Source organism: Ursus arctos, unplaced genomic scaffold (genome assembly GCF_023065955.2).
Source record: "Ursus arctos isolate Adak ecotype North America unplaced genomic scaffold, UrsArc2.0 scaffold_10, whole genome shotgun sequence".
Classification (NCBI taxonomy): domain Eukaryota; kingdom Metazoa; phylum Chordata; class Mammalia; order Carnivora; family Ursidae; genus Ursus; species Ursus arctos.
In genome coordinates this window covers 25100272-25172360 of record NW_026622764.1, presented here as the reverse complement: position 1 = coordinate 25172360, position 72089 = coordinate 25100272, and positions in this window count along the sequence as shown.

The following is a 72089-nucleotide window of genomic DNA, read 5'->3' as shown; positions in this document are numbered from 1 at the left end:
AGGAATTCACAATACAATCACAGAAACAATTTTTAAAATTTTAATTTCTTTAAAAGCCTCTTGACCTTTTTATCAAACAAGGAGATGTATAACTTCAAGTCTCATGTCAGGCTCATTTTGTATTAGCTAATTCTGAATTGTTTAAGATATATAATAATAAGTAGGTAAGATATTTTTAGCAGAAATCACATTTATACAGTAAAGTGATTCATAAAGCCAACTGGTGTATTAGTGGCCTGCTTAGATCTGATTGATTTTGAATTTTCTGAGCAGATACAGGAGACTGAAGTTTTGATTCATCCCACTTTTGACACAGACCATTCATTTCATTATAAGCAAAAGCTGTGAGATGGGCCTCACTTTATCTTCATTTTTATTTTCCACTGAGTTTCAGGCTTTGAGTTAAGAAAAGGTTCCACCACCAATGAAATAGCTAGAAAGTGAAGTTATACTTCATTTTAGTGGGTAAAGATAAAAACCATGCCCTGAATTATACGTGGCTTGAATTACAATTAGGTGAAAGAAATTAAAATTCACTTTTTCAGGGAAAATTAGTAAAAGGAAGGAAGAAAACATTTAAGAGTCCCTGATTACAAGAATTTTTATGTTTTCATCTAAAGACAAGAACAGATCAGAGTTAATGACCCCAAACCAAGATCAAACAAGTCTGAGACAGGACTGAGTCAGATTATAAAACAAATTCTCAAAAGGTAATTAAGTAAGGAGAGAAATTTCTCAGAGTTAGTATGGAATAACTTGAGCTTAAAATTTTTTTTATGCTACTTTGAAATGATTCACTAAGCTACAGCAGAGCACTTCTGTGTGAATATAATTGATCATCCTGAAAGGATGATAGCAATGCCATCTTCAATATGTGTGTATAAGTTGTATAGTAAGTATATACATATTTATTAAAATAACTTTATAATTAATTGTATTTTTAATCATTCCTGAAATTAGTTACAACTTAGAGGATCCAGTAAAATGTCAGAAAATGATAAATTGCAAAGGATAAAATTAAGCTGTAACACTCTACTTTTCAAACAATATCATTTGAATTGTATTTCTTTTTCTGATTGCAGAGACTAAAGAGTTTTTCTTTGTTTTCTTTTTTATTTTCTTCTTTCTAATTTTGCTTTGTGTTTGGTGACTAGATAGGGTTTTTAATCTCCTAGGAAAAATTAGAAGAATTAGTCATTGAAGACAATAAAATAGCGTGGTTTCTACTCAGAGAGTGTCCCCAAGTAATCATTCCTGCACAATACCGTTTTCTTCAAGGCAGTGAGAATTGTATAATTGATGATTTGGGTATGGAATTATTATGTACTAATAACAGTGCATGGGCTATTACCATGTGATATCTCTTGCTGCTTTATAATTAGCTCTGTGTATGGTTTGGACAAGTGGCTGTGTACTTCACAGACTGTCCACCAGGTAGACAATAACGGCTCCTTGGGAGCCAATTAGTTGGGCCTGTCAAGGCCAATTTCAGCAGTGTTTGGTTTGTGGATTATGAGCCAAAAGCTGTAATTGTGACAAACATATAGAAGAGTTGATGTAATAGAAAATAATATCCACTTTGACAATGCAAATTCTTTTCCATTCATGTTTGTTCATTATTATAAGAAAGAATTATTGCTTAGAAGTCTAAGATTTGAAATTGCTGGAGTGTTTAGCTGACAATGAGTAATAACTAAAAATTCTTATTTTTAGAATAGAATCTTTATTTTGAATGAAAATGAAAGAGCAAAGGGAAGTGAGGCTTCATTAGTCCTTTTGCAAAGGCAATAATAACAATACTTGTTAGATATATTAACAGTTTCTTTAAGAATTGAATCCATGATAGAATAGGCAGCACAAAAATAAGTCCTGTTTCATAAGGTATTTTCGTTATTTTGTTGTTTTTATTTCAAGACTAACACTTTAAACAAATTCAGGGTCATTCTATATGAATGGTAGGCCTAAATTTTGCACAAGGCTGCACTAGTAGAATCTGGCAATTATGTATATAAAACAAGAATTTTATCAACCCCTTTCTTTTCTAACAGCAAGAAACTGATCCATTAATGTTCTCTGTCTTCCTCTTTATGTTACAAATGGAGAGAGGATATTCCTGCAAACCAGACACCACTCTATTCATAGGGCTAATATTGACACCTACATGAGTGAATTAAGGGGTTACACAAGTGTCAGCCAACATCAAAAATCCTTTATCAAAATCACCACATCTAAAATTTCCAGTATTAGACCAATTTACAGAATAAAATATGATCTTAGAATGTTGCTGATGAATGCAAAGTAGAAATAGTGTACAGGCAATTTCCTAAAGGCATTTTTGCATATTTTAAAAGAAAATGGTTAAACTGTTGACTAGTTATTATGTAAAGGTCAGCTGTATTACTAAAGTTATCGAGAGGTCTATCTATGTCAAATATAAACCAAATGAGTGATGTGATACATATTTACATATAAAATAGTCAAAGTGTGGGGTTTGGGGACACCTGGGTGGCTCAATTGGTTAAGCCTCTGCCTTTGGCTCAGGTCATGTCCTGGGATCGAGTCCTGCATCAGTCTCCTTGCTCAGTGAGGAGCCTGCTTCTACCTCTGCCAGCTGCTCACCTGCTTGTGTGCTCTCTCGTCTTTCTCTCTTTTTCTCATTCTCTCTGATAAATAAATAAATAAATAAATAAATAAATAAATAAATAAAATCCTTTTTAAAAATGTGGGTTTTGTTATAGTGCTCATTCTGTAAATTACTGAAATTGTGAAAATTACTGTACTTTAATCTTATCTAAGAAGTTTCTTTCAGTAATTTGCTTACTGTAAACTAAAGTTCTGCAAGTAAGGAGACACATTTTATTTGTTTAACCATCTTCTACATTGTCAAACACCATGACTATATTTGACAAAGTAATATATTATTTTTTATTTTTCTCTAAAATGAATTTATAAATAGTACCACGAATTTCATAAAATTGACCACATAATTTTTCTTGGAAATATTCCAAAAATTTTCCTTCAATAGTCTCATTCTTTCATTTCTTAAATAATAATTTTTTAACAGAATTATGATGTAGTAGTGTTATATCTAGAGCACAGTTTTTTAAGTATTAATTTTGGCTATTGACAAAATAGAGAAGACAATGCAAGTCTGGGTCAGTTATATAAATTGTATTATATTTGTAAAATTCTGTTTGGAGTTAAACGAATAAAAATTATCAATGTTTGCTTGTTACCATTTAGATATGTTGTATATTGTTAGAAATTCCCATTTCTAACAATATTTCTTAAAAGAATAAAACCCCAATTAAAATAATACCCAATTTTTGTCATTATATATTATTCTGGCTATATGAATTTAATTTCATAGAAGGAATTACAATGTATGAATTTAAACTTCAAGTTATTTAAACCAGTTATATTTTTAAAAACATTTTGTGGGGCGCCTGGGTGGCACAGCAGTTAAGCATCTGCCTTCGGCTCAGGGCGTTATCCCAACGTTATGGGATTGAGCCCCACATCAGGCTCCTCCGCTATGAGCCTGCTTCTTCCTCTCCCACTCCCCTTGCTTGTGTTCCCTCTCTCACTGGCTGTCTCTATCTCTGCCGAATAAATAAATAAAATCTTTAAAAAAAACATTTTGTGGACAAAAGCCAAATATAAATTAATAGTGATAAATTGCATTTCATTATTATCTTATGTTTGGATTTCAGTAAAGTTATTAAAATGGTAATAACTAGAAAACAATGTTGTGTTATTAAGATGTTAACAGAGATTAAGGAGTATACCTGAATTGCAACTTTAATACTATTAAGGTATTAGTTGAAGATATGACGCACCAATATATGCAGTATGCTGGTCCACAAAGCAAAACTGCATAAATTGCAAAGAACTAAAAGCATGCATTGGGTGTACTTTAACATTTGATAACAAGAAGATACACTGAAACTGAGTGATAATAAAGTGTATAATATATAAACAGGTGTTATAAGGTAAACATCGATAGAGATAAACCTATTGTATTAAAACTACATACTAGAAAATGATTGAATCAACAATCTTAGCTTCTACTTTAAGAAGTCAGTAAAGACCAAATTAAACATCAAGTAAATAGAAGAAGGGGAAACAGTAAAAATTAAAGCAGAAACCAGTGAAGCAAATCAACGAACCCCTAAATTTGTTCTTTGAAATGTTAATCATGTTGATTAATCCCTAATAAGGTTAATAAGAAAATATTACATACAACTTTGTTTCAAAAACATTCAACATGTTGTTCAAATTCAACACACACACACAGATGAAAAATTCGAATAGCTTGCTATATGTTAATGTTACCAATTCTGACATTTTAAATACTTACTGTAAGAAAACCCCAGCCCTAATGGCTTTATTGGTAAAGTCTATTAAATACTGGAGAAGGAAAAAATATTCTTACATACACAAACATTCACATATATGTTTTATGTTACTATCAGAACCCTGAAACTAAAAGTTGGCAGTCATTACCAGACAAAGAAATGACACTTTCTCATGGGAAGTTTTGTTTTGTTTTTTTTCTTTGTTTGTTTGTTTTTTGATGCAGAAAATGTGATTTTATTAAAGCATTGGGATAGGACCCAGGGTCAGAAAGAGCTCTGGAAAGTTTTTAAAATAACAAATTTGGTATATTTAATAGATAGCAAGTTATTTAAATTTTCTCTGTGTGTGTATGTGTGTTGAATTTGAACTGTTGAATATTTTTGACCCAAAATTATATGTAATAGATGGGTATTATTACCAAAATATTATCAAATCAAATTTTAAAATCCAGATACTGCACAATACCATCACCTAGAAAATTTTCTTTGTGACTCCCCTTTCCCTTCAGTCTCTATGCTAGATATTTGCTTTCTAATTTCTAGTACTACCGATTAATTTTGACCATTCAAATTCATATTAATAGAATTACATGCACTATTTTGTGTCTTTTACTCAGCACTGTTTTGGAATTCATCTATGTTGCTATATTTGTGAGACAGTAAAGCAGAGAACTCAGTTAAGCTGTGCCTGTACTTCTGACCTTTAGAACTGTAAGGTAATAAATGTATACAACTAAACTACTCAGTTTGTGGTAATTTTGTATGTAGCATAGAATGCCAATATTATAATATACCTTCATTTTCTAATTAAAAATTTATTTAAAAAATGATCAACTCTTTAGTAAAAATATTTATTTTTTCTTCTTGTTGAAACATTTAGGTAGGATGCTTTGAGCTCCAAAGAGTAGAAATGTGATTCATATTGGATTGATCAATAAGGGATTTCATTGGCTCACAGCAATGGAAGTACAGAGGTAGTTGGAATTCATCCACAATTTGATCAGGATAGCTCTACTAGTTCTGCCTTTTTAGTATGGCTCCTTCCTCACGTGGTTTTAGATGGCTACAGCAACAACCAGAGTCTCAAGATTTCTGATTCATCTAAAGTGTTCTATTTTAATGATACATAGAGGCTTCCCATCCTGAAGCTGCTGATAAACCTCTTCCTTTCATGGAAACAAATTCGCATAGGTGATTCCATCCCTGTATCAAAAGAGCAAGGCAGATGGGATGAGGATGAATGCTAGGCTTAGCAGTACCTCCTTCTGGAGCTAGTGACCAGTACCCCAGACTTATTTATTGCTACACAGTGGGGGAGGGTGAAGTGGATTTAAGGGTTTACAAATAATGTCCCCTGCAGATATTCCCTAGAAATGACCCATATCTACAAGATAAAGTCTATACACTTAACATATCGTTCATAACCAACCAGGGCATGACTCCTTCTTGACACTTCAGCTTTACCTCCTTCATCTCAACTATTTTCTCTTATTTCTTCCACACAGTTTATTTCCATTGTTTTCATATTAATTTACTATGCTGAGCAATTGTGTTTTTCTATGTTGAACAATACAGGTCTCCTCTGCCTTCTCTAGATGTCATTTATGTCTGATAGCTAATTAACTCTTCAAGAATATATTTATGCTGGGGCACCTGGCTGGCTCAGTTGTTAGAGCATGTGATCTTGATCTTGGGGTTGTAAGTTTGAGCCCCACATTGAGTATAGAGATTACTTAAAAACAAAATCTCTAAAAAATATATATTAATGCTTTTATTGACATGGTAATAGAGAATGATTAGATGATCATACACAATGTCATTTATAAAATGCTTTTCCACATTTGTTAAAAAAAAGTTAGTTTTTTGTACTTCAAATCTAGATTTTATTTTTTAATATGTAAATAAACTTTTTACTTTTATTTTTTTATTCTTAAATTTTTATTTTAGAATATTTTTAGATTCAGAGACAGTTTGAGGAGACAGTGCAAAGAGATTCCATATATACTGAATTTCCCCTATTATTTTTCATTGTGGTAAAAATATATAGAAAGTTTATCATTTTAATATTTTTTCTGTATAGTTTGGTAGTGTTAATAGTATTCACATTGTTGCAACATAGATCTCCAGAACATTTTTTTCACCTTGCAAAAGTGAAGTTCTATAACCACTGAACAATGACTCCTGATTTCTCCATTCCCCCAGGCCCTGGCAACCACTATACTACTTTTCATGTCTGTGAGTTTGACTGCTTTAAACCCCTCATATAAGTGGAATTATACAGTATTCATTTTTCTGTGACTGGCTTATTTCACTTAGTATAATGTCCTCAAGTTTCATTCATGTTGTTTCATACCGCATGATTTCCTTCTTTAAGATTGAATAGTCTACTGTATCTACACACCACATTTTCTTTATTCATTCATCCATGGATGGATGTTTATATTGGTTTTGTGTCCTGAATTTTGTGAATAATGGTGCAATGAACATATGAGTGCAAATATCTTTTCAAGATCCTGATTTCAATTCCTTTGGATATGTACCCAGAAGTGAAATTGCTGGATTATATCGTAGTTCTATTTTTGAGGATACTCCATACTGTTTACTGTAGCAGCTTTATTGTTTTACATGCCCACTGATAGTATACTTGGATTCCAATTTCTCCATATCCTTGCTGACACTAGTTGTTGTTGTTTTTTAAATAATAGTTAAAAGGCTGTAAAGTGTTCTTTTGATTTGCATTTCCCTCATGATTAGTAATATTGAGCATCTTTTCATTCGCCTGTTGGCCATTTCTATTTCTTCTTTGGAGAAATGTCTATTTAAGTCCTCTGTCCATTTTTGAGTTCGTTATTATTATTATTGCTGTTGATTTGTAGGAGTTTCTTATATACTTTAGATATTAGCCCCTTATCAGATGTATGATTTGCAAGTATCTTCTCCCATTCCATAGGTTGCCTTTTCATTCTGTTGATTGTTTCCTTTGATGCTCATAAGTTAAGTTTGAATAATCCATTTGCCTGTTTTTGCTTTAATTGCTTGTGCTTTTAGTGAATTTATTGTGGGTTTTATAACTAATATAGAATAAAAAGAACAATGAAATGAATGAAAGGTAAAAAAATATTTAGACATTTGTAAGATTTTTACATTTTATGCAAAGAGATACAATGTTGCTTAAAGGTACATTGTGATAAGTTAAAGACATGTGCTGTAAACTCTAGTATAACCATAGGGAAAAGAAATTAAACAGTGAAGAACAGCTGAGAAGTCAATTTTTTATACATAATGGAATACTATATTACTAAAAAAATAATAATGCAAAAGAAGAGAAAGAAGAAAATATACATAGGAGAACTACAAAGATGATGGGTTCTGAACTTGAATCAGAAATTAAAGTTAATGTGATAAAATAGTTCAAATAAAAAACAGAATCTGGAGCTGTCTGGGTGGCTCAGTCAATTCGGTCTCCAACTCTTGGTTTTGCTCAGGTCCTGATCTCAAAGGTTGTGAAGTTAAGCCAGAGTCAGGCTTTGCACTCAGCTGGAATCTGCTTGGATATTGTCTCGCTCTGCCCCTTCCCCGCTCCCTCTTTTCTCTCTCTGAAATAAATAAATCAATCTTAAAAAACAAAAAACGAAAACAAAACCAGAAACATCCAACTGTATAGAAAAGGCAACCTAAGTTACCATATAGTGTCTACAGAAACACACTTTAAATATACAAATAAAGATAGGTTAATATTTAAGGAATGGGAAAATATGCCCTATGCAATAACTAATGGCAAGAAAGCCTTAGTACTTGTATTAATATCAAAATAGATTTCAAACAAAGAATAATACCAGGAATAAGGACGGACATTAAATAATAATAAAGGATCAGTATATTTGGAAGACATTACAATTTTCAGTGTATCCGCACCAGACTGGTCTCAAAACTTACCCAACAAATGACTGTATAACTGAAAGAAGCAGTAGATAAATGTTCAATTATAGCAGATCTCTTCATTTCTCAGTTTTTATTAAAAATAGACTTAAAAACAGTAAGAGTACAGAACAAATTATCAATTTACTAATAAAAATTTATTATTTTATTAACAAAAAACAAATATAGCACAAATTATCAATTTAACCTAATTGACATTCATAGAACATTCTACTCAACAGTAGGAGATTACACATCCCAATCAAATGTTCATGAGACACACCAACATAGAACATACACTAATCAATGAAAGAAATTACCATAAATTAAAAAAAATTCAACATACAGTGTATCTATTCTGACCACAACAAAATTAGAGAGTAAATAATAGCAAACTAGCTGGATTATTTCCATGTGTATTAAATTTCCAAGAAGTTTAATAACACATTTTGTAGGTAACAACACATACATTTTAAAAAGTGGCAATTGGTGTTATTTAAACAAGCAGATGAAATAATTACTTTCAGGACCTGTGATAATCTTTTAATAGTTTTAATGTAATTTTAGGTTAGTATCATCTTTGATGATAAAATTCTGAAAAAATGTTAGAGATGATCTTTTAAAATTATATGCAATGATAAAATAGAAATGACAGAATGAGGAGTCAAAAAAGTTTGACATAGGAGTAGAGGTACCTCTTGGCTTGGAAATCTTTTTTTTTTTAATAATTTTTTATTATATTATGTTAGTCATGACTAAGATCATCTCTAACAGTATTTTCTAATTCTTTATGTTGTGCTTGATTTTGAGCGACAGCTGGAATGTTTTAATATTGTAACTTTAAGTCTTTTCTTTACTTGAAGTTTGAATTTTTTATTAGTATTTTCATCTTTTAAGTTGAGATAGCTCTGTATTTTTAGAGTTTCTCATTTGAGAATTTGGGTAAAATTATTTATGACATTTAATACATAACAGCAAGGAAAACGTTTTGCATTTTTTTATTTCAGAAAATAAGTGAACATTCTTATATTTTTTCTTTTTCTTCTTTTACTTCTTTTCTTTTTATTTTATTTTATTTTTATTTTACTTTTATTTTTATTTTCTTAAATTATAAAGTGTTAGTTATCACATTTAAAACAGTATAATTTTGATTTTATGGACTCTTTCTTGTTATGGTTAAACAAATAGTTTAGTGAAACCACATATCAGTAATTTATTTTTCTTAAATGTGTATGTTCTTTATTAGTTTATAGCTCAGTTTTTTGTAACTGAGTCAATAAAAATAAGTACCACAATTGGTATCCAAGTGCACTGATAACAATCTGAACCATCAGCTGGCATGTGTACCTTGACCCAGTTCACTCCTGCAGCCTTCCATCTTCCTCTTGAGACTTCTAAGGATCACTTTTAATGTTGAAATTGTCAGGGTAGTTTTTAATATTTTTAAACATAGTATTGCTAGACAATATTTATTCTAAAAATGCACATCTGGACTAGAATTAATTCTAAAAGCTGATTCAAAGTACCAATAAGTGGCATACTTTTATTGCCTAAAGTCTTTGTAGGTTTGCTCATTTTGAGCTATTGTAATTCAGCCATGCAATTTGATAGTCTTGATATCTATTTAGAATAATTGTAGCATATCGAGTGAACTCTATATGAGTAAATCAATTAGATCTTGATGTCATTATATATTATATTCATTAGTCTTTTTATTCAGTTTTATTAAACACATCTTACTGATTTTACTGATTGGGTTACATTAATTTCACTAATATTTTTCATTTCTGTTTGTGAATGTCACTGGTTGTGCTTATGAATAAAATTGGTTTTAGGGTCTGTTGATTAACCAGGAAGGCATATCAGGAACACCACTAGTAGATTTATTTTAGTGACACTGGGTCTTTTTTATTGATTAGTTTTACTTATTAAGAGCTATTTTTCATTAGAAGTTCAAGTCTCTAAGAACTATCAATGGCAAAGGCATCTGAGTAATTAAAATAAGAAGAAAGAAAACAGCTAGATACAATTAAAAATTATTCAATATACAGCTAATTGTTGGAAGAGTTTAGAATTTTCTCTGGGATTTTTCCCAGTTTTAACACTTTTATAATACCAATTTTAAAAGATTAACCATTTGTTTGTCAGATATTTTGGCTCTATGGCTAATTAAAAACCTCACAACATTGAGAAAGAGTATGCAAATAAAATGTTCCATCCAATGGGAATGAAAGTTCCTGATTAGTCTTAATGCAGATATTTAATTATCTTTAAATTTTAACTTAAATTTTAAATCATTCTTATTTGAGTTGTTTATACACTTGCCCCAAATTTGGCTTATTTGAAGGTAAAATTGGGCATATTTTTGATGGCCTTTTTTCAATAAAGTGAAGACATTTTGTTGTCTTCACTGGGCTTGAAAGATTTCTTCATAGGGACCCAGGAGCTTCCCCTAATGACAATCATAACTGATATCCAAGTGTCCTGATAGCAGTCCATACAGTTAACCAACTGGTATGTGCACCTTGAACCAGGTCATTTCTATAGCCTGGTGTCTGATCCTCGAGTTTGCCAGGTATCATTTCTGACTCAATGACCCTCTCATAGTGGTAGATTCTGACAGCTTGAATCCTGATAGACTAGGAGCCTCCTCTCTGGAGCTTATCACGAATTACTCACATGAAGCAGGTAAAAGAATGCAAGTTCATTATCCATTTATCTGTCAATGGACATCTGTGCTCTTTCCATAGTTTGGCTATTGTGGACATTGCTGCTATAAACATTGGGTGCAGGTGCCCCTTTGGATCACGACATTTGTATCTTTGGAATGAATACCCAGTGGTGTAATTGCTGGGTCATAGGGTAAAGAAGATGTGATATATATAGATTAGATATAGATATAGATATAGATATAGATATAGATATAGATATAGATATAGATATAGTGAAATATTACACAGCCATCAAAAAATTGAAATCTTGCCATTTGCAACAACGTGGATGGAACTAGAGGGTATTATGCTAAGCAAAATCAGTCAATTGGAGAAAGAGAATTATATGATCTCACTGATATGTGGAATTCAAGAAATAAGGCAGAGGATCATAGGGGAAGAGAGGAAAAAATTTAAAAAAGACAAAACTAGAGAGGGAGATAAACCATAAGAGACTCTTAATCTCAGGAAACAAACTGAGGGTTGCTGGAGGGGAGGGAGTGGAAGGATTGGGTGGCTGGGTGATGGACACTGGGGAGGGAATGTGTTGTGATGAGTGCTGTGCATTGTGTAAGACTGATGAATCACAGACCTGTACTCCTGAAACAAATAATGCATTATATATTAGTGAAAAAAATAAATAAATAAAAATAAATAAATAAAAAAAATTTTAAGAAGGGAAGAATGATCTTATGGGACTTGTGTTCAGATTAATTTCTCTATAAATCAATTATCCAAATATTATGCATTTGTAACAAGATCTTTGGAAGAAAAATTGCACCAGACAAGTTAAACAGGCAAGGAAGACCCTATTCAAGACTATTGCAGGAGGGAAGAGAGATTGAATTTAACTCCAGAGAAACAACAAAGGCTTGAAGGTGGAATTTTTGTTAGAGTGATCTCATGCAAATGTAATAAACCATGTTACAGGTGTGGTTGATCAATGTAATTAGGCACGTGCATTTGCTCATTTGTCTAAAGACTGGGAGATTAGGCCACTATTTTCCTCAGTGATTTAAGTTGCAAATAGATGGCTCCTAGGTCCTTGAGAAAGATGTTTCTGGGTTGTAAAACTGGCAAGAGGTTGAGAGAACATTTACTTCTTAAAGGGGCAGAAAAATACTTACAATTGAAAATTTTCTAAGGTAAATGCTTTAAGAAATATGGTCTGAAGACTAGAATCAGTAAAAACAAACAAACGAACAAAAGCTTATATAAATGTTCATCAAAGTGAAGGGAACCTTGAAGCTGAAGGTCAAATCCAGCCCAATTTGAGTTGGAGAGAGCTGACAATTTGGTCATCTGTTAATGCGTTCCAGATGAAATGGGGGAAGAGAGAAGACTAAGAGGTTTTCTGCATTTAATCATGGCCAGTGTATCCTTCTTACCAGAGATCAATTGTACAGATTTCAGCCTGACCTGTCACTTCGTATTTTGAGCAAACCGAGGGCATAAAATTGTATTTTAACAGAAAGACCGCTGATCATCTCTCCTCTCCCATAGGTGATGGCTAAAATTCCACCTTCAAGCGTTGTTGTATATTGTATACTTGTTATAAATACTCAAACAGTTTAGGAAAAATAGAGCACAGACCATCTAAGAACTTTGTCCCTGAAGAAGGAATTTAAAAAAATACAAGTGTGTAGAAGGTGGAGGACCAGAAAAGGGCACAAAACACATATCATGATGTTTACATTAAGTTAAATTTTTCATGCCTCCCTCTTACATGATAAAGTGTTTCACTCTTGCATGGCAAAGCTTGAAATAGGTCCATACCTGACCTACATTTCCCTAGGTTTTCCAGATGTTCTGTCTTCTTGGTACTACATTAGTCTTGGAGATGATAAAAATTTTACACTAAATTGATCTCAGAGTACTAACCCTTAGGTTTATTTTTTGACTCAATTTGTTTGAAGTCAGCAGGTAGTAGAAGTCTTTTATTTGCCAGAAATACAACAAACTATTCATAAGGAAATATTTAGGATTCTTTAATGTGGTGATGGATTATATTATGAGGGTTAAGAGCATGCATTCTTGAATCAGGCTAATTGGATTCAAATATTTGCCCAACTGTTTTGTAATTGAGTGTAAAATAAGTTACTTTAAACTCTCTATGCATCAGTTTCCTTTTTGTAAATGGAGAAAAATAATAACATGTACCTTATCAAGTTGTTGTATTAAATGAGCCGAGACACATTATGCAATATATATTGAGTGTTTATTACTAATATTGTCAATGATATTGTTACAGATTCATTGCCTTCTGACTAACAAACAATCCTGGTGTACAGGGAAGAGTACACTTCCCAAGGACCATCTGCCCATTTGTTTTCTTTTGCCCAAGCAAAAGATGTATAGCCTAGTGAAGTCTGCTTTACATGTTTCTTATCATAAAGGGTGGAATAGTGCTGAACCAGCAGCTGTTGGAGTCTGGCCTGAATTAGTAGGCTCAGCAAAACTATCGAAGATATTCTTCTTCTCTCCAGGAATCTCATTATTCTGAACACTGCATAGCTAGAGGGATTTTTTGTTTGTTTGTCTGTTTTGATATGGTATGTGTGACTAATGAGATGGATACAGAATAGAAAAAATAGAAAATACATAGTCTTTATCTTCATCTGTCTTCTGAGTTTTACATGACTGCCAAAGTGTTTGTCCAGGGTCAGGAGATACGGTAGGTTGTTCGAATACCATATATAATAATAGAGTTAATTATGGATCATTCTTTTTCTAAAATTTATTATACAAAACTATTGATTCACGTTTCTTTTTCTCTGCATTTTCTCAGGGGCCAACTTCTTAACCTCCTCACTCACCAGGAGCACAGTAGTTAACTAGTTGTTACTCTCACAATTTGTGTAAATAATTTTGGAGGTGGTATCATTGAGACGTTATGAATAATGACAGCCTGTATTTTAAGGATCCACCTGAGAATCTTTCCCCTAGAAGATTTCAGACAAACAGTAAAGTAAAAATATAGTGAAGAGGGAAAATCTTCTCATACTTTGAATGCTATAATCATCTTCTGTGTTCTAGACTTGCTTTCTGTTGATATTTATTCATCATTAAAACATTCCAAGGAAAACAAAGGTACCCCCAAATATTATAGTTATTTCAGATTAGCTATAATTTTAAAAATGGATAATATCTAATTACCTTCTAAATTTGGTAACTACGATGTAATTTAAAATGTATTGATTTGTTACTGATACGTGATCTCTTTTCTACTATTGTGAATGCAAACTAGTATTCTTTTAAAAGATGCATAACAAAATACACAAATCAATCCTGCTTCCTTTTGTTTTCAGTTTTACTCACTTTAATATGGGTGAGCAAAAATTGCTGTTTTAAAAATCCTATTAATTTACCTATTGGTTACAGAATGGAACCTGGAATTCCTGTAAATTCTATATATTTCCATTCAAATCATTATTTTTATTTTGCTTGGTTTTTTAAAATGTAGTAAACTTTTTTTTAAAAAGCAGAATCTACTTATGTTAAAGCAGGAATGATATAAATAGCTTTATTAGAAATAGGTATGTAATATTGAGGTGTATATTATTTTAGAAATTTTGTGTGCAATATCAAGATAGTTGTCCTTAATATGCAATTGATTTTTTTTTCAGTCTGTCATTGTGAAGGCAGTTATTTAACCTTCTCTGTTAACTTCTTTTTTTTTCTTTTTTTTTTAAATATTTTATTTATTTATTCGACAGAGATAGAGATAGCCAGAGAGAGAGGGAACACAAGCAGGGGGAGTGGGAGAGGAAGAAGCAGGCTCATAGCGGAAGAGCCTGATGTGGGGCTTGATCCCATAACGCCAGGATCACGCCCTGAGCGGAAGGCAGACGCTTAACCGCTGTGCCACCCAGGCGCCCCTTCTCTGTTAACTTCTAATTAGGAGTGTAGATGTTTTTCTGGAGAAGAAAAGGAAGAGCCCTTTAAAGCCATTCAGTATATTCAGTAACATTACTCCTTTGAGTCACTTCACAGAATACCTCTTCCGAATAGTGTCTTTTATAAATTTGAATTTGTATTTTTGAGCTCCTATTAAAGTCCACACAGTAGGATTTAGTTTTAAGTTAAAATTTTAAGGAGAGGGAAAAAATATTCTTGTCAACAGAATCCTTTCCATAAAAAACTTCAAGGAATCTGGTACAAAATGTTAGTATTTGCAGACTATCCAGCTTTTCTTCTTGAGAACTTTTTTATTAAGATTTATACTCAGTGTATTTGCAATGAGTTCAGCATATACATTTCCATAGTCTTCTACACGTAAGTTTACAAAGAATTCTATCCTAATGAAAGAGGATGTTAGTTGAAAGAAAGTTTATACACAGTATAGTGTCAACCAGTTAAGTATGTGGCACTTTCCATATGCTTCCAACATATGCTTTCAAACACTTCTTTTTTTTTTTTTTTTTTTTTCAGGAGTAGAATTTGGTGATTCATTACTTACATATAACACCCAGTGCTCATTACAAGTGCTCTCTTTAATACTCATCACCCATTTAACCCATTCCCCTGCCCACGTCCCCTCCAGCAACAACAGTTTGTTCTCTATACTTGAGTCCGCTTCATGGTTTGCCTCTCTATCTTTTATTTTTCTCATATGTTCATCTGTTTCATTTCTTAAATTCCACGTGAGTGAAATCCTATGGTATTTGTCTTTCTCTGACTGACTTATTTCACTTAGCATAATACACTCTAGATCCATCCACGGTGTTGCAAATGACAAGATTTCATTCTTTTTGATGGCTGAGTAATATTCCAGTGTGTGTGTGTGTGTGTGTGTGTGTGTGTGTGTGTGTACACACACTCCATCTTCTTTATCCATTCCATCAGTTGATGGACATTGGGCTCTTTCCATAATTTGACTTGTTGATAATGCTGCTATTAACATCACGGTGCATGTGTCCCTTCAGATCAGTACTTGTGCATCATTTGGGTAAGTGCAATTGCTGGATTGTAGAGTAGTTCTCTTTTTAACTTTTTGAGAAACCTCCATATTTTCCAGAATAGCTGCCTCACTTTGCATTCCCACTAACAGTTTAAGAGGTTCCCCTTTCCCCACATCCTTGTCAATATCTGTTGTTTCCTGTGTACTAATTTTAGCCATTTTTATAGGTGTGAGGTGATATCTCATTATACTTTTCATTTGTATTTACCTGACAGTGATGTTGAGTATCTTTTCATGTGTCTGTTAGCCGTGTGAATGCTTTTTTTGGAAAAATGTCTATTCATTGTCTTCTGCCCATTTCCTAATTGGATAATTTGTTTTTTGGGTGCTGAGATTGATGAGTTCTGTATAGATTTTGGATACAAACCCTTTATCAGATGTGCCATTTGCAAATGTCTTCTCCCTTTCTATATGTTGCCTTATAATTTGTTGAATGTTTCCTTCTTTGTGTAGAAATTTTTATCTTGATGAAGTCCCAATAGTTCATTTTTCTTTTGTTTCCCTTGCCTCAGGAGATACATCTGATAAGAAGTTGCTATGGCCACCGTCAAAGAGGTTGTTTTCTGTTCTCTCCTCTAGGATTTTGATGGTTTCTTATCTCACATTTAGGTCTTCAATCCATTTTTAATTTATATTTGTGTATGGTGTAGGAAAGTGGTCTAGTTTCATTCTTCTGTATGTTGCTGTCCAGTTTTACCAACACCAGAGTTTCTTTTTTCCATTGGATATTCTTTCCTGCTTTATTGAAGAGTTCAGTATCCAAAGGGATATTCTTTCCTGCTTTATTGAACAGTTGTGGGTCCATTCCTGGGTTTTCTATTCTGTTCCATTGATCTATGTGTCTGTTTTTACACCAATACCATACCATCTTGCTGACTACAGCTTTGTAATATAGCTTGAAGTTCAGAATTGTGATGCCTCCTGCTTTGGTTTTCTTTTTCCAGACTGCTTTGGCTATTCAGGGTCTTTTGTGGTTCCATGCAAATTTTAGGATTGTTGTTTTAGCTCTGTGAAAAATGCTGATAGTATTTTGATACGGATTGCATTAAATGTGTAGATTGCTTTGGGTTGTGAAGAGTTTTTAACAATAGTTGTTCTTCCAATGCATGAGTGTGGAATAAAAGTTTTTTCATTTCTTTGTGTCATCTTCAATTTCTGTCATAAGTGTTCTATAGCTTTCAGAATACAGATCATTTACCTCTGTGGTTAGGTTTATTCTTTGGTATCTTAGGGGTTTTGGTGCATTGTAAATGGGATTGATTCCTTGGTTTCTTTTTCTGCTATTTCATTATTAGTGTATAGAAATGCAACAGACTTCTGTACATTGATTTTATATCCTGATACTTTGCTAAATTTGTGATTCAGTTCTAGCAAAATTTTGGTGGAGTCTTTTGGGTTTTTTACATAGAGTATCATGTCCTGCGTGAATAGTGAAAATCTGACTTCTTCCTTGCTGATTTGGATGACTTATATTGTCTGATTGAGGCTAGGAATTACAGTCCTATATTAAATAACAGGGATATCTGATATAAGACATCCCTGTCTTGTTCCTGACCATAGAGGAAACTCTCAGTTTTTCCCCTTTGAGGATGATATTAGCTGTGGATCTTTTGCATGTAGCCTTTATGATGCTGAGGTATGTTCTCTCTATCCCTACTTTGTTAAGGTTTTTATAAAGAATGGATACTCTACTTTGTCAAATGCTTTTTCTGCATCTATTGAGAAGATAATACAGTTCTTATCCTGTCTTTTATTAATGTAGCATATCAGATTGATTGATTTGCAAATATAGAACCACCCTTGCAATCCAGGAATAAGTGCCACTTGATCATGGTAAATGATTCTTTTATTGTACTGTTGGATTTGATTTGCTGGTATTTTTTTGAGAATTTTTGCATCCATGTTCATTAGGGATATAGGTTTGCAATTCTCTTTCTTAGTGGAGTCTTTGGTTTTGCTGTCAGCATTTAATACTTTCCTCATAGAATGAATTTGGAAGTTTTCCTTCCATTTCTGTTTTTGGAGCAGTTTGAGAAGAACAAGTAGTAGCTCTCCTTTAATTGTTTGGTAGAATTCTCCTGGGAAGCCATTTGGCCCTGGACTTCTGTTTGTGGGGAGATTTTTCATTACTGATTCAGTCTCTTTGCTAGTAGTTATCAGTCTGTTCAAGTTTTTTATTTCTTTCTTTTTCAGTTTTGGTAGTTTGTATGTTTCTGGGATTTATTAATTTCTTCCAGACTGCCCAATTTGTTGGCATATAATTTTTTGTTATATCCTCTGATAATTATTTGTATTTCTGTGATGTTGGTTGTGATCTCACTTCTCTCATTTGTGATTTTATTCATTTGCATCCAATTTTTTTTGATAAGTCTGGCTAGGGGTTTATCAATTTCTAATTTTTTTTTTTTAATACCAGCTCCTATTTTCATTGATCTCTTCTACTGTTTGTTTCTATATCATTTATTTCTGCTCTAATCTTTGTTATTTCCCTCTTCTGCTGCCTTTAATTGTCATTTGTTGTTCTTTTTCTAACTCCTTAGGTGTAAGGTTAGGTTGTTGTTTTGAGATTTTTTTCTTGCTTCTTGAGGTAGGCCTGTATTGCTATATACTTCCCTCTTATGACTGCTTTTTTTGGACCATCATGTTTTCATTATCATTTGTTTCCATGTTTTGTTTTTTTTTTAATTTCTTCTTTAATTTTCTGGTTGACCCATTCATTCTGTAGTAGGATGTACTTTAACCTCCATGTATTTGTGGTCCTTCCAAATTTTTCTTGTGGTTGATTTCAGGTTTCATAGCACTGTGGTAGGAAAATATGCATGGTATGATTTCAGTCTTTTTGTATTTTTTGAGGCCTAATTTGTGACCCAACATGCAATCTCTTCAGAGAATATCCCATATACACTTTAAAAGAATGTGTATTCTGCTGCTTTAGGATGAAAAGTTTTGTTTTTTTTTTAAAGATTTTATTTATTTATTTGACAGAGAGAGAGAGACAGCCAGCAAGAGAGGGAACGCAAGCAGGGGGAGTGGGAGAGGAAGATGCAGGCTCCCACCAGAGGAGCCTGATGCAGGGCTCGATCCCAGAAGGCCGGGATCACGCCCTGAGCCAAAGGCAGATGCTTAACGACTGTGCCACCCAGGTGCCCCATAGGATGAAAAGTTCTGAATATATCTGTTAAATTCATCAGATTCAGTGTCATTCAAAACCATTGTTTCCTTGCTGATTTTCTGCTTAGATGATCTGCCCATTAATGTAAGTTGGTGTTAAAGTCCTGTACTATAATTGTATTATTATTATCAATGAGTTCCTTTATGTTTTTTATTAAATGTTTTGTATATTTGGGTGCTCCCAAGTTGGGGGCATAAATATTTACAATTGTTACATTTTGTTCTTGATAGATCCCTTTATTATGATATAGTGCCCTTCTTTATCTCCTGTTACAGTCTTTAATTTAAAATCTAGCTTGTCTGGGAGTTAAGATGGCGGAGGAGTAGGGGACCCCTTTTTCAGCCGGTCCCCTGAGTCGAGCTGGATAGGTACCAGACCAGCCTAAATAACCACGGAATCAGCCTGAGACGCAGGATGATGCATCTGGAACTCTACAAATGAACATCTCCAGCGCTGAGTATTGAGGTACGAAGAGGGGAGCTGTAAACCGTGCACAGATATCGGAAGATAAACGGAAGGGGAGGGAGCCGCCGCGTTTGGGCTCCGGGAAGCGGCAGCCACCTGCACGGGGAAGCAGGCGGACTCACAGAGGGCACCCGCGAGAGAGCGGACTGAGACCGGTGAGCCGTGAACGCGCGCGCCACCAGGAATCTCCCGGAACACCGGAATCCCGGTGTGCTCACGGGATCCAGACTGAGACCGAGAACTCCCGGAGCGCGCGCGGGGCGGCTGGCGGCTGGCGGGCCACCTGCACAGGGGAGCGGGGGGACTCGCGGTCGGCACCCGCGAAACAGCAGACTGAGACCCTGAACCGGGTGCGCGCGCCACCAGGCTTCTCCCGAAACTCCGGAATCCAGGTGTGCTCACCGGGCATAGACTGAGACCGGGAGACCCGGGAGCGTGCGGGGCGGCCGGTGGCTGGTGGCATTAGAAACACAAAGGACAGAGACGAGCCGGCCCTGGAAGTGAGGGCAGGGACGCCGAGTTGGTGCGCACATCCCGGGACGCTGCAGGGTTGAGCAGCACCAACAGTAATAGAGTTAAAGTGGCCAGAACATCAGTGGAGAACGGGCCGCAATCCCTCTGTTCTGTGACAATGCAGCCTCTGCTGCTCTGACCCTCAGAAGAGGCATAGCCGGCCGCCAGGGAAAGCTGCCAGAGAACAAAAGCCTGGAAATACCGGCTCAGAGAGTGCCCATCCCCATCCTCCCTCACAGGGGACACGGAGACTCTAACCAAACAGGGTTGCCTGAGTATCGGCGTGGCAGGCCCCTCCCCCAGAACACAGAAGGCAGGCTGAAAAATCAAGAAGCCCACAACCGGAGGCGCCTGGGTGGCGCAGTCATTGAGCGCCTGTCTCCGGCTTAGGGCGTGATCCCAGCGTTCGGGAAAGGAGTCCCTCATCGGGCTCCTCCGCTGGGAGCCTGCGTCATCCTCTCTCACTCCCCTGCTTCTGTTCCGTTCTTGCTGACTGTCTGTCTCCCTCTCTCAGATAAGTAAATAAATAAAATCTTTAAAGAAGAAGCCCACATCTCTAAGATCCCTATAAAACAAGGGGCACGGCCTGGGACCCAGTCAATAATTTTGGGCTCTGGACAACCCCGCAACCTCCCCTCATTAAAATGACAAGAAGGAGAAGCCCCCCCACCCCAGCAAAGAAAAGACAGTGAGTCAGTGGCCTCTGCCACAGAAGTAACGGATATGGATGTAACCAAATTATCAGAAATGGAATTCAGAGTAACAATGGTCAAGATAATGAGTAGACTTGAAAAAAGTATTCAGGAAAATGTTACTGAGAATATAGAATCCCTAAGGGCGGAAATGAGAGCGAATTTGACAGAAATTAAAAATTCTATGAGCCAAATGCAGGCAAAACTAGAGGCTCTGACGGCCAGGGTCACCGAAGCGGAGGAAAGGGTTAGTGAATTGGAGGATGGGTTAATAGAGGAAAAAATAAAAATAGAAGATGGTCTTAAAAAAATCCACGCCCACGAATGTTGGCTACGGGAGATTACTGACTCAACGAAACGATCCAATGTTAGAATCATTGGCATCCCCGAGGGGGTGGAGAAAAACAGAGGTCTAGAAGAGATATTTGAACAAATTGTAGCTGAAAACTTCCCTAATCTAGCAAGGGAAACAAAAATTCGTGTCCAAGAGGCAGAGAGGACCCCTCCCAAGCTCAACCATGACAGACCTACACCACGTCACGTCATAGTGCAACTCGCAAATATGAGATCCAAGGATACAGTATTGAAAGCGGCCAGGGCAAAGAAATTTCTCACGTACCAAGGCAAAGGCATCAGAATTACGTCAGACCTGTCTACACAGACCTGGAATGAGAGAAAGGGTTGGGGGAGCATTTTTAAAGCTCTTTCAGAGAAAAACATGCAGCCAAGGATCCTTTATCCAGCAAGGCTGTCATTCAGAATTGATGGAGAAATAAAGACATTTCAGAATCGACAGTCACTAGCCAATTTCGTAACCACGAAACCAGCCCTACAGGAGGTATTACGGGGGGTTCTATAAAAGTAAAAAGGCCCCAAGAGTGATACAAAACAGAAAGTCACAGCCAATACAAACAAAGACTTTACTGACAACATGGCAGAATTAAAAGCATATCTCTCAGTACTCAGCCTTAACATTAATGGTTTAAATTCTTGCTTTAAACGCCACAGGGTTGCAGATTGGATAAAAAGAAATGACCCATCCATTTGCTGTCTACAAGAGACTCATTTCGAACCCAAAGATGCATTCAGACTGAGAGTAAGGGGATGGAGTACCATCTTTCACGCAAATGGACCTCAAAAGAAAGCTGGGGTAGCAATTCTCATATCAGATAAATTGGATTTTAAACTACAGACTATAGTTAGAGATGCAGAAGGGCACTATATTATTCTTAAAGGAAGTATTCAACAAGTGGATATGACAATTATAAATATATATGCCCCCAACAGGGGAGCAACAAGATACACAAGCCAACTCTTAACCAGAATAAAGAGACATATAGATAAAAATACATTAATAGTAGGGGACCTCAACACTCCAGTCTCAGAAATAGACAGAACACCCTGGCAAAAACTAAGCAAAGAATCAAAGGCTTTGAATGCCATACTCGACGAGTTGGACCTCTTAGATATATATAGAACACTACACCCCAGAACCAAAGAATACTCATTCTATTCTAATGCCCATGGAACATTTTCAAGAATAGACCATGTTCTGGGACACAAAACAGGTCTCAGCCGATACCAAAAGATTGAAATTATCCCCTGCATATTCTCAGACCACAGCGCTCTGAAATTGGAACTCAACCACAAGGAAAAATTTGGAAGAAACTCAAACACTTGGAGACTAAGAACCATCCTGCTCAGGAATGACTCGATAAACCAGGAAATCAAAAATCAAATTAAACAATTTATGGAGATCAATGAGAATGAAAATACAACAGTCCAAAACCTATGGGATACTGCAAAGGCAGTCCTAAGGGGGAAATACATAGCCATCCAAGCCTCACTCAAAAGAATAGAAAAATCTAAAATGCAGTTTTTATATTCTCACCTCAAGAAGCTGGAACAGCAACAGAGGGACAGGCCTAATCCACGCACAAGGAAGCAGTTGACCAAAATTAAAGCTGAAATCAATCAAGCAGAAACCAGAAGTACAGTAGAGCAGATCAACAGGACTAGAAGCTGGTTCTTGGAGAGAATCAATAAAATTGACAGACCACTGGCAAGACTTATCCAAAAGAAAAGAGAAAGGACCCAGATTATTAAAATTATGAATGAAAAAGGAGAGGTCACGACGAACACCATTGAAATTGGAAGGATTATTAGAAATTTTTATCAACAGCTATATGCCAATAAACTAAGCAATCTGGAAGAGATGGAATCCTTCCTGGAAACCTATAAACTACCAAGATTGAAACAGGAAGAAATTGATTTCTTAAACAGGCCAATTAATTATGAAGAAATTGAGTCAGTGATAAACAACCTTCCAAATAACAAAACTCCAGGCCCGGATGGTTTTCCTGGGGAATTCTACCAAACATTCAAAGAAGAAATAATACCTATTCTCCTAAAGCTATTTCAAAAAATAGAAACAGAAGGAAAGCTACCAAACTCATTCTATGAGGCCAATATTACCTTGATCCCCAAACCAGGCAAAGATCCCCTCAAAAAGGAGAATTACAGACCGATTTCCCTAATGAATATGGACGCCAAAATCCTCAACAAGATACTTGCTAATAGAATCCAATAGTTCATTAAAAGGATTATCCACCACGATCAAGTGGGATTCATACCTGGGATGCAAGCGTGGTTCAATATTCGCAAATCAATCAGCGTGATACACCATATCAACAAGAAAAGACTCAAGAACCATATGATCCTCTCAATCGATGCCGAAAAAGCATTTGACAAAATACAGCATCCTTTCCTGATTAAAACCCTTCAGAGTGTAGGAATAGAAGGTACATTTCTCAATCTCATAAAAGCCATCTATGAAAAGCCTACTGCAAATATTATTCTCAATGGGGAAAAGCTGGAAGCCTTTCCCTTAAGATCAGGAACACGACAAGGATGCCCACTCTCGCCACTATTATTCAACATAGTACTAGAAGTCCTTGCAACAGCAATCAGACAACAAAAAGGGATCAAAGGTATTTAAATCAGCAAAGAAGAAGTCAAAATGTCTCTCTTCGCAGATGACATGATACTCTACATGGAAAACCCAAAAGAAGCCACTCCCAAACTATTAGAAGTTATAGAGCAATTCAGTAACGTGGCGGGATACAAAATCAATGCTCAGAAATCAGTTGCATTTCTGTACACGAATAACGAGAACAAAGAACGAGAAATTAGGGAATCCATCCCATTTACAATAGCACCAAAAACCATACGTTACCTTGGAATTAACTTAACCAGAGACGTAAAGGACCTTTATTCTAGAAACTATAAATCACTCTTAAAAGACATTGAGGAAGACATAAAAAGATGGAAAGATATTCCATGCTCATGGATCGGAAGAATTAACATAGTTAAAATGTCCATGCTACCCAGAGCAATCTACACTTTCAATGCTATCCCGATCAAAATACCGAGAACGTTTTTCAAAGAACTGGAACAAATAGTCCTTAAATTTGTATGGAACCAGAAAAGACCCCGAATCCCCAAGGAACTGTTGAAAAGGAAAAACAAAGCTGGGGGCATCACAATGCCGGATTTCGAACTGTACTACAAAGCTGTGATCACAAAGACAGCATGGTACTGGCACAAAAACAGACACATAGACCAATGGAACAGAATAGAGAGCCCAGAAATGGACCCTCAGCTCTTTGGGCAACTAATATTTGATAAAGCAGGAAAAAACATCCGGTGGGAAAAAGACAGTCTCTTCAATAAATGGTGCTGGGAAAATTGGACAGCTACATGCAAAAGAATGAAACTTGACCACTATCTCACACCATACACAAAAATAAACTCCAAATGGATAAAAGACCTCGATGTGAGACAGGAATCCATCAAAATTCTAGAGGAGAACATAGGCAGCAACCTGTACGACATCGGCCAAAGCAACCTTTTTCATGATACATCCCCAAAGGCAAGAGAAACAAAAGATAAAATGAATTTATGGGACTTCATCAAGATTAAAAGTTTCTGCACAGCCAAGGAAACAGTCAGAAAAACTAAGAGGCAGCCCATGGAATGGGAGAAGATATTTGCAAATGACACTACAGATAAAGGACTGGTATCCAAGATCGACAAAGAACTTCTCAAACTCAATACACGAGAAACAAATAAACAAATCAAAAAATGGGCAGAAGATATGAACAGACACTTTTCCAATGAAGACATACAAATGGCTAACAGACACATGAAAAAATGTTCAAAATCATTAGCCATCAAGGAAATTCAAATCAAAACCACACTGAGATACCACCTTACGCCAGTTAGAATGGCAAAAATAGACAAGGCAAGAAACAACAATTGTTGGAGAGGATGTGGAGAAAGGGGATCCCTCCTATATTGTTGGTGGGAATGCAAGTTGGTACAGCCACTCTGGAAAACAGTGTGGAGGTCCCTTAAAAAGTTAAAAATTGAGCTACCCTATGATCCAGCCATTGCACTACTGGGTGTTTACCCCAAAGATACAGACGTAGTGAAGAGAAGGTCCATATGCACCCCAATGTTCATAGCAGCAGTGTCCACAATAGCTAAATCGTGGAAGGAGCCGAGATGCCCTGCAACAGATGACTGGATTAAGAAGTTGTGGTCCATATATACAATGGAATATTACTCAGCAATCAGAAAGAACGAGTTCTCAACATTTGCTACAACATGGACGGCACTGGAGGAGATAATGCTTAGTGAAATAAGTCAAGCAGAGAAAGACAACTATCATATGATTTCTCTCATCTATGGAACATAAGAACTAGAATGATCAGTAGGGGAAGAAAGGGATAAAGAAAGGGGGGGTAATCAGAAGGGGGAATGAAATATGAGAGACTATGGACTATGAGAAACAAACTGAGGGCTACAGAGGGGAGGGGGGTGGGGGAATGGGATAGACCGGTGATGGGTAGTAAGGAGGGCACATATTGCATGGTGCACTGGGTGTTATACACAACTAATGAATCATCGAGCCTTACATCGAAAACCGGGGATGTACTGTATGGTGACTAACATAATATAATAAAAAATCTTTATTAAAAAAAAAATAATAAAAAAAAATAAAACTAAAAAAAAAAATAAAAATAAAATCTAGTTTGTCTGATGTAAGTATTGCTACTCCAGCTTTCTTTTGAAGTCCATTTGCATGATAAATGTTTCTCCATCCCCTCACTTTCAATCTGTAGGTGTCTTTAAGTCTAAAATGAGTCTCTTGTAGACAACTAATAGATAGGTCTTATATTTTATCCATTGTGACACCCTGTGTCTTTTGTTTCGAGCGTTTAGTCCCTTTACATTGAGAGTAATTATTGATAGATATGAATTTAGTGCCATTTTATTACTTGTTTCTGGAGATTTTCTCTGTTCCTTTCTAGTCTTTGTTGCTTTTGGTCTTTCTTTCTCACTTAGAGAGTCTCCTTAAATATTTCTTGCAGAGCTAGTATAATGGTCACAAACTCCTTTTTTTAATTTTTGTTTGTTTGGCAAACTCTTTATCTCTCCTTCTATTTTGAATGACAACCTTATTGGATAGAGTATTCTTGGCTGTATATTTTTCCATTCAGCACTTTGAATGTATCATGCCATTCCCTTCTGGCCTGCCATATATTCTGTGGAGAAGTCTGCTACTAACCTGATTTGTCTTCCTTTGTAAGTTAGGGATTTCTTTTCTCTTGTTGCTTGTAGAATGTTTTGCAGAAATAACTATAATACATCTTGGGTGTAGCCTGCTTTCCTTGATTTTGATGGGAGTCCTCTGTGCATTCTGAATTTGGATGTCTGTTTCCTTCCCTAGATAAAGTTAGTTTTTAGCTATAATTTGCTCAAATAAACCTTTTGCTCCTTTTCCCTCTCTTTTTCTTCTGGGACTCCTATGATATAAATGTGATTACTCCTGATGGGGTCACTGAATTCCCTAAGTCTACATTCATGATCCAATATTTTTCCTTCCCTCTCCTTTTTAGCTTTATTGTTTTCCATAATTTTATCTTCTATATCACTTATTCATTCCTCTGCTTCTTCCTTCCTTATTTTCATTATATCCACTCATTTTTGAATCTCGGTTATTGCATTTTTCATTGCGGTCTGACCAGTTTTTAGGTCTTTTATCTCTGCAGGTAAGGGTCTCTCTGGTGTCTTGTATGCTTTTCTCAAGCCCAGCTAGTATCCTTATGATTTATCTTTTATATTCTGGATCAGACATATTACTTATATCTGTTTCAATTTGATCCCTGGCCATGAACTTTCTTGTTCTTTCTTTTTGGGTGCTTTCCTCCATCTTAGCACTTTGTCTAGGTCTTTGTCTTCTTCTGTGTTAGGAAAGCCTGTTATGTTTCCTGCTCCTGACGGTAATGCCTTTTTGAGGAAGAGGTCATATACTGTCCAGGGTCTCACACTACAGGAGGTGTCTCTGGTGTATGCTGTGTATACTTTACTGCTGTGTTTTGGCTGCTCTTTTCCTCAGGTCAGTTGTCTGTAGAGTTTCTGCTTGCCTATAGTGGGGAATGTTTGGATCATGTCTAGTGTGTGGGAAGTTTCAATTAAGTGTGCTCTTTTTTGCTTGTTAAAGGAGACTTGCTGCTCTTTCCACCTCAACTGAAGCTTTGCAGCACTCTATGGTCAGTAGATGTGATACATGCAGGGAGTTTATGCTGGTCTTCTGGGGGAGGGGCCCACTGTTCTGGTTCTCAGACATACATGTGTGAGAAAAGTAGCATTACACTGCACCTCTGCAGAGTATGGTTTGGTGTTAAGTGGCTTAGGCCACCATTGTTGGTACTGTGCTGCTTACTGAAAAATTAGTTTATGCTGAGGGATGGGGGAATGAAATTTTGCAAGTCCCCTCTCTCAGCCCTGGGGAGGAGAAGTCACACCTGTTGTTGACTGAGAAGCCCTCCCAAAAGTGCAAACAACCTCCCTTTGTGTGTCTCAGGTTTCCCTCAGATTATTGCTTTGAGCTTGTGTGTGTTTGGCCCACCTTCCCTCCCAGCAGTGCAGTGCACCTTGGGTTCTATCCCAGGAATACTGGCTGAGTTTTAAAACTCCAGACTTTAGGGACCTGGTGTGGCAGGGTCCCTTGCTGGTCCTCTGGGGGATGGTCTTACCATGCTGGGACTAATGCAGGTTTGTCCCAGAAGGGCAGCGACACGAAAGTGCAAAGGTGTGGACTTTGGATTAAAGCATAGCAAAGAGCCAGTGTCCAGGTTAGCCATCCTCAGCAGGTGTCTGTGTACCTATGCTGAAGGGTGAGGCAGGGAAATGGCACCTGCAGATACTTGTGTGCCCTAATAGGCACTGCCACCTTTCCCAGCTGGGCTCAAGAAGAGGGAATGATCTCTCCCAGTGTGTCCCAGGGGATCCTAAGTTCAAGCCATCTGCTCCCAGGCTATTTGCTCTCCCTCTCCACAGGCGCACTTGCAACACCCTCAGGGCCCTACACTGGCCTTGCCACAGACTTATAAATCTCCAGTCTTTGAGTCCTGTTGGTTGTAAAAACTCACAGAAATCAGCCCTCTCATTTTCCCAGTCAATGGCTTTGGGGAAGTGTTTTCTTTTTGTGATCCCCTGTGTGCTCCTCTCTATCTTGTACACATGCATGGTGTCTCTCACTTTCTCTCTCTGTCCATGACCAGGACTCCCTCCCCTCCACTGTACCTGTGATCCGTTTCTCCCTTAAACCATGTCTCCACACCTCCTACCCTCCACAATGTGGACTCTTCTCTCCCTCTAGTTGTGTAGTTCATTCTGTCAGTCCTCAGATTGATTTTTTGGGTATTAAGAATAATTTGGTATTTATCTAGCTGTGTTTGACAGATAAGGCAATAGGGTTCTCCTACTACTTTGCCCACTTAGCTCCTCCTCTTCAAATGTAATAAACTTTTCTTTAAAGATTTATTAATTTTTGAGGAGGGGAGAAGGGGCAGAGGGAGTGGGAGAGAGAGAGAATTTCAAGCAGACTCCACACTGGGCATGAAGTCCCATGCAGGGCTCAGTCCCACAACCCATGAGATCATGACCTGAGCTGAAATCATGAGTCTGATTCTTAACCAGCTGAGCCACCCAGGCACCCCAACTGTAGTAAAGTCTTAACTTTAAAATAGTTTTAGATTTACAGACAAGTTGCTTTAATATTATAGAGTTCCTATATACCCATGGTCAGATTTCCCTAGCATTACTCTGGTACATTTGTCAGTAGTGAACCAGTATCGATGTGTTATTGTTATCTACAGTTCAAATTTTATTTGGATTTCTAAGTTTTTACCCAATGCCCCAGAATACCATCCAGGGTACCATACTACATTTAGTTATTATGTTTTGTTAGGATTCTTTAGAGTGTGAAAATTTCTCAGACTTCCCTTACTTTTGGTGACCTTGATGTTTTTCAGGAGTACTGTGTATATATATTTTTGTTGAATGTCTTCCAGTTTGGGTTGATCTTATAATTTTTCTCATGGTTATGTAGTGGCTTGGGCTTGGGGGATGAAGACCACAGAGGTGAAGTACCATTCTCAACAATTCATATCAAGGGTATATAGGCTATGCTATCAACATTACTTATCACAGCTGATATTGACCTTTATTACCTTACTGGGATAGTGTTTGTCAGGTTACTCAAGTGTGAAACTATTGCTCTTTTAGAAGAAAGTCACTTTGCTCATTTGACACTTAAGGGAAAAGAGCTATGCTTCACATCCTGGAGGGGTATTATCTTCAAAAATTTTTTGGAATTCTTTTATGCAGGTAATTTCTCGTTTGTTCCTTATTTATTTGTTTGTTTATTCAGTTATTCATTTATGTCTGTATGGACTAAAGGATATTTATCTTATATTTTAGGTTATAATCCAATACATTATAATTTTCTTTGTTGCTGAGATTGTTCTCGTTTTGGAGCTGTCAGTTCCTGTGTCTGTTTGTTACACCTCCATTGTGATATTTTGTTTGTTTTGTTACTATTCTCTTACTTCCTGGCACTGTAAGATGCTCCAGGCTAATCTTTTATATCTCTTACCTTAACACTAGACTGGGCCATTTCTCCAAGGAGTCTATATTTCTTTTATTGAAGAATGTCATTAGAAACCCAAATCTGGGAACTGAGTGTGTCATTGTTAGTGGTGTCCATGCTTTTAGATTCTTTAGTGGAAAGAGCTGGGAAATACATTTGTGTATCCTAACCTATCCCTCTGTATATCTGTACTTAAATTGGGCCAAGTATTAGTTCACATTGAGGTTTCCAAATTTTATGTAGTGTGACACGTCTCATCGTAGCTGTTGCCACTTGCTTGCCTGTAACCTCCCCTTCAAAGAGTGAGAAATTTGGATTTTACCCTCCATCATATATTTTTATTTGCTCCATCTATCTATATATATATTTGTTACTGTTGTTACTGTTGTTTTAGTCTGCTTTTGCTTTCTTATCCCATGACTCTATCAACTTAATCAGGTATATGCAGGTGATCAGGTTTTGGTGAGACAACCATTTCTGTAGTTTCTTTTTCCTGAGCAATTTTGCCCAGTTGAAAGTATTAACTTTGCAAACACCTGCTTATGAACACCTTATTTATTTCAGATGTTGTCATAATAGGAGTTATGTTAATACACATTTTTTTTTCCTACAGTGAGTTATAATCATAGTCAAGTAATTGCTCAAATGGCTTTTCAATTTCATCTTTTCCCTTGGTGATAAATATGTTGTTGCCTCTTCCAATCTTTTAAGTCCCCAAATTACTGGACATTTTCCCCAAATTCCCTTCTCTTCTATTTGTAAATCAGTGGTTGCGTTCTGTGCTCATCCCTTTTTTTTGTGATGACCTGACACAACAATAATAATAATGACAACCATAACCCATAATAACGCACATATTTACAAATATTCTGTCTTTAAACCTCATTGTAGAGCTACAGTTTCATTAGACACATGAACTGCCTCCCAAGAAATCACACAAGAGTTTGATGTTTCTCTACCACCTATTTAAAAGTTCTTCAACTTTCTATATCTATTTCTTCAACATCTGTTACTCAGAAGCTGTATCTTACATGATATAGATTTTCAAAGTTCAAAGAAAGATTTCTTTGAAATAACATATCAGTAACTTTGTTTTCCGGTAATAATTTCTGTGAATCCCTCCTCAACATGCTGTGATCATAAGAGATTAATTCTCTACAGAAGTAGTAATGAGAAAGTCAACTAACCTCCCATATGGAGCACATGACTTACAGCAGAAGATTAAAAGGTTCACCTTGAGAACATGTCAAGAGAAACAATATTCTCAGGAGGAACTTGGTTTTCCTAAGGCAAAAATGGAAACAAAATATTGAGAGAGGTGATTGAGGATAAAGAGTGGGTATTTCAGGGGTGCCTGGGTGGCTCAGTCAGTGAAGGTCTGACTTCGGCTCACGTCGTGATCTCAGGGTTCTGGGATAGAGCCCCATGTTGGGCTCCCTGCTCACCGGGGAGTCTGCTTGTCCCTTTTCCTCTGCTCCTTCCCCTGCTTGTGTTCTCTCTCAAACAAATAAAAGTTTAAAAAAAATTTTTTTTTAAGTGAGTGTTCAAATATAAGAACCTCTATTACAAAGGGAAATGTGAGCAAGTCTATGAAAGCAGAAGGGTTGAGAGAGAGATTCTGATTAGAGTTTGTATGCAGAAAAGCAAAAGAGTAGGTAACCCCATAGTTTAGTGTTGGATTATCTGGCAGGCCTCACTCAGGTAAACGAAGATGTGATACATTTTGAGCTGAACCATACCAGGAACCAAACAACACTAATATGGGCTATTTCTAGGCTTGCTGGTGTACCTATAAAGAAAAAGAAAGACTCCCTAGAACATCCAGAAACTAAATAGACTAGGACAATTTTTGCCCCAAATAGAAATGTTGTGCTTTGCAGTGTTTGATGCATGATTTGCTCAAAAATATTTGTTAGATGAATAAATCTAGGGCAAAATTTAGATTAGAACATTGATGATAATAACATTACATGGAAACAAAAAACATTAACCTTGATGTCAGGAAATTTGGTTTCTGATCTCAGAAGTGTGGTTTCCAGGCTTTCTGACCTATAGTGAGAGACTATACTTTACTGGAACTTTTCACATTCTGAAAGTGAGCAGAGGAATTAGATTATTTCCAGGCTTCTTTGTTACAAAAATTCTGTAATTTCAATACTTTCCCCTTTATCCATCATTCACAAGTGAATGACTTTTCTTCCAGTTTCATATTTGTTATGTTTAGGAAATAAAGTGAGAAAGAACTGCAAAATTGGCATCTTTTCCAACCTTCAATTTTCTGCTGTGCAATCCCCAGTCTATCATGGTGCTCTATACCACCAGCAGCAATTAACTTTGTACTAACCAATCCCACTGTTAGTTTGGCATGAAGCTACTCACCTACAGTGCTTCTAATTATTGATGCATTTTCCCTTTTTCAAAATGTCAGACAGTGTTTATGTGTAATCATCTGGTTTACCACCTGTGGCTACTCTATCCACTAGTACAAATACAGACAATCTCAAATTTCCCTCATTTCACTTGAACCTCTGAGTCTCATGAATTCTTAGAACAAAAACACTGTGTCTCTACAATATTTAAATTATGTTTCCTAATTATCTCAATGAATTATGTATCTGGTTGTGATTACTAAGCCTAGGAGGATGCTGCCTGATTGGTGATTATATAGCAATTTTATATTTTTCCATTGATTATGTTAATTTCCTTTATATTATATTTGATTATTGTACTGAGTGAAAAATTGCTAGCACCTGCCTCTCATATCATGAAAAATACTTTGCAAATATGATTGACCTAGAGAGCTTATTTTGCTTGTAGATTTTGTATACAACAGTTTTAAAAGATCCATTTTTTCATAACAAAAATTTGTTCTGTCTGTCCTTTGGCATTTTTCTTCTATGTAATTTAGTGTATGTGTAATTTTAGGTAATGATGCTCAGAGAAGAAGAAAATTATTCTCTGTAGGGTAAATAAGTCCTTCAGAACTATGTCTTTCGTCTTTTGTATTTTTACTGATACACAACTGTTACACTCTTGCTTCCCTCTTAGTTTTATGTTAATATGTTCCATTATTTTTGATATCTTTTCACTGACATTAAAGTAATTATAGATTATCCTAAAAATAAAATACTGCAACTACTTATACTCAACAACTTATACTAACACACTTTTCATGTGTTAGTTCATGCATCCATTTTTTTCCTCTTTAAATAGAAAATGTTCATGAAGCTTTTTAAGTTTAATTCAGTCTCTTTTTCTATTGTTTTTGTAGCATAAAGTCCATGCTTTGGAGACAAACTGTATTATATTAGCTACAAGGTTTCTCTAAAAATCTCTTTAAATCTCTTTTTTTAATCTCTTTAAAATGTTCAGCAACAGAATTAAAGTTTAACTTTATGAGACCAACTTTTGTCACGTGTGCATTTGTGTCTTTGAGTAATTCCGGGAAGTTGAGATAATTTGTTGGCAGTGTTTCCTTCTCTTCTAATTCCCTCTGGTTTCTATCACTGTCTCTCTTTTTAAGCTCCATTCTTCTGCCCAACTCCGAGACTAAATAATTTAAGGCTTAGGCATGCCCCAGTTTCTAAATGATGTTTCTCAAAGGAAGCTTCAGGGACAACCTGCATGAAAAAAAAACCCTTTAATGTTAATTTAGAATAAATTGTGGAGTCTACTCCAGACCTTCTGAATTCGAATATCTGTAGAGGATGCCCAGAAATTTTCATCTTTATGAAGTATCACAGATGCTTCTTAGGCACAGTGAATTTTGAAAACCACTGTTCTATGGTAAAAGAATTTATGAAGAGAAACTGTAAAGCACTTAACTTCATGTTTTTAGATTTTGTGTTATCACCCATGTTATTCATCTCCTCCTGATCTTGTAATCAATTTCCAATATATACTTTTATTCTGCATCTCAGACCCAGTTTCCAAATTATATCCTAGATCTGATTAATAGAATGTTCTGTAAAATTTAATGTTTGAACCTGATATTTGATTGTCTCTTGTTTTTTCTAATCATCTAAGATGGGAAGGCAGCTTACTCTGTCTCTATTACTAGTAATATTATTTTTGATTCTATGTTCTTCGTTTTATGCAAGATTTCTCTGACTCTATTTGGGTACTATGTGTGGATTCCCTATCATTAACTGTATTCCTGTGTTGGGGCATATAATGATTTAAGTTTGTGATTTAAAAAAAAAATCTAAATCAAATTGTTTTTACTAACAACCTTCTATTTATTATTATATACTCCAAAATACAATATGAACTTCTGCAATACAGTATTGTCAACTGTAATCAGTAGTTGAACAATTTTTCCTCAGAACTTATTCATTTTATTTTTTTTTAATTTTAAGTTTATTTATTTATTTATGTAATCTCTACACTCAACGTTGGGCTCTAACTCCTGATGTCGTGATCAAGAGTCGCATGCTCTTCTGACTGAGCCAGCTAGGCACACCAAGATTTATTAATTTTAAAAACTGAAAGTTTATTTCCTTTGGCCAACATCTCTCCATTTCCTGCAACTCCCAGTCCCTGGTAAACAGTATTATACTCAGGTTTTTATGAGTTTGGCTTATTTAGATTCCATAAATAAGTGAGATCATACAGTATTTGTCTTTATCTGTCTGACTAGTTTCACTTAGCATAATCTTTCAAGGTCCGTCCATGTTGCAAAGGCAAGATTTCCTTGCTTCTCATGGTGGAGTAGTATATATATATATGTAATTTTTTTTTCCTGGATCATATGGTGGTTCTATTTATAACTTCTTGAGGAACCTGTTTTCCAAAGTGACTGTAGCAGTTTACGTTCCCACCAACAGTATGAAAGTGTTCCCTTTTCTCAGTATCTTTGCCAACATTTCTTACCTCTTGTCTCTTAGACAACAGACACTCCAATATGTGTGAGGTGATCTCACACTGCGGTTTTAATTTGCATTTCTGTGATGATTACTAATGCGAGCACCTTTTAATGTACCTATTAGTTATTCGTACATCTTCTTTGGAAAAATGTCTATTCATGTTCTTTGCCCATATTAATCCCTTATTAAATGATATATATGGTGTGCAAATATTTTCTGCCATTCCGTAAGTTGCCATTTCATTTTGTTGATGATTTCCTTTGCTGCGTAGAAGCTTTTCGGTTTGATGTAGCCCCACTTTTTCATTTTTGCTAATGTTGCTTTGGATTTGGTTGTCATTTCCAAAAAATCATTGCCAAGACTGGCATCAAGGAGCTTTTACCCCCTGTGTTTTTTTCTAGGAGTTTTACGGTTTCAGGTCTTACTTTTAAGTCTTTAATATATTTTGAGTTGATTTTTGTGTACGATGTATTAGAGGAGTGCAATTTCATTTTTTTCCTGTCAATATCCATTTTTCTGAGCCACAATTATTGAACAGACTATTTTTTTTTATCATTGTATATTCTGTGTTTATTTATCTATTTGTTTATTTCTAGACATCCAATTCTGTTGCATTAATTTATGAGTTTGCTTTTATGCCAGTACAATACTGTATAAATTACTAAAGCTTTGTGACATAGTATGAAGTCGGAAGGTGTGATGCCTTCATCTTTGTTTTCTTTCTCAAGGTTGATTTGACTATTTGTAGTCTTTTGAAGTTTTTTTTTTTTTTTAAGATTTTATTTATTTATTTGATGGAGAGAGAGATAGCCAGCGAGAGAGGGAACACAGGCAGGGGGAGTGGGAGAGGAAGAAGCAGGCTCCCAGCAGAGGAGCCTGATGTGGGGCTCGATCCCAGGACGCCGGGATCACACCCTGATCCGAAGGCAGACGCTTAATGACTGAGCCACCCAGGCACCCCTCTTTTGAAGTTCTATACAAATTTTAGAATTGTTTTTCTGTGAAAAGTGCAATTGGAATTTTTAATAAGAATTGCATTGAATTTATAGATTTCTTTGAGTAGTATGGACATTTTAACAATATTTATTTTTCCAATCTATGAGCATGGAATAACTTCTTAAAAATTTTTGTCTTTTTCAATTCTTTAATCAGTGTTTTATAGTTTTCAATGTACAGATCTTTCACCACTTTGCTGAAATTCGTATCTAAGTATTTCATTTTCTTTGAAGTTATTATAAATGGAATTATTTTCTTAATTTCCCTTTCTTTTTTCTTAAGATTTTATTTATTTGAGAGAGGGTGAGCATGAGCAGGGAGAGGAGTAGAGGGAGAAGCAGGCTCCCTGCTGAGCAGAAAGACCAATGAAGGACTCCATCCCAGGACCCTGGGATCATGACCTGAACCAAAGGCAGACACATAACTGGTTGAGCCACATAGACAACCCTAATTTCTTTTTCTGATAGTTTATTGTTAGCGTATGGAAATGCAACTGATTTTGTATCCTGCAACTTTACAGATTATATTAGTTCTAATAGGTTTTTGAAGGAATCTTTAGGATTTTCTGCCTATGACATCATAGTATCCACAAACAGACGATTTTACTTTTTCTTTTCCATTGCATGCCTTGCCCCCCCCCCCCTTTTCCTTGCTTAATTGCTCTGGCTAAGGCTTCCAGTACTGTGTTTTATAAAAGTAGCATGACTAAGCTGCTTTATTTTGCTTATAATCTTTGAGGAAAACCTTTCAGCTTTTCACCATTCAGTATGATGTTAGTAGCGAACTTGTCATACATAGGCATTTATTATGTTGAGGTACATTCCTTCTGTACCCAATTTGTTGAGTGTTTTGATCATAAAGGGATGTTGAATTTTGTCAAATGATTTTTCTTTTTTTTTTTTTTAAGATTTTTATTTATTTATTCTACAGAGATAGAGACAGCCAGCGAGAGAGGGAACACAAGCAGGGGGAGTGGGAGAGGAAGAAGCAGGCTCATAGCGGAGGAGCCTGATGTGGGGCTCGATCCCAGAACGCCGGGATCACGCCCTGAGCCGAAGGCAAACGCTTAACTGCTGTGCCACCCAGGCGCCCCAAGTCAAATGATTTTTCTGCCTTTGTCTAGATGATCATATAATTTTCATCCTTTATTTTATTATTATGGTGTGTCACATATATTGATTTGCATATGGCAAACTATCCTTGCATCCCTGGAATATAATCTACCAGATATTTAAGGAAGAAATTATAGAATTTTTCTACAATTTCTTTCAAAGTATAAAAGCAAAGGGAATACATTTTAACTCATTCTATAATGCCAGTATTACCTGCATACCAAAATTAGACAAAAATTTTAGAAGAAAACTGTACACCAATATATCTCATGCACATAGATGCAAAAGTTTCAACAGAATATTAACCCAACAATGTATGAAAAGAATTATACACCATGACCAAGAGGGATCTAGCTCCAGGTATACAAGACTGACTCAACATTTAAAAATCAATTAATGTAATATATCACATTAACAGGCTAAAAGAGAAAAATCAGATGATTATATCAGTACATACTGAAGAAGTTTTGACAATACTCAGTACCCATTCATGATAAAACTTCTCAGTAAACCAGGAATAGAGGGGGACTTTTTCAACTCGATAATGAATATCTACAAAAAAAAAAAACAAAAAAAACAAAACAAAACAAAAAAAAAACAAAAACCACACACAACTAACATCATACTCAATGGTGAGAAACTGGAAGCTTTCCCTCTAAGACCGGGTATAAAGCAAGGATATCCCCTTCCACAACTTCATTTTAACATCATACTGGAAATTCTATTTAAAAAGGAAATAAAAGTTAAACAGATTAAGAAAAAAGATAAAACTGTCTTGGTTTACAGATAACATGCTTAACATGAAGAAATTCTGAAAGATTTGGAAAAACACCCTGGAACTAATAAGGGATTGTAGTAAACTTCCAGGATATAAAATCAATATAAAAAGTCAACTACTGGGGCTCCTGGGTGGCTCAGTCAGTTAAGTGTCTGCCTTTGGCTCTGGTCATGATCCCAGAGTCCTGAGATTGAGCTAAGTGGAGAGTCTGCTTCTCCTTCTCTATCTGCTCACTCTCATGCTCTCTTACTTTCTCTCTCAAATAAATAAATAAAATCTTTTTTAAAAAGTCACCCACTTTTTTGGGGTACCTGGGTGGCTTAGTCAGTTAAGGCCCTGCTTTCAGCTCAGGTCATGATCCTAGGGTCCTGGAATGGAGCCCTGTGTCAGGCTGCATGCTCAGTGGGGATTCTCTTTTCCCTCTATCTCTGCCCCCTGCTCACACACTCTCACGTACAGGCGTGAACACTCTCTCTCAAATAAATGAAATCTTTTTTTTTTTTTTTAAGTCAACCACTTTTCTATATACCAGTTAATAAGTGGAATTAGAAATTAAAAACATAATACTAATTATATGAGCACCCCCTAAATAAATATATCTAACAAATGTATACAACTTGTATATGAGGAAAAAAAAATGACCAAACTCCAAAGAACAAAATCAATGAAAAACTAAGTACGTGGAGAAATTTTTCATGTTTATGGATAGGAATACTCAATATTGGCTCTCTAGAAAATATATCTATTACTTGAGAATTACCTGAGGAAATTGCTGATTATAATGGACATATTATAAAGATTTACCTATTTATTTTAGAGAGAGAGTGAGAGGGAGGGAAAGCACGTGCACATGAACAGGGGGAAGGGCAGAGGGACAGAGAGAATCCTGAAGCAGATTCCCTGCTGAGTGTGCAGCCCGATGAAGGGCTTGATCCCGGACCACCTCCCCTCCCTAAGATCGTGACCTGAGCCAAAATCAAGAGTCAGCTGCTTAACCAACTGAGCCACCCAGGTGCCCCTATAATGGACATATTATAAACTCATACAAAGTATAGTAGCAATTTCTTTCATTTAATAACTGGATTTAACTAATATTAATTTACTACCTGTAGTGTACCAGGGATAGTGTTAGGTGATGGGAATATAGCAGTGAAGAAAAGAAAAAATTCCTACTCTCCAGCAATAAATACACTAGTCTTCATGGGGGAGACAGACTAAGTCAAAGCATTAGCTAATGTTAAGTTTTATAAAGAATGATACAAATAATTATGAAAAATGTGGAAAAGGTAGTGTTATTTTATATAGGGTGGTCATGGAAGCACCTCACACACTGGAACTATTTAACAGTTGAACTTTTTTTTTTTTTTTTAAGATTTTATTTATTTATGTGACAGAGAGACAGCCAGCGAGAGAGGGAACACAGCAGGGGGAGTGGGAGAGGAGGAAGCAGGCTCCCAGCAGAGGAGCCTGATGTGGGGCTCGATCCCAGAACGCCGGGATCACGCCCTGAGCCGAAGGCAGACGCTTAACAACTGTGCTACCCAGGTGCCCCAACAGTTGAACTTTTTAACACTACCCAAAGGAAGTGACAAGAGTGTCTTGTGAATATCTGGGGAAAAGAGCATCACAGAATGAAAAGCAATTGGTTAGGCCCTAAGGCAAGGGTATGCTAGGCATGTCCAAGGAATAAAGAGGAGGCCAGAGTAAACAAAATGGAGAGCAGAAATAGATGATATTATAACCATAGCCAGGGACTGTATGATATAGACCATGGTGATTTCTTTGGGGTTCTGCTGCATGAGATGAAGAGTAAAGATAAGGTCTCTGTTGCAGCTGGTTTGAGTTGCAGTTTTAAAGGATGTCTCTGGTTGTTGTATGAAAAAAGTGTAAGCACAGAGAGATCACATATGATATTATTTGAACAATATATGGAAAGTATTATGAAGCAGAATATAGGTAAAGAAGGTTAAAATAATTTGCTTTCTTGACACATTCTAAAGAAAAGTTAATAAATTTTGGATTAGAATTGCTGTATGGCAAAAAGAAGTCAAATGTTACTACCAAAGTTTGTGAACTGTAAAACTGAAAGAATTATTATTGTCATTGTTGTTTTGTTAATCAGATGGGAAATAGGGAAAGAAGCAAAAGGTATGAAAGTGATGGGCAAGAAATAAGAATTAATCTTTGGAAACATTAATTTTGTGATGCTTATTAGGTATCTTGGGAATGTTTGTTGGATAGGCAATATAAATATTCACTTCTTCAGAAAGATTAATTTATTTATTTGAGAGAGAGAGAGAGCACTTGTGTGAGAGAGGAGAGGGGCAGAGGGTGAGGGAGAAATAGAAACTCTCTAGCAGACTCTGCACTGAGTGGGGCTCTGATGTGGGGTTCGATCCTATGACCCTCAGATCATGACCTGAACTGAAACCAAGAGTCAGACAGTTAATTGACTGAGCCTCCTAGGTGCCCCTAAATTTTCACATTTTTAAACTTACGGATTTTTTATACTGCTGCTTTGGAGAATTAATTTTTTCATTTAATGTAAAATAAGAATACCTTATTTAGACATGATCTTGAATGATCAGAGTGCCTATTTTCTTATCTTGAACATAAACGATAGCATATTTTATGACTATTTTCTAGGTTACCAGGATGATGCTTGTGTAACATTCAAGGCTTACCATGAGAAAATACACTGAAGAAATGGACAATGTGATGCTTTTATCCAACCAAGGTAAGAGTAAAAGGGGAATATTGCTCTTTCAGAAACTATTTACTCTGATCAGTATTAGCTGAAAAAATATATTTTACCTCAAAATATATTTTTTAAGTTTATTTTAAATGTATTTATTTCATCTTAAATTTATTTTAAATAGAAAAAATAGGAAAAAACAGTATGTTTTTTTCAGGGCTATCTCAGTGGCTGGAATTGAGTTGATTTTAGAAATAGAAGCATGATTCCTGTGCCCATTCTTTAATATATACTCTTCCCAGTTGACTAGGAATTGAACTGAATCATATTCCTACAGGGATAATAGAAATTCTTCTACCAAATTCTTGGTGGAAGTTTTTAGTATGTTATCGATGTGCAAGTTGCGATTTGTCATGTCATAATACTGGGCTTGGAAGGAAAGAAGAAATGTTAGTTGATTATTCATACAGTGTTCCCGGTGGCATCTTAAGATTATGATGGTGGCAACGCCCACCCTGTAAGTGAATCTAATCATGGTTCCATTACTTCTGGCCATACCAACAAGAGATGAACATGAACACTGACTTGGGTGATCTCTGAAGAAAGGTATTGATCAGAATTCTTTTTAAGAGCTCTTACTAGAAGAAAAAATTCTTAGAATCCTTCCTAGTCAAATATAATTCCTTTATTTTATCCTCATATATCTATAGAAACGGGAATATAGAGGAGTTGGGAGGGTTATAAATCGTAAACGCCTTGTGAAAAGTTGTGTCTTGGGGAAGGGTTCAGACAATTACCATAAAGGAGTTGTTATAATTAATGGCACGTGCTCCTTTTGAATACTTCCAAGTCCCTATCTGTGAACTTTGTGATTTAAGGTTGGTTGATGAACCATAAAACAAGTTTTAAAAATATTTCCATGTTGTCATTTCTTTTTTAATTACCAGTGTCATTATGATAGTACCTATTTTAATATTTTACATTGCAAATGTTCAGCATTTCAGAAATGTGGATTATAGATTTTCTGTATGCTAAACTGGGAAAATAGCCAAGATTTATTACACTGTTTCCCAACTCTAAACAGCACACTGACATGTAGGCAAACTTCTTGTATAGCTATGTCTTCTTTGATTTTTGGGGATAATATTTTTCTTAAGCATTGCTGTCAACTTGACAGATATTAAAATAATATGTAGGTAAATAAAGCCCTCAAATTCATGATTTTTTGATCTAATGATAAGATTTTATGTTTTTAGTTCAATATACTCATTTGAATAGAATACATATAATATATAGTAGACACAAATGGCCTTCTAGATTATTAACATAGTAAATTAGATTTGAAACCTTAGGTTATTATGTGGGTTGTTACTTCTATGTAATACTAAGAAAGACTCTAGAACATATCTAAATGCTAACCTTTAGTTAAAACTATGTCCTTATCCAGAGAACATCTGCTCTAACAAGTGTGTGTCTTTTAGACAGACCATTAACATAGACGGTGATTAATATGGCATTGTAAATGATTTAGCAGGTGGCAAATATTAAGTTGCTTAACAGGATTTAACTCAATTGTGGAAATCAAAAACTATGAATAGGATTCTTTAATGACTTTCCAGTAATTGTGCTAAATGACTAATATAACATTAGCCATTTTTCAGATTAAATTTAGGTGTGAAAACATGAATGTTTACTACCTTAAAAATCTCTTTTAGATTTAATGTTAGATCCATGTAATTCTTTCCTCAAAATAATCATTACACCACTTCATAACATTTCCTTACTTCCAGAATTATTGAACCAAATGTAATAGGTCAAACTACGACCTTATTTTCTGCTAAATTTCACATGAAGTACTCAAAAATTTGTTAGAACATGGTATCATTTTTTAGTATTTTGATTTATACCTATGGTGTATAATTATTTTTTATAATATAAAATCATAAAACTAATATTCTTTTTTTTTTAAAGATTTTATTTATTTATTTGACAGAGAGTGAAAGAGCACAAGTGGGGGAGTGGCAGAGGGAGAAGCAAGCTCCCGGCTGAGCAGGGAGCCCCACTCAGGGCCTGATCCCAGGACTCTGGGATCATGACCTGAGTCGAAGGCAGATGATTAACCTCCTAAGCCACCCATGTGCCCTAAAATAATATTCTTTAGCATAAAATATAACAGTATTGGATTACAAATAGTTAGAACAAGAATATATGTGTATATGTGGATATATATGTATGCATATTTATATATAAAATACACATATACATACATAGTTTTGTATATTTAAAACTATATAAATTGTATTTTATTACTCTAATATATAACTCTCTGCAATTTATGGTTTTTGACTCATTTATTTCTGATATTAATTTAAACTCATCTGTACACCACCAGTTTTATTCCTTTTAACTCCATGTGTTATGTCATTGTAATTATATATCTCAAAGCATGTTCATTATACTCTTGATGGACATGTATACTTTTTTCAGTATTTTGCTATTAAAACCAATACTCCAATCAACATTCTTATCCATCATTTCCTTGTGCACTTATGTGAATTTTTCTGAGATATATATTCAGAAGTGTAATTCTTGGAATGAAAGATATGTGCATTGTTATTCTTCCTACCTGTTGCCAAATTGCTCTCCTAATTGGATATATCAATTAACAGCCCAATTGACAGTACAGAATTCCAAACTTTTACAGTCTCACCAATGCCTGGTAGTATTGCTTCCTTCTTTCTTCATTTGTGACCTTCCTCTATCCATTCCTCTCTTCCTACTATCTTTCTGTCTTGTTCTTCCTTTATTAAATCATACTATTCTTTTGAATGAATGTGAAAATATATCTCATTGCAGTTTTAATTTTTACTCCTTAATCTATAGGTAATTAAAGTATCTTTTTAGTACTTTTTAAACTTTTTCTCCTCCATAAATTACTTGTTTGCACATCTTTTACCCTTTGTCATATTGAGATTTGGGTTGATTTTGTATGGATTTGTAAAAGGTCTTTTTTTTATTTTTTATATTATGTTCAGTTTTATGTAGGAAATGTCTCCTTAAATGTTGACTTATATTGCTTATTTTATAATGTCCTTTTTCATGCAGAAGTTTTCATTTTAATACAGTAAGATTCATTATTCCTTTGTGTACAATTTCTACATTTCATCTTGTTTCAGTACATTCCTCTATCCTAGAGGTCTACAGGAAGCCCCTATATTAGAAATATGATTTTAATGTATTTTACACATCAGTTTTAGGGTTTTGTAATACATTTCAGAGCTGTTAAGCCCACAATATTTTTGTAAAGGAAAGTCTTGGAATCTATGATATTAAAATCTTCATTATAAATCACCCTTGACTGTAAAGGAAAGTGTTAAGTCTTTTATCTTGGAGAAAAATCCACAGAGCTTTATAATTTGATAATATTATATGTATTTCTCATCTATATTATAATTCATACTACAAAAGAAATATATGCCAGTTAAAAATTTTTTTTTCCTGCCAAGGAATAAGGATTTGGTTGAAACATTGCATTTTATTATCAAACTCTCATCTTTGAAATAGAGGTTTTATCTCAAATTCTGATTAAGTATTATAGATTTCAAATCATCATTAGTCCCAAGACTTAAAATATTTATCAGTTGATCAAATTCTGTTTTGAGTATTTTTTTCTTTCTATATTAGAGAACACATAAAAACATTTTTTTACTGTTCTTGTTGTTTGCAAATTACTGAAGTAAGTTGAATAGTCACTGAAAATAATTTCATCTGCTTAAACAAGAAAAATGCAGAAATAGTCATGAGTGGACAACAAAACCTACACTTTTCAATACATCACTCTAATGCAGATAATTTCTAAAACAGTATGAATATTCATTTTTATGGAGTTCTAAAACAAAAAATAAAACTAGAAATTTTATAATTCTCAATAAAATGTTCACTGAAGTAAGTATAGAAATACATTGTTCTATAAATTTAATTCATATATTTTTTAGATATGTGCCTGATTTACACTAATGATTCCAAAGCCTAAACATGGTATTTATATGTACATGTATGAATTTCCATGAAGTTATTTAGGGTAAAAATCTAAGAGCTTTAGAAAAGATTGCAAACTGAGAGGCTATCTTAGTAGCTTAATGGAGAAGTAATCTTGTATTAGTGGTTCAATATTTTTTCCCTACTTAAGGATTTAGTCCTGAGAATAATCACTATGCAAAAACCAGTGGAGGAAATTTCAATGTTTAAAACTTGAATGAGAGGTTTAAACAATTGCAAGACTTCATGTTTTACTAAATGGATATTTTAAAATAATTATTTACTTGAAAGTATCCATAGTCTGGAACCTGGGTGGCTCAGTTGGTTGAGGGTCTGACTCTTGGTTTCAGCTCAGGTCGTGATCTCCTGGTCTGGAAATGGAGCCCCAGGTGGGGGCTCCCCGTTCAGTGGTCAGTCTGCCTCTTCTCTCCCTGTTCTTCTGCCCCTCCCCCCACTCACCCCCTCTCTCTCAAATAAGTAAATAAATCTTTAAAAAAAGTGTCCATACTCAATTTAATTTTAATGTAGAATTTGAAACACAAAAATATTGATTAATCTTAATCTTTGTCATTAACAGTGCATAAATGTATGTATATATAAGAACTTTTAGTTTTATTTATTACTTATAAATCATTCATATACTTATTTTCAAAATAATAAACATTTATTAATCTACTATCCACTATAATAATTAGAATATTGCCAGTATTTATAGAAACCTATATACTCCTCCCCTAAGCTGCCAAGTGTACCGTTCCTCCCACCATGGTAAGCACTATCTTGTTTAAATGTTTATCATTCCCCCTTTTTGTTTCTCAACAATCATCACATATTTATACATGGTTATACAATATTTTAGTTATATATATTTTTAGAGATATGGAATATGGAACAATATATAATCTACTCAGAGTTGTTTTATTCACCCAATATCCCAATATTTTGTTCTTAAAATCTAACCATGGTTTGCATTTCATTACAGCCTTTTATTTTTACTGCTATACACTATTTAATTCTGTGACTACACTATAGTTTATTTATATTCTGAAAGTGGATGTTGTATGGGTTTTAAGGTTTTTCTATTATGAGAAGTGGTGCTATGAAATTTCTCCCAATATCTCTTTTTTTCATGAAGTCAGTTTGTCTGATATTAGTTTCATTATTTTAAAATTAAAGATTTTATGTTAAGATAATTATGGATTCACATACTATTGTAAGAAATAATTCAGAGAGATTCTGTTTATTTTTCATTTTTTTACTATTATTTGTATTGGTCAATATCAGTTTAATTTTAGGTTTGTATCAATGTCAATATGGATTAAGAAATATAATTTCAGGGGCGCCTGGGTGGCTCAGTCATTAAGCGTCTGCCTTCGACTTAGGGCATGATCCCGGAGTTCTGGATCGAGCCCCACGTCAAGCTCTTCCTCTGGGAGCCTGCTTCTTCCTTTCCCACTCCCCCTGCTTGTGTTCCCTCTCTCGCTGGCTGTCTCTCTCTCTGTCAAATAAATAAATAAAATCTTAAAAAAAAAAAAAAGAAATATAATTTCACTAGCTACCTTAAATAAAGATGTATTATTCTAACTGTAAAACAAAATAAAATACAAGTAAAACTTCTACAAGATAGCAGAGGACAATCTTAGGGTAGGCAGACTTTTCTTAAATTGGATACAAAGATGCTTTTTCAAAAAAGGAAACCTTTAATGAATTGGATTTCATTAAAATTAAGATCTGTTCAAAAATTTGGACAGTTATAAAGGCTGAAATACTGAGAAACATTTTGTGATACATATATCTGACATAGGTCTTCTATATAGAACCCATAAATAATTATCAATTAATTATAAAAAGACATGCATAAATTAAAAATATGATTAAAATACTTGACATGTCATGAGAAGTATTCAAATGGCTAACAAATATACAAAAGTATATCCTAATTACAAGGATTCAATTCAAATTTAAATATCATCTATAGAGATACTATTAGTGCCTACCAGAATGACTAAATGAATTTTTTCTTCTAATTACCAAGTGTCTTGACACTTAACTGACAGGGTGACTCAGTAGGTTGAGCATCTCATTCTTCATTTGGGCTTGGTTCATGATCTCAGGGGATGGGATGAAGCCCCATGTTGAGCTTTGCGTTCAGCCTGGAGTCTGCTTGTCCCTCTCCCTTTCCTTCTTGCGCTCTCTCTCTCTCTCAAATAAATAAATAAATATCTTAAAAAATAAAAATACTATAATTTGTAATTACATATGCTATTACTAGAGTGTGAATGGAGATGTTCACTTTGGAGGTATTAACTAAGGATCAGCATACATGTGTATCAGCAGAAATTCCTGTCCTGGTTACATACATAAGAGAAATGTGTACATATGTGCAATATTAGACATGCACAAAAAGTATATGGGGGCATTGTTTGTTATAGCTACTATGACCCAAATGTATATCACATGTATAAACATGTATAAAATGGATATACTCATACTGTGATCTACTGTATAGCAATAAAAATGAACATGTTAGAGTTAAGCAAAACAGGGGAGTGAATCTCACAAACATAATGAAAGAAATTAGGAAAACACAAAAGTAACTTGTGCAGTGATGACATTTATTCAAAGTTCGAAAGGAAGCAAAATGAAATGACTATTACTAACCAGGATAATGGTTGCCTTTACGGAGGGAAAGGTGATAATGATTGGAAGAGGGCAGGAGGGGTCTTCTAAGTTGCTATTACTTTTTCTATTTCTTGACCTTTGACACTTGTCATTACAGAGATGCTATCGTGTTGTGGTAATCCATTGACCTGTATGGTTAATGATTGCACATTTCTCTTTGTATTCCATTCTTCAAAAGCATTAAGTAATGTTATAAACATTTTAGAAATTGTCCTCATTCATTCACAAGACTTTAAACCTATAATTTTCAACATTAAAAAATGGCAATTTTCTTTTATGAAGCTATAACAATCTATAATCACACAATAAATAAGTCACAACGATGATTACTATCTTGTTTATATTGTCAGTGTATTTATTTTTAAAAATTAGTTGCCTATCTTGTCATCTTCATTTGCATTTGTCTGATTATTGATAATATTAGGATGTCTTCATTCATTTACTTAACAGTTTCATCACCTAATATTCTAGAGATTTAGAGCATAATGTAAATAGCATGTACTTAGATTTATATATGCCTATCTATATCTACAATGTGAAGTTCACAAAGGATGCCTCATTTTTTATTTTAATGTGTGAATATTCATGTTTTCACTCTATTTAAAACTAGCTTTACTACCAGAAATGTTCCTCTATTGGTAAAAAAAAAAAAAAAAAATGTTTTCTCTTAAAAGAGTTCACTTTAGAGTTGTAGACAAGTCATAATAAATATGATTGGCAGGATGCCTGGGTGGCTCAGTTGGTTAAGTGTCTGCCTTCAGTTTAGGTCATAATCCCAGAGTTCTGGGATCAAGCCCTATAATGGGCTCCTTGCTCAGCAGTGAGTCTGTTTCTCCTTCTCCCTCTGTCCCTGTGCTTGCTTGTGCTCTCTCTCTCTCTCTTTCTCAAATAAAATCTTTTAAATAAATAAATAAGATGGGAAAGTATTAGGAGATTCTAGTATGTATTAATAAAAATTTTCATAACATAAATAAGTTTCACAAAACAAATTATATAACATATGTAATACATCATACAATAGTGGGAACAACCAATAAAATATTGCAAATGCAATTTGTGGACTAATATTCAGACTAATAAAATATAAGGTTAACTCAAAGCTCCCATTACTATTTTATTTAGCGTATAAGCCAAGTCAACCAGATTGATAAGGTGCCTCCATTCCCCTGCTGAGCTGGCTGTGAACCAACACAAGCTATGACAAGGTGGTTCCATTTGTTTGAGAAACAAATGTTACTAAACCCACCAGGTGAGGGTGGACAGTGGGCAAAACAAAGAGACAGCTGAAAGAATCCCTTGTTGAAAAGGGTAAAATGAGAGTTCTGCCAGCTAAGTGTTTTACTTCCATGTTGCAGATCTCAAATGTGGGCTTTGGTTGATCTTGATTTACTATTTCTCTGAACCATTTAATTGGCAATGAGATAGAATATCCTTAAGAAGAGGATCTTGAGAAACTGATCTCTACCTTGGCAGAAATGTCACTTTGAATATTAATTACTTCTGTTGAATGTGCTGGAAATACTTAAGAATAAGTGTAGAAATATAAGTTCTGTGAGAGATGGTTACCTGTTTTAATAAAGAGAAAGATGAAAGAAATTTCTTAGAAACCATACCTTGGTATCCCATAAAAAACTTACTAAAATGTTAGGAAAAAAGCTAAATATTTTTTGGGAAGAAATGTCACAAAATCAGAAAAAATATTTGAAAGAAATAGAATCAGAAAAAAGGGCAAAGTAAGCAGTATGACCACTACAAAAACTATAAGCAATTATAATGTAGTATTAATTATGGTATTAACCATTAAGCAGCAATGGGCCAATCACCATCTACCTAATGCAGCAGATGATGGTTTTCAACAGCTATGCCTTTTATGTTTTTAGAGAAGAAAACATAAGTAGAAGAAATAGAGAGAACAAAGTTACAGTTCCAGGGTATATCAGGCAGATATGTAAGACATGGGGAAATTGTGCCAAGACCTTGGAAAGAATCTCCATGATTATTGACTTTATTAAAAAAGGGAGCTGCTACAGTCTTTTTTCTCAGTTCCAGAAGTGATAGCTATAAGAAATATAATCAGAAATAAAGGATTCTTTCAGATCCTGAGTGCAGTAGCTGCCCATGAGAAAGACAAACTGTCTTATAAAAGCGTGGAAGCACTGATGGCCAACACCTAATATGAATTGCATAGGAACTAGAGCTTGGGAAAAAATATAAAAAGCTATCAAATAGTAACTAAATTAGATATGATTGAATGGAAATACAAGCCTTAAACTAGGCTAGTATTCCAAAGATCATGACAAATAGGAAAATTTCTAATAGATTATTATCATATTGAATCTACAATACATGAAACAAAAATTATTACCAAGTAGTGTTTGTTTCAGGAATGTAATATTGGTTTCATATTTGAAAATTAATAACTTTGGTCTAGTTGGACCTTTGATCTAGTTTAGTTCTGAAAATTAATTTAGTAACTTGGCTATATCAATTTGAAAACTCTATTGTGAAAAAAAGAGAGTAGTAATCATTCTTGATAGTGTTGTGTCAGGGTTAAAATAACCTTACCACCTGATATACTCATATTCATTAACTGTGTGAAGTCAGAATTATTAATTTGCTTTATTATTATTGGAATAATAGTATGAGCATTTGTTCACATACTCATATTGATACCATCAATTATTTGACTTGCAATATATTCTATTGCATTTGTTGTTGGAAATAGACATGCATAGACAGCATTCAGACACTACCAACTTTCAAGATCTTTATTTTGCAGTTACATAATGAAGTATAGAAATGGGTTATCAATAATGCAGATCAGGTTCCAAAAGTAATTACTTTTGATTTTCTCCACTTGTTACACCTCATAAAACACATTCATATAAATATAAAATAAACAGAAACAACTATTCATATATCTTATCATATTCTTCTTTATAGAAGCAGATCATGCTGCTGACAGTGCATTCTCAAAAACTAATGAAGGGCTCTCATGGTATTCCTATTTAAGTTTGTGAGTGTGTATGTGTATAGCTAGAATGGAAGTGAAGCCAATAATTAAAAATAAAAAGAATTCTAGGAACTTGAAAGATAAATCAAAAAGAACAAGGAGAAGCTTTTACAAGGCTAGTAAGACAACTCAGTATTTTAGCTTCACTTCCATATTTCCCAAAATTTGATCAGCAGGACATTAGAAATTTATATTCTAGACACCATCCTTGTCCAAATTCATTTTCAAACCATGGAGTCATTTGGGAGTAATAATTTCTGCATCTTTAATAAGCCTCCAAGTGACAGTTTTTTACAACATAGTTTGAAAACTACTGTTCTTTCTTGATATTAGAAAACTTCTGTTTCTGTTTTCAAGAGGAATTTTTTAATGCTCAACAGCTGAAATCAAAGAGTGAAATGGACAGCAAAACCTTTATTCCATTAGAAAGAGTCATTTTCAGCTCAACATTATTGAAGTTTGAGTAGAGATCACTGTATGTGATGATTTAATCGCAAATAAACTTCTTATAAATTGAAGAAGGAAGACTCACTGGCATTTGAGTTTTATAAAAAATATGTGAAATGCATAGGTTTCTATATAATGCTAATGTTTTACTCGACATGCCAGTGAGCCAGAAAATATGATGTAATGATTGAGGTGACACAAAAATATCTCTGTTATGATCAAACTTTCTAGGGTATGGTTTCAGGTGGAGTTGTCAAAAATCTTCATCTTTAAGCATACAACTTAGAACTCCAGATGCAGATAGAAAACAATGAAGATGTTTTTAAAACGTATAGAATGGGTATTCCAGTTAATAATACTGCATAATAGTGTACACAATAATTAGTAACTTGCAATAAAAATCCTCATTTTATTATTTCTCTTGGTTTTGCTTATCAGGATTTGAGCAAGGTTTCATCTAGATTTCTGGCCCAGGAAATCTCATGCAGTTAATCAGGTAGTATCTGGAGCTGAAATGGCAGAGGTTTGGGTGGAATAGATGTATGCAGCCTGAGCATTTCTCTCTTTGTGTTGCCATAGGTCTTCTCCATGGATTCTCTCCTCTTTTCTGTTTTGGATTTTCTTATAGCATAATCACTTCTCATGATTAAGATTACTTACACCAAAGGTCAGGAAAGTACGGCACAAGGAGCATTGCCAGATAAATATAGGACATGATTAAATCGAATTTCAGATAAAGATGAATAACTGTTTTTGTACATATATGATCTGGAAAATATTTGAGATCAAATTACACTTTAAAGAAAAAGGTATTTGTTGTTTACTTGAAATTCAAATATAACTAGGCACCCTGTATTTTTATTTACTGCATCTCATAACCATGGACCAAATCTGGATGGTCTTTTGTTTTCGTAAATAAAATTTAAGTGGGACACAGCCAAACCAAATCATTTAGGTATTGTCTATGGAAGCTTTAGCGCTGCAAGAGCAGATTTGAATAGTTGCAGCAGAGACCACATACCTGGCAAAGTCTAAAATATTTACTATCTGACCTTTTACAGAACAAGGTTTGCCAGTCTCTGCCTTGTAAGGCAGCTTTCCAGTAAGAAAGGTCAAAGCTATATCTGCTTTCATAACTAAACCTGGGAGGTCTCATAGCTCACTTCTGCCAAGACTAAGGTGAGAGGAATTAAACTTCAGTTTGCAAAAGGGAAAGGGAAGTTTCTAGAAAAACTTGACAGTAAATATTTTGCAGCCCCATGTTAGAAAATACAAATTTTGGGGCGCCTGGGTGGCACAGCGGTTAAGCGTCTGCCTTCGGCTCAGGGCGTGATCCCAGCGTTCTGGGATCGAGACCCACATCAGGCTCCTCCGCTATGAGCCTGCTTCTTCCTCTCCCACTCCCCCTGCTTGTGTTCCCTCTTTCGCTGGCTGTCTCTATCTCTGTCAAATAAATAAATAAATAAATAAATAAATAAATAAATAAATAAATCTTTAAAAAAAAAAAAAGAAAGAAAATACAAATTTCTACTTACTGGATTGTTACCCATTGTCTTAAGACAGCATTCTGAAAACAAATGGGGCAGTTCACAAATAAGAACAGTGATTTCTTTCTTTCATTCTTTCATTCTTCCTTTCTTTCTTTTTTTCTTTCTTTCTTTCTTTTTTTTTTTAGATTTTATTTTCTCAGTAATCTCTACACCCAATGGGGGACTCAAACTCACAGCCCTAGGATCAAGAGTTACATGCTCTACCAACTGAGCCAGCCAGGCACCTCAAGAAAAGTGATTTCTATTTGAAAGTTTTCTACCATAAAAATTTGAAGTTGTGTGGATTAGAGATGTTTCTGATATAATTCATCAAAAGTAAAATAAAATATAGTATTGCTTTTTAAATAATGGCTCAACTTAAATTCACTTCCCAGGCAATTTTACTTTAAGAGTAGAGAAGAGAGAGACATATCCACAGTCTTAGTGAAAATGTCAAATTTTCACTAATACAGCTTTCCTCACACTTCTAATTTGCCTACCTAAGGAACACTAGTCATATCTTAAGGTGGTAAATAATTTAGCTTGGACTTAATTCAGAATGTTTAAAATACATTTCAAAAATAATTTTTTTCTCTTTTTATATTTTTCTAAAATAATATGTATAAATTTAATATGTATAAATTTAACCTCCCTTAAATCAAGTTTAGATCTTCATAAACCAACAATATGTTGAATTGCAGAAAGTATTAAACTAACTATAAGATAATTTAGTTGATTTATAAAACCAATGAAGATGTTAAGTCCTAACATTTTAAATCATATAACAACATTGTTTCCATTTGGATGTTTAATGCTTTGACTTAATCCAGATGTCTTTTCATTGTTTTTACTCTTCATATAAACTCTGAATACTGTGTATCTAAGATAAATATTCACATTAATTATATAAAATGGTCTCATTTTAATGTTTAATAAATACTTGCACATAGAACAGATTAAGAACTGTCATACCATGGAAATAATACAGAACTTGATGCATTTCTATATCATGTCATTAATAGTAAAAATTCTAAATAATTCATGCCCAATTTTAAACATGCAGCCTATCCATGAACACAGTGCAAACTATTTACCTATCCAAATTTTTTTAAGTTAATAATGAATATAATAGAAAAATAATTGGCGGTCTTATAATTTGTAACCAGTAGCTCATGTTGATTAACAATAGAAAAAAAGAAAATGCTAAGATGCAGATGTATGTGATTATCATTTTGATTTCCCAAAGCAACTTATCTAATTATATGGAAAATTATTAATTATCTTCAAATAAAACAGTCATCTCCATTGTGTGCTGCTATTATGTCAGTTGATTCACATATATATATATATATATATTTAGGATGGAAAAGTAAAGATTCCAGTGTCATATCAATTACTCAACAAGTACATATAAATAATATATTCCTCAGAAATGTCATTGAAACTCCAACACAGTTTAATTTTCTAGATACCTACCTTTTAAATTGTAATTTTTTTTACTTAATTCTAAGAAATACAGAATTTATATTTAAGATTTTCATTTTTTAAACTCTTTTTGGCCATTTAGAGATTAAATGCCACAAACATTCATAAGATGGTATTACTGCTCTTATAGTATGTGATAATAGATAATTACTTGGGGCACCTGGGTGGCACAGCTGGTTAAGTGGTCGATTGTTGGTTTCGGCTCAGGTCATGATCTCAGAATTGCGATCTTCAGGTCATGAGATCAGCCCCGTGTCGAGCCCTGCATCAGGCTCAGCTCAGAGTGGAGTCTGCTTAATTTTCTCTCTCTCCCTCTCCCTCTGCCCCTCCCCTGCTCACTTGCGCTCTCTCTCTCAAATAAATAAATAAATCTTTAAAAAAATAAATAATAGACAAACATCATTATTCTGTATGGGTAATATGCCAAACAATTTATATGTCATTAGAATATCTATAGGATATGGATTATATTACACACAGTCTTTACTGCAGAAGGAGAAACTAAGTCTCATCCAGCTTACATAGTTTGCAAGTGATCAGGCTAATATTTGAATTTGTGTCATTTGGTTCCAGATCCTCAGTTCCTCATTACTACTAAGCATTTATCAAATACTAAATTAGTATTAAGAACATAAACAAGAAAAAATAAGTCCTTGAACTCACAAACCTTTTTTCTTTTTTTTAAGATTTTATTTATTTATTTGACAGAGATAGAGACAGCCAGTGAGAGAGGGAACACAAGCAGGGGGAGTGGGAGAGGAAGAAGCAGGCTCATAGCAGAGGAGCCTGATGTGGGGCTCGATCCCAGAACGCCGGGATCAGGCCCTGAGCCGAAGGCAGAAGCTTAACGACTGTGCCACCCAGGTGCCCCTGAACTCACAAACTTCTTTCACAGTATAGTGTTAGAGGTAACATTAATTAATAAATGATATGATAAATAGAATAATGAACAAAACCTTATGAGATTGTCAAGAGGAAAGGAATCACATATATGGCATCTGAACTAAGTTCAATAATTAGTATCCTTCCAGCAAGTAGTAAGAAATGTTATCATAGGGCGCCTGGGTGGCTCAGTTGGTTAAGCGACTGCCTTCGGCAGTAGTATAAATGATATTTTGACATATCTACAAATCATGCTCTTCATGATAGAAAGACAAAACACAAAACAAAACAAATGAAAAACCACACCAACAACAAGCAAAAGAGAACAAAAATTCTTGCTTATCTCATCTATGAAATTCAATTTTATCAGAAATCCATGACTTTATTGGTACTATCAACTAGCAGTCACTTAAAATTAAGTTATGTGGGACAAATGTGTTACATAAGATTGCAAAATGGCCCTAATTCTTTATCACTTCCCTTGCCATATGGTTTTGCCATTCTAATTATTGCCTTGAGCATGTGACTTGCTTTAGCCAAGGGGTTTTTAGCAGATGTGATACAAAATAAAGGCTTATGAAAGCACATGTACAATTGAATTTGCTCTTCTTTTTCACTTCTGCCATTGTCATAAGAATATGCCCAGGTTAGCCCACTAGCAGAGGAGATGTGTGGGCTAGCAATAATTTACTTCAGTGGTCCCTACTGAGGGCATCCTAAATGAACAGACAGCTGGCCAAATCCCAGTGTGTAAACTAACCCAGCCAAGGTCACAAAGCTGCCTCACTGACTTCTAGATGACCCCGAAAATATGCGTTATAAGCGCTATTGCCATATGCAATCATCATTTTGGCAAGAAGAAACTAATCCCACTCCCCACACTTCATTTAGTTGCATCAAAATGAGAGATAGAATAAAATAGAATACCTTGTTTGATTTTAAATATTTGTTTATGTGTGATTTTACATATACATGTATGAGTTTCATCCCATGGTTAGATAATTTATAGGCTGTGAAGCACTTTATATCTACCTTTCTATGTGCTCCTTAGAGTAGAAGTCCATTAACAGCTTAAAATTGTTTTTCAATTGTTTTGCAATTTTTTCCCCAGAAAATAGTTATTTTGCCACAGTTTCCTATCACTGTTTTTGTAATGGACACATAAAGTATGAAAAACATAAAAATTTAGAGAATTAGTGAATAGGAATGATTTTTATTTAAAATAAATTGCAGCTGTAAATTGCAGCAGCAACCATTAAAAGAATTAATTTTGTCTGTCTCTATCCAGATTTTGGGAAGACTGTCCTGTGAACACATTCTGTTAGATTTCTCAAAAAAATCATTAATTTGATGCTTTTTAAAACATTCTATTTCTTGTAAGGTTTTTTTTCTTTGCTTTTCTTCTTTTGTTTTTTTCATTTTTCTACGTTTATGCAGAAACCAGAAGCCTTTTTCTCTGATTATATCTAACTGCCTCTGTGCAATAATAAATAGAATCCTCAAAGAATAGCCTTCTCTCAAGAAAAGGGGTGATGAATTAAGTGGTGTGATAAAAATCAGAATATAGTTACTCATATAGCAGGGCTTGGCCTGGAAAGGACATGAAAGATCTTTAGGGGTGATAAAAATTTTCTGTGTCTCGATTTGGGTGGCATTTATGCAGAATGTGCCTATGTTCTTGTACACTCAAGGTTTATGTACTTTTTATAAATTATGCCTCAGAAAAAAAATTTTTTTAAATAAATACAGAACTGATTTTATTTCTTAATCATTAATCATTCTGTGTGTCTATTTTCAAATATTGGATCACCACTATGCTGAATTAGGCAGAAGCACCCTCACAAAAGTAAGTCATGATTAGTAGATAGCAACTGTGTGAAGGAAATGGCATTGCCTTTTATTCGGCAACCCTAAATCAGAGGTACAAAGTTTGGAGAGCAAAACATGGGTTGTTTTCTCCTCCTACTACCTACTAGGGGAAGATACAAACTGCTCAATGAATGCAGCTGTCCTGATCAATAGTCCAAAGATTGGGAGGAGAGGAGGGTAATATAAAATCTAACTTCAAGAATTTACCAGACAAGATAGCAAACTAATACAGGCTACCCCCAGTCTGCAGAGCCCTTCCCTTTTAAACACATCAGTAATGTGAAATATTTTCATATTAAGTTTGTTATAAATTACTATTTTTTTTAAAAAAATATTTTATTTATTTGAGAGAGAGAGAGCAAGCAAGAGAGAGCATGAGCTGGGGGTAAGGGAGAGGGAGAAACAGACTCCCCTGCTGAGCAGGGAGCACAGTACGGGACTCAATCCAGGACCCTGGGATCATGATCTGAGCTGAAGGCGGACACTTAAGCAACTGAGCCACCCAGGCGCCCCATAAACTATTCTTAAGATGAAAGGAATTCTGAGGCTGTTTGGGTATTCAAAAGGGGGAAATACTATGATTGTATTCATGGTAGGTGAAGATGTCTCCCTTTGCCACACTGTTGCTGCCATATACTACAGCCAGTCTGTATTTTCTCTGTATTTAAACCTAGTACCTGTGTCCTGGACAGTTGCCTGTTTTTTTCACTTAAAATACATTTGAATAGGGAATATAGTCACATGACTAAAAAAATAATCCATGAATTTAAATGCCCCTCTTCCCTGATAAATTTATTTTGTACTTTTGCAGTGCTAATGTTTATGGAAGCATAGAAATAAATTCTTATCTTCATTTTTTTAAAGTTTTTATCTAAATTCCTGTTAGTTGCATACAGTGTATTATTAGTTTCAGGTGTACAATTTAGTGATTCAACACCTCCACACAACACCTAGGGGTCATCACAAGTGCACTCCTTAATCCCCATCACTTCTTTTTAATAGAGGAAGTAGGACATTTGATACTCTGTTTCCTACATGGTTGTTTGATTAACAATTTATCTGGGAGAAAATTCAGTATCTTCCATAGTGTACCCTCATTCCTTTTCTTTTGCAGTGTGTATTATTACATTTGTGGATATACAACTATTTATTTAACCAGTTGTCTATGGCTGCATATTTGAGTTGCTGAGAATAGTTTGCTGTTTCAAACAAAGCTAAATGAGTAAACTAGTACATATATCATTTCATATGTGTAATAATTTCCCTAAGATAAATCTCCAGACATAAAATTTCTGGGAGAAGCTGTATATACATGTGTAATTTTGATCTATCCTGTCAGTTTCCTCTCCAGGAAGTTTGTGCCAGTGTACACTCCCAGCAGTAACATATGAGCTACACTGTTTCCTTAATCTCACAAAAGAGGGTGTTACCAGCATTGGATCTTGTCAGGTGGATGGATGGAATATTGATGACAGAATAGTTTGCTTTATTTTTTACTGAGGTAGAATTTACACTTAGTAAAATACATAAATCTTAGGTGTACAGCTTGTACAGTTTTTAGATATGTATGTATGAATTTTCACATATGTTCACCTTATGAACACCACCCTAGTCAATATATAAAGCAGTCCCAGCATCCTGGAAGGCTCCTTGGTGCTGCTCTCTAGCAGTACAACTTTAAGGACAACCACTATTCTGTCTTCTACCATCAAATATTAGTTTTTCTCATTTTGCACTTAATGTAAATGGAATATAATAGCATTAGTGTTGTGGTGTATCTGGCTTTTTCCCTCAATATTATGTCTGTGATATTTATTCATGGTATTGTGTACACAAACTTTTCATTCATTTTCAATGTTGTACTATCCCATCGCATGAATATGTCACTATTTTATCTATTTAATGAATAAATAATGCTTGAAGCAGTTCCCATTCTTCACTATTAAAAAATAATCTCCTAGACGTGCTTTATGTGCATCCCACAATATTTAATATATTGATTTTCATAATCATTACATTGAAAACATTTGCTCACTCATATTGGTATTTTCTTTGACCCATAAGTTATGTAGATTTGTGTAGCTCAATTTCTAAACATTTGGTGATTTTCCAGTTAGCTTTCTAATGCTGCCTTCTAGTTTGATTGCACATATTAAGAGAACATACTTATAAGTAATTTCAAAGTTTTGATATTGGTTACTACAAGTTTTATATTTGAAAATGTTAATTTCAACATGCATTTGTAAAGATTATGTTTTGCAGATGTTAGATATGGTGTTTCACATATCTCAAATACATCAACATTTAACCATGTTATTTTAAATTTCCAAGTTTTTAATGATTTAATTGCTTGTTTTATCAGTTTTTAAGAGAGGTTTGTTAAAATACTTATTGTGGAATTTTCTTCTTCAGCCTTAGTTCTGTCGAATCTTCATTTTTTTTTGGAAAAATACTCTTAAGTGTATAAAATTTAGGATTATTACATCTTCTTATAGAAGTAATATTCCTAATCATAATAATATATCTAATATTTAGATGGCCATCTTTGCTTCCTTTTAGTGAATGTTTGCCTAATAGATCTTTTTCTGTATATTTATTTTCAGTTTTTCTGTACCCTAATGTATGTGGGTGTGTTTTATAAATAGCGTGTTGTTTATAGATTGTAGTAAACATGATTTACTATCTCATTAATCTTGCCTGAAAATGTATGCATTTTATGAAGATTTTAGAAAATTTGCATTTAATATGTTTGCTCATAATTTCATGTTTAAATTTATTATTCTGCTATTTTCTATTTTTTCAACATGATCTGTGTTATTTCATTCCTCCTTATTTTCTTCATAGTAATAATATTTATTTTTCTTCTTATATTTTAATTCTATTTTTTTCTGTGCAGAATGAATATAACTGTTTTAATGTGTACCCTGGAACATTTTATTTATTTGATTATGAATGAGTTTAAGAAAATTTTCATAGGGGGTATTCACCCTTTTTTGTGTATGTGAACTGTCTGTTCATATCCTTCAGCCGTTTTTGTGCTAACTTGTAGATTCTTTTTTTAAGTTTTGTAGATCTTTATCTGGGCTAAAATCTTTTGCCATGATATAAATCTTCAGAGGAAGATTTCCTTCTTTGCACTTTTTGCAATTGAATTTTTAAATTTAATTTTGTAAAGAGAAGCATAAATTTGCATGTAGTTGTGAGAAATAATACAGAAAACTCTCATATCATATACCCTTTATCTTGTTTCCCTAATGGTAACATCTTGCAAAACTAAATGCAATATTGCAACCAGAATATTTACTTTGAAATAATCCACATACTTTACTTTTTTTTCCTTAATTTAACATATACACACTCTGTGTGTGTGTGTGTATGTGTGTGTGTGTGTTTGTGTCTTTAGTTTTATGCCATTTTATCCCATTTCTAGATTCAAGTATCTACCACCACAGTCAAGATATTGAAAAATTCTATCATTGCAGAAATCCTCCTGTGGTGCTTTTATAACCACACAAAATAACCTCACCTCCATCATCTGTCCCTAAACTCTTGGCTTTTTTTTTTTTTTTTTTTTACTCATCACAATTATCTCGTGATTGATAAAAGTTTTTGAAAATAACAAGTGTATTTTCTTTTTCTTTCCTTTCCTTTCCTTTTTCTTTTCTTTTCTTTCTTTTCTTTTCTTTCTTTCTCCCCCCTCCCTTCTCTCTCTCTCTCTCTCTCTCTGTCTTCTCTCTCTTCTCTCTCTTTAGGGCTAAATAGTATTTCATCGTATATATTTTATATCTCTGGGGTAAATACTCAAGTATGCAATCATTGAGTCATGTGGTAACTGCATCTTTATTTCTGTAGGAAACTTCCAAATTGTTTTCTGTAGCAGTACATTTTACATTCTCACCAGCAATATCTGGTGAGAGAACAGAGTGATCTGTTTTCTCCTCCTTCTTAATTGCATTTAGTGCTGTCATTATTTTGTACCATCACTGAAGGGAGTCAGAGTAAAAGGTACTTACTTGGTAATTTGGAAATGAGTGGAGTCTGTAAGATGAAAAGCAAACAAAAAATCATATAACAATTAGAGTCTAGTTGATACAGTTTTCTTCTGTAGGGATATGTTAACAATTCTGGAACAACTGTATGTGAATTTTTAAATTAAACAACTAAATAAATGAACAGTGCCTTGCTCAGCCAGGATTCTCACTGTTGGAGTTGAATGGGTTAGAAGTAAGCAAGGGAAGGAGGCCAAGATGATCTGTTTGGTAATGGATTAGAGTAGATGACATCAGTATGAACTCATGTTTAGCTTAATGTGGATACAGATGACTACGTACAAAAATATTTATAGATTGTGTACATATGAAGGATAGTATATACATATATTTTCTTGTCTGCCAGCTGAAAAAGGTAGAGAAGCAATGCTATCCCAAGAGCAACAAGCACAATCAACACTCGGAAGCTGGTTTCTGGTGCCATTCCCCAATGAAGAATATCAAGGGTCCTTTGAGAAATGGCTTATTCTAGAACTAGGGCAGGATGTATATAGGATGAGCCTGGTACATCTTGTACCAGAAGGAAAGGCAGTACTCAAAGAAAATTTAAAGGATGAGTATATGTCAAAGAGACATAAAAGCCAAATGAAAGAGATTCCAATGGCCAGAGCTAGAAATAATTTAAGCAACAAAGTAAGTACAGTAGAACCTCACCAGATGATCAAAAATTAACAATAGTGACACTGAAGCTCCATTTTTGTGTGTGCAGAGAAAGGCACCCTTGAAAGAGTATTGGAACAGAACAATAGTAACACATTTCAGCACAAGAGAAAATGGCATTTTGGGGGGAATAATATCCTTCCAAATTCTACCTGATAAAATTGACTTAATGGCTTTTTACAGTGCACCAATGATGTAATTAACTACACTGCTCATAAGTATACAATGCCAGCAAAATCATACCAAAGAAGAAGACCTATTACAACTTTCTACCTTCATCTACCCCAACCTATAGGATCAGGGATTGTATTGGTGTTATGGCAATAAGGCTTTTGAAATATATTTAAAACTGGAAAAATACATGTTTAGTAGATAAACCCAGCAGGAGTCTTGAAATAGTATATCTTATATACTAGGTAACTTTTTATATTTTAGAAGAAGCTTATTCTAATTTTTTTATATAAAGATTTTATTTATTTATTCGACAGAGATAGAGACAGCCAGCGAGAGAGGGAACACAAGCAGGGAGAGTGGGAGGGGAAGAAGCAGGCTCATAGCGGAGGAGCCTGATGTGGGGCTCGATCCCGTAATGCCGGGATCACGCCCTGAGCCGAAGGCAGACGCTTCACCGCTGTGCCACCCAGGCGCCCCTATTCTAATTTTTTTTTAATTAAGTAGGCTCCACACCCAACATGGGGCTTGAACTCACAACCCTGAGATCAAGAGTCAAATGCTCTACCACCTGAGCCAGCCAGGTACCCCTAGAGGAAGCTTATTCTTGAACAAAAGAAATTATCAAGCATAGACACAAGAAACTTAGGTTTAAAAGTCCATGAGAATCCTGATAGCAGTTTTAAGGATAAGTAAATTGAAGTGCTTTCTTCAATTTACAAAGACCGTATAGAGATTGCCCTAATTCCGATACAGACATTATGAGGTCCTTTTAGAGAAATTGAAAGCCTAACGGAAAATATCTACTCCAAGTCAAATAGCCCTTTATTATCTGCTAGTAGCTTAAGAAAGACAATGTGTTTTAATCAATCATATACTTTGTACCTGTAAATTCATACAAGTATATTAAACCAATACAATCAAATTTCAGACTGCTGTATAAAAGTTATATCAATAGGCTCTACAGACTGGGTTCTCCATCTTTGACTCACAGGCCAACCAAGGAATCCTAGGATTAAAAAAAAAAAAATCCTCTTTAAATGTTACTAGACAACTAATAATAAGTACCCTAACTTTTTTATTTCTATTTCCATTTTATTCTTTTATAATAAAGCATAGCACTCATGAATATACAAACAAGCAGAATAATCCCTCTTCAAACATGCAGTTTTTAACTAGTCTGAATAAACTGAGCAGGGTAATTTTCATGCAATGCACATACAACAATAAATGGACAACTTCATTTTGTTGATAATCACTCTTTGTGAAAAAAACATGCAAACCAAGGTTATTGTCAGAGGTAGAAGTCTAACAACAACAAAAATTCCAAGAAAATAGTTCATCCATAAAATAGTTCAGTTTAGCCAGACAAATCATGTCTTGCAGAATACTTGTAACATTTCACTCTTTGTGTGATATATGACGCTAAGACACCTGCATTGGCTTCTTTGACTCAGGTGTCCCCCAAGCCAAAGTCTAAAAGCCTGATTCCATTGTTAGCCTGATAACAGTCTCTCCTGTAATAATAGCAATAACAGTTTTGCTTACAGACCACCTACCCATGAGAACTGGTATCTTTGTCCTATTACATGTTGAGATACAAAAAAAAGAAAAAGAAAATAGAGCATGTTAAGAGGCAAGAAGAGATAAGTTAGACCTATTTTAATTAACACATTTAGTGAAGAATCCTCAGGAAATTTGGTAAAGGACCATGTAGATATCTGTGACAGCATTTCTATCAGAAATCAGCAAGTGCAAAGGCTGTGACCATGGGTATTGTTTTGAGAAGTATCAAGTAGGTCAGTGCATATGAAGTGAATGAGTAAAGGGGAGAGTGGTAGAGGATGACCCCATGTCATATAACTAGTAATTTGGATTTTACTCTGGCTTCAAAAGGAAGCCATTGGAGCTTTTTGAACAGAAGAATGAATAATATCATGTGTAAAAAAAAAAAACCCAACAAACTATTTTGGATGCACTGTGAGAGAAGTTTCTACTTTCTATCTCTGCCCTATCTGTGTGTGTGGTTTGTGTGTGTATGTGTAGATAAATAAATCCATATATATGTATTATATATATAAACCTATATATAATATTTTATATACATAAAACACACATTTATAAAACATAAATATAATTTTTAAAATATATAATACTTGGTGGCCTGTGTTTTTAAGATAAGTATTTTGAATGTATGGCAATGCAAGTGTTTAGAATGAACACTAGTTACATCAACTAAATGAATTAAGGAAATGAATGAATGAATGAAAGAATGAACAAATGAGTGAATGAATGAACAAATAGATTAATGAATGATTTGGAGAGCATGTTCATATCATATAAATATTTTGTGGTATAGATGAGCACAAGATACATTATGTTTTGGTTCAATCAAGTATTGCTAGGCAATTATTTTGAAAGAATAATTTGCCTAATTTACATATATTTGCACTTGGAGTTTAGGAGAGTCTAAGTACTAGCACAGAAAACAATTAGCATGCTGAATTTGTTTTCAGAGTTAATATTTACTGCAGAACACAAATTAAGTCACATTTTAAACCTAGAATTTCTATCATGTACTTAATAAGAAATTCTCCAACAAACTGTTGTTCATGAGTTTTTTAGTGTATCTGGATGAACTGATGTACTATATTTGAAAAACTTTCCTATGTCCTGTGTCTGAATTGTCCTTGGTCTTCAACCACTACTGTAATTGATCAAGTAATTGTACTACTTATTTTTTTTGAACTGTGCATTTGGTAATATCTGATACAATTACTCAAACTTCACCTTCTAGTTTTCTTCCTTATATAAGAAAAAATAGTAAGATTAAATTACATACCTTAAATTACAAATACAGGCATTTTCAATACTCAGTTCTCATAAATCTATCACCAAATACAGAAACAACCACACTTTTTTAATCAACTACTTGATTATAAATATACTTATTATGTCACTTTAACATTTAAATACGCTGCTTTGCTTATATGTTTGTCACTACACTCTATGCTGTAAACCCATTAGAATGAGTGCTAATATTTTTCTTGCCTTTATATCTTGTACGTCTGCAAATTGCCTGATCTATGGTAGTAACTCGGTAAATTTTTAATACTTTTATTGTTATGTCATTCAAATTCCATAATATTCACCTCTTTCAAGTTTATAAACACAATGAATTTCAGTATATTTACACAGTTCTGAAACTATCATCACAATCTAATTTTAGAACATTTCCATAATCCTAAAAAGAAAACTTGTGACAAGTTATAGTTACTACCCATTCCCACCTCCCAATAATAGAAAGACATTATTTTCTGTACTATAGAATTGCTTTTTTGGATATTCCATATGAATGGAATTTTTCAATATATGCTTTTTTATGCATTGTGCTTCTTTTACTGAACAACATAATTTTGAGATTCATGCATATCGTCAAGTGTATCAGTTCTTCATTCCTTCCTATTGCCAAATAATATCCCACTATTTGGATGTATCACAGTTTGTTCGTCACCCGTTGATGAGCCTTTAGGTTGTTTCCACTTTGGGCAATTATGGATAATGCTGTGAACATTATTGCACAAATCTTCGTGTGGACATGTGTTTAATTTTTCTTAGATAGATATGTAATAGTAGGCTCTCTTGGTCATATGGCAAATCTATTTTTAACTAAATAAGAAATTGTCTTAGTATTTTTTAAAAAAATAACTGCACTAACGACGTATGAGGGTTCCCATTTTATGCATCCTTACCAACACATGTTATTGTTGGTTTGTTCATTATAAAAACCCTCAGCAGAGTGGGAATAGAAGGATCTTTTTCAAACTTATAATGAGCATCTATGAAGAATCTGCCAGTGCCATTATACTTAAAGATGAAAGACTGAATTATTTTCCCCTAATCTCAAGAATATGGCAAAGATAAACTCTCATTATTTCTATTAATCATTTTTCTAGAGATTCTTTATCATGGTTCAGTAAGTGGGAAAAAGGGGATTAAGGCATGCAAACTGTAAAGGAAGACATGAATGTCTTTATAGTCTTTATAGATGACCTTATCATTTTTGTAGAACATCCTGTGGAACACTCAAAAAGTTAAAGCAACCAAATAATGAGTTCAGCAAGTTTATAGCAATTTTATATTCAACATACAAAAATAAATTTAATTTTTATAAACTATCATTGAAGAGTCGATTTTAGAATTTAGAAAATCACCGAATAGCATCAAAAATATGAAGGACAAATCTGTCAAAAGATATGCAAGACTGCTATTCTGAAAATTATAAAACATTAATGAGAAACAATAAAGGACACAAATAAATTAGATATGCTGTGGTCATGATCAAGAGATACTGTATTGTTAAAATATCAGGTGTCCTCAAATGAATCTATAGCTTTTAGGCCATTCCAATAAAAATTCCACTGCTTTTTTCCTCTTTTTTTTTTTTTTTGGTAGAAGTTAACAAACATTTTAAAATGTACATAAAATTCATGAAATAGAGGACATCCACAACAAATTTGAAAAAGAAGATCCATGTTAGAGAACTTACTATGATAACAAGAACAATTTTAAAGCCTCAGTAATCAAGATGATGAGATACTGGCATAGGGACAGAAGAATAGGTCAATGGAATAGCAAAAAGAGAGCCTGCAGATGAATCTATACATATATGTTAAACAGATTTTTGAGAAAGTACAAAAGCAATTCAGTGGAGAAAGAGTAGTCTTTTGCACAACATACCAGCAGAAAGATTGGATATATACATGTAAAAAATACATACATACCTACATATATACCTCTGTACATTCCTTACAACATATACAAATATTTACTCAAATGTAGCAAAGATCTCATTGTAAAATTTTAAACTATAAAACTTCTAGAAGAAAGCATAGGACATAATTTTCGTGACATTGAGTTAAACAGAAATTTCTTAGGTATGAAACAAAAAGTAAATTTGTATAAAGATAATTGATAAATTAGACTTCATCAAATTAAAAACTGCTTTTTTTAAAAAAATATTTTATTTATTTATTTATTTATTTATTTATTATTTCTCAGAGCGAGCGAGAAAGCACGAGCAGGGGAAACAGCAGGCAAAGGGAGAGGGAGAAGCAGGCCCCCATGGAGTAGAGAGCTCAATGCTGGGTCAGAGCTGAGCCAAAGAGTTGCTTAACCAACTGAGCCAGCCATGCACCCAAAACTACTGCTCTTTGAAAGACATTTTTAACAGTGTACACAGGGTACTGACTGGGAGAAAATATTTTTAAATCACTTACCTAATACAGTATTTTTACCCAGGATTTACAAATAACTCTCAAAAATCAATAGAAAGAAATATGGAAACCCAATTAAAAATATCCATGAAAATTGAACAGAAAACAATGAACAGATATTTCTAAACGGTAAATATAAATGACAAGCACAAGAAATGTTAGGTCACGAATGGCATTGGAATTTTTTTTAACAATCTGAAAGAGGAGAAAGAATTATTTTAAAATTGAATTTACATGGCTATGTTTTAGAAGTAATTTTGGTAAACTTTTATATTAACATTATTCTTCAGCATTTTGTACAATTTCTGTGTATTACTTCCTTTGTATAAATTTTGATAATTTATATTTTCAAAAATTCATGTCTTACACTGTTTTGCAAGTTTATATGAGTTATATGAATTCCCTTTAGTTCAAAAAATCATACCTAACAGCCCTTATTCAAGTATTTTTATTTTCTGTACTTTCTCTACAATCAATATATCTGAATATTTTGTTAGTATTTTAATAATTTTTATTTATTGTTGTTTTTTAAAGTTTATTTGCTTAGTAATCTCTCTACCCACCATGGGGCTCAAACTCATGACCCTGAGATCAAGAGTTGTGTGCTCTTCTGGCTGAGCCAGCCAGGCATTTCTTAATAATTTTTAAAAGTAGTATCTTAAGATATATTTCAGGGGTCTGGGTGGCTCAGTCAGTTGAGCATCTGACTCAAGGTTCAGCTAAGGTCATGATCCTTGGGGTTCTGAAATTGAGGCTCACATTGCACTTAGCACAGAGTCTACTTGGGATTTTCTCTCTCCCTCTCTTTCTGCCCCTCCCTCTATTCTCACTCCCCCCCCAAAATAAATAAATACATCCTTTTAAAAAAAAGCTATACTTCAAAGTTATTTATTTTATAGTAAACTTAATAATATTTTTACATTCTAATACGTGATCTATATTGCAATAAAACACATTTTCTCTTAAAAGTATACCCCAATATTTTCTTATCTATAAATAAACAAATATAGAACTTTCATTTTCTTTCAGTAACACATTACCAGCATAGTACCCTCCTATTACCAAAAGTAACACCAATGGTAATTATTTAGGGATGTCTAAATATCTCAAACTTACTATTTTTATTTTAAGTCAGGGACCTTATTTCCTTTTTTGGTAAACAGGTTTTCAGGTGTTCAACCAATGAAAAACTAAGGTTGAAATTGTCACATTCATCAAGATATTGCCGTACTCAACAAGGATCTTGTATTAACATATTCCAGTTTTTTTAACTTAATATTCAGTATGAACAAAACACTGTCTTTCAAATGAGTCATAACAATTTTGGAAGGGACTCATCAGCAATCAGAGCCTTAGGAACTACTTTTGGATAGTGTGCTATTTCAGAGTTATTGAAACACACTTTATGAGGTAGACTAAAATATACCAATTACAATACTTGGAAAATGCATTTTGTGAATTGCAATCATAATATCATTATTTTCTACTTTTTTTCATTGGCATGAAAACTAAAAGAATATCCTCATTAACATGTATTGCCATATATTATACTCATTGAAAGCTTATAACATTTATGATTTCTGAAATTTATCTTGAATATTTCTGTTTCATCTTTGCATTAACAATTTATTGATCGTGAGGAGAAAATGGTTTCTTGGAATGCTTATAATTACTTTTTCTTATATATTTATTATAGCATGTGCTATAATTTTAATTTTTACTTAAAAATATTCTAATAGAGAAAAGGGAGTCTCAAGCAGAAAAGAATGGTAATCACAACAGTATCTAATGTGTAGATGTTAGACTAACTCCTTCTGTCTGTATTTCATTAGGAAACTTTTTTGTGTGTGTGAAAATCCAGGCAATTCCTATAAAATTATCCCATCCCAAATCGAGTGATAAAAGATAAATTAGTCTACTATATAGTTTTTAAGATAATATTTACTGGATACTTTGTTAAAAAAATGTATCGAAGAGAGTTTGACGTATTATTATACTCCTTTTGCTTAATTGCTCTGTTAGGCAAAAAAGAGTAAAATAATAGGGCAGAGGGCCACAAACTGCTCAGGTCATAGTAGTCATTATTGTCAATATGTAATAACATGAATAAAGCTCAAACTTCTAGCTGTTTTATGAAAATGTGAAATTGCATTTCTTTAAATAAGTTATCATATGTCAGCTGTTTCAGCTATGTTTCAAGATTGTCAGCTATGCATCAAAATTATCCCATATTTTAGTATCAGGTTTAACACCTACATTAAATGCAGCATGCCTAGATATGAATATGCCCTTGTGTTTTTGAGGTAGAAATTAACTATGCTGACTTTATCCTGTCTTAAAATCAACACATGTGTTGCAACTTAACGTCATTATCAACTAACATTTAAAGGCTTTAGATAACATGTTTTTGAAGAGTGAATGAATTCCAGTGCAAGAGCCTGAGTAATTGAATCTGAATTGACTGGTTTTATTGGTTGGGGAAAAAAATAGAGTTTATTATGACAACTCAATTTAAAATTGTCTAGTTAAAATGTAATGTGAGAATCTCTATTAAAGACTTTGGCTTCAGGGCTTATTGCAGCATTGTAAAAAATTCTTTAGGCTAAAACTTGATGGATGTTTTCGATGAGTTTATTAATTTACTACTCTTCAGTTTAACAAAGCGGTATATTAATGAATATTAGTAATTTTAGTTTAAGAACCAAACTTTAAATAACTGGCTTAAAGAAATAATTTCCACTCGTCTTTTTTGCCCCTTTTTCTAATTTCTCTCCACCAAAGCTGAGCAATATCTCAAGACTGAATTGCCAAGCAGTGTTGTGATAAAAGAATGAAAGCTTGGAATTGAGAGTAAAATAACTCAGTTCCATTTAAAACAGGTAATACTTCAGAGCCATCAAATCTAAGAAAAATACAATGATCCATCATGTAAAATTAGCCTAATTCCATGTGAACATGAATATTATTTTCTCACTTCTCTGAATAGGTCATTATTTTGAATTTAATAATTTTAAAATTCCCAAGAATACCATAGAAATTGATTTTCCCCCCTTACAATCTCTTTTTGAAAGAAAACGATTCATGTATAATGATACTTGTACTCCTGTCTGATCCAATTTAACTTTAAGAGGAATTCATTATTCAGTGTATGTAGTAGGTTCTATTTAATATTGCAGTTCTTCAATTATAAAAGGAAACTTAAACAAGTCTTGTCTTCTCAACTCTCTAAAGTCTTTGGAAATTTTTGCTTGCTAAGTATGTGAAATTTTTCCTTACAGAACAGTCCCTATTATTTCTGTTCACCAGTAACTGGCTGATTTGATTCTAAAATGTCATGGAAATAAAACTTACTCATGTTAACTGAAAAACAGAGGAAGCCACATTTTTTACAAAATGAACTACATGTAATCATAATTGGTCTTGCATTTATTGCTACATTCAGGCTATAGCAGAATAGCATGATGGAGTTACTCTATAAACCATATTTTTCAATATAATCTCCATAATTTTTGTTTTAAACTCCTTTTAGTCATACATATAATACTTGAGGCTTCTTAAAAGATGTAATTTATTTTACCATGTGTTATTTATTTATTTATTTATTTATTTAACTATATGTTATTTTATTTATTTATTTATTAGTACTATCATTTTAGAAAATAAAAGTAATGCTAACCTGTTTTCCATAATATTAAGTTATCCACATTAGCTATAATATTAATTTACCCACATTTTTACTTATTCCACTAGAATTTATCAGAATTCTGTAGGAAAAAAAATGTATGACTCTAATTTCTGTGTATATTTTTCAGTGCAACATTCAAATATATTTAAAACAATATGATGGCAAGTAGCCGAATCCTTTTTTTCTTCACTTAATACTTTTAGAATTCCTTAAATTTAACTTGATATATTTATTCAGATGTATACAGAGCTGACTCAAAGCACCATTTCTCTTTACTATCCTAGAGGGCATTGCTTCATTGTTGAATGAATGGATATTTGGACACAATTTTAACCACATTCTCTTAGTATCTGGTGTTAATCTTATATCTATCTATCTGTCCATCTTCTTCTATCATTCTTCTTTCTAGCCATCTTTTTTCTTTTTTTTTTTTTTTTTGAGTGGAAACAAGATTAGATCACAATAAATTGCTAGTGAGGTATGTGGGTTATGTTCAGTAAGACATTCCATTTAATAAACCATTTTACCCATTACTAATTTCTAAAAAAAAAAAAATTAATAAACCATTTTACCCAATTACTAATTTCTAAAAACTCATGAATACACTGAAAGAGAAAAGAAAACTGCTGAAAATGGAAATTATTGAAGAACCCTCATTACTGATATAAGGTAGTCTCTAGAGAATGGGTAGAAATAAATACTGATAATGAAATCCATTTGACAGACTTAATTTCTCAGGCATTGTAATTGGTAACACTTTATGGAAGATCAATGTCCAATATAACTAACTGTTTCTAAGGAATATTAAATTAGATTTTCTTCAACCCAACAAGCAAACCTCTAATAAATAAATAATGTTGGTGACTTAATATCTCTATTGTGGATGGAATTTTTTACCTCCCCCCAATTCATATGCTGAGGTTTCCTTCCTTTCTTTCTCTTTCTTTCTTTCTTTCTTTCTTTCTTTCTTTCTTTCTTTCTTTTGTTTGTTCGTTCTTTTGTTAAAAGATAAACTGAGACATTTAAAAATTTTTAAGAGTTTATTTGAGAAAAATTCATTTGAATTGGGCAGCATCCAGTTTAGCAGATAGAAAAGAACTGTACAAAACAAAAAACTTTTATAGGCAGCAGGGAGCAGGAATAAGGAAATTACACTAAGGGAAAAAAATGGGGGATTGACTATTGCAAGGTCACTTTCCTTTAGGGGATGGCAGGGGTCTATCAGGCAGTGCTTATCAGGCAATTCCTGATTGGCTGATTTAAGATTCTGTTTCTGGGCATGCAAAAACTATAATTTAGCCTTGGTTTGGTGACTTAGTTTGGAGCTTAGCATAACTGACTCCATTTGGGGTCTACTATCTTATTTTTAGCACCCTAATATGATGGTTCTTGAGGTACAGCCTTTGGGAGGTAATTAAGTTTAGATGAAATCATGAGAGTAGAGTCCCCACAATGGGATTAGTGTTCTCATAGGAAAAGGAGGAGAGACCAGAACTCTTTCTCTTTCTGTTTGCTATCTGTGGACACAGAGAACCAGCCTTTTGCAAGCAAGGAAGAGAGCTCTCACCAGAACATGACCATGCTGACACCCTGATCTAATTTCTAGTGTCCAGAAGTGTGAAAAATAAATTTCTGTTGTTTAAGCCACTTGGTCTGCAGTTTTGTTACAATAGATGAAGCAGACAATCTCCAAGAGTAACTTGATTTTTCTTTAAAATTGATATAACATCTGTACCCATGCCCTGACTTCTTGGGATTATATTGCAAATATCAAATTAGTAAATAATTGAATTGAAAAAAATGGAAATAATTAAGTTATATGCATTTGTGAGTTGAGGTCCTTTCACTTGAGTTGAATCATCATTGAATTGATACTGCTTAATGTCATTCAGTACATTCAGTGAATGAACTAGGGACATGGAAAAGGAGTCTAAGTAAAATTAAATGTAAAAAAAATGACATATCTATTTATAAACTTTCTTTGGTTATGAAACTGCCATTTATTTTTCTCTATATTGTTCTCTATTCTAAACTTCACCAGCAATTTTTAGCCTACTCCCCACCAAA